Raw genomic sequence first — 72089 nt, forward strand, 5'->3', positions numbered from 1 at the left:
TCATGAGATTTGCAGATCATTGCATTCTGTTTTTATGTAGATTTTACACAGCATCCCAACTTTTTTGGAATTGGGGTTGCACTTCCTATTCTTCGGGATGTATCTTTCTAGAAAAGGAACACCTCCACAATAGCACACAAATAAATCTTGACAAGGGCTTTAACCATTCCATACACTTGCCAAAACTACAAAAAAGTTTTGTATTTAGATATACTTTAGGGTAGTCATGCAAGACAGGTAATTTAAATTAGCGCCTATATAGCTGTTGTAATTAACTTAATGCATAACAGAAACCCATTGAGTTGAAAATGTATTTGTTTGTGCTTAAATAAACTACTATTCTACTTTGTTTGTTTTCAGTGAAATATATTTAGAATGTAAACAAAATGCTGACATTCTACAATAAATAATTTCTTGACCTAGTTCAAAGTTTCTTCTTGTAATTTCTACATCTTGATTTTTCCAGATATATGTTTTACAAGCTTTTGGAGTATTGATCCTTTCCTGCAAAATAAATAAATGTATTCATTAAAATGTTCAAAAAAAGAATATGCAGAAAGATGTTTTGGATAATTTAAAAGATATTTATTTAAAATATGTGAACTCACATTTCAAAAAATGCAATATTGTTTATTAATATATAAGCAGTAGTGCACTGTGCCATTATTACAGTAAGCCAGACTTAAGGCCCATACGCACAATATAAAATTAGTAAGACGAGCTCTCTGCCGATTTTCGGATCGTTAGTACGGTTCTTTTAGCAGCCGATTTTCACTTTTTAGTCAGACAAAAACTGGATGTGCAGACTATAACATTTTTGACGGAAATGTGAACTCAATGTCCGATTTTCGCTTCATTAGTAAGGCTTTCGTACGAAAAAATTTGTAAGAGCAAGACTACGCCTGCTCAGAAACTAAGAACACATACAAAATTATTCAACACATTACGTCACTTCTGACGCTGTATTCTGTCGTACGCAAATGTTCGTATTGTGAGTAACCTCTTCTCTTTCGACATGAGACTAGCATGCCACAAAAATGGATGTTCGGTCGTCCGAAAAGCTAAGCATGTGTACAAGGCTTAACACAGAACACAGCAACAGAAAGTGCCTGATAGAAAAAAAATAGGTCCTGGCAACCCAAGGGCTTTATTGACCTTTCAGGATTTTTTTTGACGTTGCTGCCACATTTGGAAAAGCATTCTTGAACATTTTTGGAATCTGCTGCTAACATATATCAAATGAGTTGAAATTAGTAGGTCCAAATATTTTGACAGCAAGCCTGAGGAAAGAAAGAGGTCTTACCTTCAACTGTTCTCAGTGGGCCACCTGCCCATTTATGGCCAACTTTAGATTTACTGCACTGCATGTTTTTATCATAGCAAGAATTTTTTAATTTGTATTGTAAATTACCATGCACATTGCCAGTAAGAGAATTACTCACTTTCCTGATTTTCGAGGACTGAATACAATGCCACCATTCCTGAGTGAATGTGATCAGCCACATGACAATGTAGTAGCCATGTTCCTGGGTTCTTTGCAGTCATTTCAACAGTTTGAAATGTCCCTGGATACAAATCAAATACATCTGTCTGGTAAATAGAACCCACCTGAAAAGCAAGCAGTAAGAATTAGATACTGTCCTTACAATCTTTGCAGGTGACAAAAAGTTTATTATCTGAAATATTTAGTTTTTTTTATTGAATTTGATGTACAGTGTTCACATATTAATTCATTCTCAACTGATTATATGTTTATTAAATACTGCATATATATTTTAAAAATCTATAATAGACTTTGGTGGTGAAATGGGTTGGCAACAAACTCAAAACAAGCACCAACATCCCTGAATAGACAGTAGACAGAAGGATATGTTTTGGCTGGTGTTTTTGGGTGCTGATACAGTGAAAGCAAATATTGGGTATAAAAGTAAAATATTTTTAGTAAGACATACATAAGATAAAATCACAAATAGTTGTTAATTAAACAACATAAACATTGATACAGCATAGAGACATATGCTGTATATAGGAAAGTATCTTATGTAGATGATGGCAGTTATGAAATTATCACAACATGTTTCGCCACCATGGGCTTCCTCAGGGGATATATTAAGTGACACGATACAGACCACTAAATATAAAATAAAATAGATTTAGAACATAATATTTACAATTCATGATCATGTCTAAGAAAGATCAGAGAATCAAGACATTGCTCGCTATTGTTGGCCACACCACCACTTACCCACGGGTAAGTGGTGGTATGGCCAACAATAGCGAGCAATGTCTTGATTCTCTTATCTTCCTGAGACATGATCATGAATTCTAAATATTATGTTATAAATCTATCACCACAAGATACTTTCCTATATATGGCATATGTCTCTATAATAAACTTTGCCTGTTGCCCCTTGTTGGTGAAATTACAGGGTTGTGCATTTTGATACTCTGTCTTTGTGTTAAATACCAAAAAAATGCTTGTTTTTATTTTTGCCAGCGTTCACCTCCAAACAATGATCATACGAAGGCAGTCCACTCACGAAGCATTGATTTCAGTGAGGTTGACACCACTTTTATTGATTCTATAAAATCACAACAGCACAGATTCTTTCCATGCTGAGGGTATTTCCAGCAAAATTACAAATATAAGTGACCCAGTAGCTCTGGGCTTTTTCTTTTAATTACACAAACAAGTTTCTGCACATGGTTGTGTGCACAAACACACACACACACACACACACACACACAGGAACATCCAAATCTTTTAAACATTTTACTTGTTGCCATAAACCAGTTGTCCTCAAGACTTTGGGAAAACTTGGCTAAGTGCTAGGGGGCCAACCTCTCTCCTTGACCAGACTACAGAACCCCAAAAATTGGGAGAACTATATTCTTTACAAGATGTAAAGTATAACTAAGGGCAAAATCCTTTGAGCTTTGGCTAGAGTGAAGAGGGCTTAGAACCCCTGTCATGTTTTTACTGCTATCTATGACCTCGTTAGGGAGTTTTAACCTCTCAGTTTTTCTGGTTTACTGTCATCACCAAGAGTAAAAGAAATACAATTTTGAGCTGTGACCAAACAGGAACAGAGGGCAAATATTCCAATGGTGACGCTATATTTGGTGACCCTAGTGACAACCATGGATTCCCTTTCAAGGGATTTCCTATCTCTTCCTGTTTTAGCTATAGGACAGGAAGTGAAGGGAAACCTTCTCAATGGAACGCGAATGGCAAGAAAACCTGATAGGGCTTATAACCCTTCCTTACTCTATCTGAAATGATAAAAAAAATGCCTTTAGTTCTAATTTATACTTCTTTTGGAACCTATATAAACTGCCAAGGCTCAGGCAACAGATACACTCTGTTGCAGACTATCTCAGGCTGTTCATCACAATATGCGTTATGTATTATACTTACAGAATAACTAAAGCTGTGTGCATGAAAATGAACTGTATGCAGATCCACTTCATTCCCCAAGCCAATTAAATGCCAGTTTACAAGATCACCAGCATGCATTGTAAGTCCATGTAAGTTGGAATACATTTTTCCATTGATAGCTGAAAAAAAAATGTTTAAATCCATTTCAACTTCCACTGTAATAATAGTCTTCTTCTTTATATATTTTTTTCTCTTTAAAAAAAAAAAATCACAGAATTTTTATAAACCAGCCCACAAAGACAACTTAAGTTATACCTTAAAAGTGGTAGTAAAGTGTTATTTTTAACTTACCTGTAGGTAGAGTGAATATCTCCTAAACCTTCATGGTTTAGGAGATCAATGCATACAGCCAGTGACTTCACCAGCGCATGCACTCTGAAGGGACGGCATATCCATGCCGTCCCTTGAAATCTTCCTGCCACGGACGCTACTCTCGCGCACATCACAGCTCGGCCAATCGGAAGGCCGGAGCACTCAAACTCAGAAGGAAGACTGGGTGAAGATGGAAGCCCTGTCAGTGGTGACAGTGCGCTCCCAAAGGGCTTCGTTCTAAGGGAAATATTTCATAATGTGCTAGTATGCAATGTATACTAGAACATTATACCAGTGTCTTGCAGGGTTTTTGTTTTTTAAAGTGCAGTTTACTACCAATTTAACCTTTGAAAATAAACAGCTATACCTTTTATAATGCTGTCAAAGAATATGATGTAACAAAATGACAAAAAACAGAAAATTTTATTCAAATACTTACCGTAATTTTCCTTTCCTGAAGAGCTCCATGGCAGCACAGCTGGGTATAGGCTCCAGGATTTTTTTCCTCCTATGCGCAGGACCTAGGTGTGCTCTTCTACCTGGCTGGTCTAAAGGGCTGGCCGCCCATCCGTTTATGCTTGTGGATTAGGTTGGACGCAGTCCCTGGTGTCTCGGCTAAATGACCCATAATCCAGGGAGCCCCACTGCTGGTCCTCTGGGCGGCTTTTATCAGGGCTAACAGCCTTGTCTGGGGTCTGCTGGGTCCATGTAAAGTGGGCAGCGGTGTTAGGAGAGTCTCCCCTATGCACGCGTACCCGCGACGTGCTGGTGTTTATGGTCGGATGACAAAGGATGGGTGAGCTAAATTTGAAAAATGCTTTGTATCCAAATGAATGCTGCATTGCTGGGTATTGTTGTGCTTTGCTTTTCCAGAGGAGGTAGAGGAGTCACTGTGGATGACTACTGGGCCAGCCATGGCCTGTTGAGGTATGGGATATCCTTTTATATTTCTATGTGCTCTCCAGTTTTTCATTTTTAAAAAAGGGGAGAAGCATGTTTGAGGTCTACAATTCCCTTAGTTTGTGTACATTGCAAAAAATTAGTGCAATTCTGCTGCAAATTCCTACCTTTTTGTTGCTGTTCTGAACAAAAATGTTCATTATTTCCTGATTCCTGGCAGGGCGAGGTTTAGCTCATTAACCACCTAGTGAATCAGGGCTGTAGATGGAGGCTTCAGTCTCCCTCTAGCAGTGGTTAACCCCTTAAAGTGGTTGTAAACCCTTACAAACCACTTTGACCTACAGGTAAGCCTAGATTAAGGCTTACCTGTAGGTCCAAGCAATATCTCCTAAACCTATATGGTTTAGGAGATATTTGCCCGAAAACGGGCACCGCTGTCTACGGCGCATGCGCCGTAGACAGCGGCGCGCAGGCGCACTGAGCGCGGCAGTTCCAAGAATGGAGCTGCCGCATTTGTCGACTCCCGTGCGCATGCGCGGGAGTGACGTCATCGCGGCTTCGCCCGAATGACAGCGGCGGAGCTGCGAGACGCCACCAGCAAGATGGATGCGGCGGACTACAGGGGACAGCGGCGACTTCGCTGGCTCCTGTGTCAGGTAAGTGACACATAATGGGCTACTATGCGATGCATAGTAGTCCATTATGCTTTACCTTTGCAGGGAAAAAAAGAGGAAGTAAACTCATCAGGGTTTACTTCCTCTTTAAGGTTTGTTACTAAGCAAACAATTTTACTGCATTTAATTATTTTATGGGCTGGTTTGTTAATTGGCATGCAAAACCATGTGGAAAGGTTATCAATTGGTTATTATGTCTCAGAATAAACAGCGCTCTTCAGGCTCTTCAATAAAGAAGACGTGGATGAACATGACTGTGTGAATCTTGCTTTGATTAAGCAACCAGAAATGAGGATTGCCTTATTTATTAACCACTTATGCCCCGGAACATTTGGCTGCAGCACTGCACAGCAATTGCGTGGTCATGCAACGTGGCTCCCAAAAGCAAAATAGCGTCAATTTAAAAAAAAAACGCATAATTTTTTACTTTTTAATATAATAAATATCCCCAAAAAATATATAAAAAAACATTTTTTTCTCAATTTAGGCCAATACATATTCTTCTATATATTTTTGGTACAAAAAAAACTTGCAATAACTGTTTATTGATTGGTTTGCGCAAAAGTTATAGCGTCTACAAAATAGGAGATAGTTTTATGGCATTTTTATTATTATTTTTTATTTTTTTAATAGGAATGACGGTGATCAGCAATTTTTATCAGGATTGTGACATTAGGGCGGATACATCGGACACTTTTGGTGCAATTTTGCGACCATTCACATTTATACAGGGATCAGTGCAATTAAAAATGCATCGATTACTGTGTAAATGTGACTGGCAGTGAATGGGGTTAACCACTAGATGGCTCTGTAGGGGTTAAGTGTGTCCTAGGGAGTGATTCTAACTGGGGGGGGGGGGCTGTGTGTGATGTCACACCGATCACCACACCCGATCACAGTGTCATTAGACAGAATGGGGAAATGCTTGTTTACATTAGCATTTCCCTGTTCTTCCTCTCCGTAAGACCATCGAGGGTATCCCCGTGGACATAGAGTCCGCGGGACCCACGATCAAGCTCACGGCACGCCCGCAAGCTTCCTCTTAAAGGGCAATGTACAGGTACGTTAATCTGTCTGTACGTGCCCTTCTGCCACAGTATATCTGCGTGAGACGGTCGGGAACCAGTTAAACAAGTGGCCAATACATTCAAAGGAGTTATTCCCACTTACCCTGTGAAGGGGTTAAATTCTTTGGTAAGGAGCAGTCTCATAGCTTTCCCAAGCAAACATCCCTCTTCAGACTCTATAAGAGGAATACACAGATGGGCATGACAGTATGTATCCCACTGGCTCCAGCAGCCAGGGATAAGGATGACACTTAATAGGATGTCACATTCAATAAACACATTGCCAACACACTCTAAGGGAGTGGTTTCTGCTCACCCTTTCAAAGGGTTATCTGCTCTAGCAATGAGAAGCTGCAGAGCCATACCAAGTGAAACAGACCATTTTCCGAATTTCCAGATGGACATGACAGTATGTATCACACTGGCTCAAGCAGCCAAGGATAAGGATGACAACTAATAGGATGTTACATTCTATAAACACATTGTCAATACACTCTTCAGGAGTGGTTTCTGCTCACCCTTTGAAAGGGTTATCTACTCTGGCAATGAGAAGCTGTCTAGCCATATCAGGTGAAACAGCCCATTTTTCAAATTTCCGAATGGACACGACTGCATAAATTCTGCTTTGTTCAAGCAACCAAGGATAAAGATGACGACACCTAACAGATTGTCACATTCATTAAGCCAGTGGTCTATACGCTCTACACTGAAAGAGTTACCGAGCAGTCTCCAAGCCTTCCCAGGCAAACAATCTGCTTCAGATTCTTTCAAAGAGAAGACAGACAAACGTGACTGCAAGAATGTTACCTTGTATAAGAACCTAGGATAAAGATGACAACACCTAACCAGTTGTTACATTCATTAAGTATGTGGTCAATACACTCTAAAGGAGTATTTTCCACTCACTCTGTGAAGGGGTCACATGTGGTGCCAAAGTGTAGTCTCAGAACCTCCTCAGGCAAATTAACCCTTGCCAGCTTCTTCCCAAGTAGAGGTGAATAAACATGTGATTTCTACTTTGTGCAGGCTGTGATTAAGATGATGGTGACCAAGTTGTCACAATTAAGCATATGGTCAAGACACTCTAAAGGAATTGCTGAATTCATCTTTTGCAAGGGGCATCTATTCTGGCAATGTCCAGTGTTCTGTTCAGGGCCTTCTCAACCCAATCAATCCTCTTCAGTCTCTTCTAAACATGAAGATGAGGACGACCTTTGTCCAGATTGGTAAGGTTGGTGAAATGTCTTTGAGTAGACGTGAAGCTTTGGAAATATTTTAAGTACCTCCAGAGGACAGCTTGACAATGTTCTTATGTTGGATGGATGAAGTGCTCATTCTACAAGATGTGAGTATTGAACACCAAGGCTGTAGGTGGGTTCAAATTTATATGCGTTAAGTCCTGGAGGCATGGGGCGGAGCCTATACCCAGCTGTGCTGACATGGAGCCCTCAGGAAAGGGTTCATAAGCCTTGTTAATTTTCTTTATATAACATTTATCATATTATATGTTATATACATTTTATATATAAGTAATGCAAAATGTACAATGCTTATGCACCCTTCTTGTGATTTTGTCATCGAGCACCAAAGATTTCACCCATCTGAAGAGGGCAGCAAAGCATGACGTGCATCTGGCTACTGATTGAAACATCAAGCTGGCGAAATTGTCTACCATATGACTGCCTTTTGGTAACTTAGGACCTATACACCTTAGTAGGGATGGGCCGAACACCCCCAGGTGGGTTCAGTTTGCACCAGAACACCTTGAACAGGCAAAAAGTTCTAGCGAACATGCGAACTCTATTAAAGTCTATAAGACACGATAATGAAAAATCAAAAGTCTTCATTTTAAAGGCTTAATTGCAAGTTATTGCTATAAAAAAACGTGTATGGGGACCCGGGTACTGCCCTAGGGGACATGTATCAATGCAAAAAAAGTTTTTAAAACAATAGTTTTTAAAGGAGTAGTGATTTTAATGATGCTTAAAGTGCAACAGTAAAAATAAAATATTACTATAAATATCGTGCCTAGTGCCGCCCCCCTAGTCTACCTGTAAAGTGCCGCATCTGTACGATGTATAGAACATGGCCGAGCAATAATGACATTTCTAAAGGAAAAAATTGCATTTAAATTTGCTAGAGGAAAAAAAAAAGAAAAAAAAATGAAAATCTGGAAAAAAAAAACGGCATGTCAAAAAAGTTAAATCCACAAGAGACAGTTTTTGACAAATATTTTATAAAAAAAAAAAAAAAAAGTGTAAATCCACTGTCAATCACACCGCCCGATGAACCCGAAAAAATAAAAAAAAAACAGAAAAGGCTCTGTTTCGATGGGAGGCCTCCTGGTGATTACTGTCTCTTCACTTTGACAGCTGTTATATAGGCAACCCAGTGATGTAACCAAATGACCCCACCCCCTTCTGACGCCACACGATGTCAAAAGGGGGCAGGGTCACTCAGTTACATTACTTGGTTACGTCTTGCCTATATAACAGCTATCAAAGCGAAGAGACAGTAGTCGCCGGGAGGCCTCCTATCGAGACAGATCTTTTTTACGTTTTTCTGTTTTTTGTGTCCATCGGGCGGCGTGATTGACGATGGATTTATATCACCGGGCACTTTTTTTCTTTCTTTATAAAGGATTTGTCAAAAACTTTTTTTTTTTTACACTTTTTTGGTGAATGGGTGGGGAGTTTTATATATATATATATATATATATATATATATATATATATATATATATATATAGTGTAAGCCACTTTTTATAGTGTGGGGCTTGGACTTAGCCCCTGAGGCATAATTGGCCAAAGGCACCCTGCCTTTAGCCAATCATGGCTCTCACAGCACATTAGCCAAAACATACAGGTCAGTGAATTCTTTGGCCATTTAGCAGCCTTCAATGCACTGCAATGTCGCAGTACATTATGGGGCGTATCACGGTGGGCAAATAAACAAACACCCAAAGTTCGAGTCGAACTTCGGGCCCATCCCTATACCTTAGTACTGAAATGTTATACTTATTAGGATGTAACTGCTTTAAGATACACATTAAATGGAGACAAAATAAATTTGTAGATAGGTAGAAAAACTGTATAAATGTACCTGTTGTTAAATACACACACAATATCATTGTAGCCATTGTGTAGCTGAAAATATTTAGTACACTTCTAAGAGAGCGATGTCTAAAGAATAAAGTCAACTTATGGTTTGTTGTTAGACTTTTGTATTTCAGTACATATTAGTGGGTATTATTTCTGGTGTAAACAGTGTCTTTAGAAAACGAATCCTTCAAACAGCGCTAGTAAAGTGCCTGATAATGTATAAAGACAAATGTTGAAATAATCCTCTGCAAAAAGGAAATAACAATTAACAATCCAAAGAAGAATTTTGTGTATATAGTGTGTATATATATATATATATATATATATATATATATATATATATATATATATAGTGAGGCAATACTGACTGGTTTTTGGACCCCCTGGACCCCCCGCCCCAATACAGTAAAACTGCACATTTTAGGGTGGCCAGCTCTGTGGCCAGCACACCTGTGCAATAATCATGCTGTCCAATCAGCATCTGGATATACCACACCTGTGAGGCGGAGTGATTGTCTTGGCAAAGGAGAAGTGCTCACTAACACAGATTTAGACAGATTTGTGAACAATATTTGAGAGAAATAGGCCTTTTGTGTACATAGAAAAAGTTGTAGATCTTTGTGTTAAGCTCATGATAAATAGGGCAAACTTTTTTTACACTTAATTTTGCTCAGTGTATATATTATCTGTCCATATGTTGACTTTTCTATAGGATTGTTGGTCATTTATATAGTTATCTAGTTTTCTATTAAATAAACAAAGAATTAGAAAAAATACCATGCATCAAATTGCTTTCAACAAATTCTTCATCCTCTTTGTTCACTTTATCTGGGTGCAGGGAATATGTTTGGATATTTGCATCTATATACCAGGACTGATTTTCATCAAAGACCATAAAAAGTAGAGGAAATTGCTTCTTTGGCATAGGTCTTAAGGGCAATGGAAAATTAGGTTTCTTGCAGATCACAAGAGGGCCGATTAATCCACTGTAGGTGTCCTGGGAAGAAGTACACCACCTATCAGAGTATGCTTATACATTGAATACTTTATGTGGAACCAAAGAATACATATAAGCTCTAAGTCATTTCTTACAATTGATATGTAGTGGAAATGGCTTCTCTTATACCATATAACAAAGCAAAGGAAGTAATACTGTAAAATACAATAACATAGGCAAACTTTATGCAAAGCTGTCTACCTGTAAACAACATACTGTAGGCATCCCCTGCTTTATTTTTCCCAATCAGCAGTGGCTGATTACAAAGAATAATATGCTAGCTTCCCATTTTTTTTATATAGGAATTCCTCTGCGTGACCTTATTTATATAGTGGTCTACGTCTATTGAATGAGATTGACATTTCAAAGTTTGGAAGGTCAACTTGGAAAAATCTGCATTTTTTTCACCTTAACCACTTGGGATCCGCGCTATTGCCGAATGACGGCATTAGCGCGGACCTAGATTGCCGGGACTACGTCTATTGACGTCGTCCCGGTTACGAGCGGCCTGCGCGCCCCCTGAGGGGCGCGCGCGGCGCGCTCTGTGATCGGCGAGTCCGTGAGACTCGCCTGATCACCGATCCGTGTAAGGGGTCGATCCCGACCCCTTATCACGTGATCAGCTGTCAGCCAATGACAGCTGATCATGTGATAAAACGGAGCCGGTAATCGGCTAGTATTCCTCCTCGCGCTGACAGCGCGAGGAGAAAAAAAAAAAGCCGATCGCCGGCGGCCGTGTTCGGGACATCAGTCCCGATCACGGCCAGCAATTCAAGCGGACACCTGCCCCCTGCCAGTGCCCACCTGCCACCCGCAGTGCCATCCTGAAATAAAGTAAGTGCCCCCCTGTCAGTGCCACCCAGCAGTGCCCATAGTGCCCACAGTGCCACCCAGCAGTGCCCACAGTGCCACCCAGCAGTGCCCACAGTGCCACCCACAGTGCCACCCAGCAGTGCCACCCACAGTGCCACCCAAAATCTGCCTCAAAGGTGCTGCACCCCAGTGCCGCCCATCAGTGCCCAGCAGTGCCGCCCATCAGTGCCCAGCAGTGCCGCCCATCAGTGCCCAGCAGTGCCACCTATCAGAGCCACCTATCAGTGCCACCTATCAGTGCCCATCAGTCCCATCTATCTGTGGTACCTATCAGTGCCCATCCGTGCCACCCATCCGTGCCACTTATCCGTGCCACCCATCCGTGCCATCTTATCTGTGCCCATCTTTGCCCATCAGTGCCGCCTTATCTGTGCCCATCGGTGCCGCCTTATCTGTGCCTATTAGTGCCGCCTTAACTATGCCTATCAGTGCCCACCAGTGCAGCCTATCAGTGCCCACCAATGCAGCCCATCAGTGCCCACCAATGCAGCCCATCAGTGCCCACCAATGCAGCCTATCAGTGCCGCCTAATCAGCGCACTTCAATGAAGGAGAAAAATGACCCGTTTGCAAAATTTTATAACAAACTATTAAAACATGATTTTTTTTTTTTTTTTTTTTGCATCTTTTTTTGTTTGTTTAGCAAAAAATAAAACTCCGAGCTGTAACTAAATACCACCAAAAGAAAGCTCTATTTGTGGGAAAAAAATGATAAAAATTTCATTTGGGTACAGTGTTGTATGACCGCGTAATTGTCACTCAAAGTGCATCAGCGCTGAAAGCTGAAAATTGGTCTGGGACTGAGGGGGGTTTAAGTGCCCAGTAAGCAAGTGGTTAAAGAGGAACTGCAGTCTGCGCATATAATTTTTAATAAACATTTTTTTTGCCATTCTGAAGCTTCCCTCCAACCAGTATGCATATTATTTTATATGTACTGTGATTCTGTACTTGCTATGCTGCAGAAATATCCCTCCACTGAGTCTGGCTGCATCCATTTTAACTGTGGGGAGCTGAAGCTTCTGCCTGTTCACTTTCTGGATTTACACAGACACACACCTCCAGCTCCGCAGCTCTCATTTGCCCTCTTATGACTCATCCCTCTCCCTTCCTGGCAAACTCTCATGAGAGTGAGAGAGCTGTGCATGACGTCATAAGCCTAGGCTTTTTACCAAACAAGAAACAGGAAGTGCGCTGTATATGGTACTTACTGGCAGAGAAAAAAATGTTTTACAATCCAAAGTTAAAACAACAAGGGCAGAGGATTCAACATAAACCTTACCTTAATTTGATCAACTGTGGAGTAATAAGCCCAAGTCAAACATGTTTCCTCCTGATTGCTAGGCCCAGATCTTTCTGGGACCATCCATATATAAGTTTCCATGTTACCTGCAAACCGCAGAAATATTGCTTTAGAAGGATTACAGTAAATTGATACTTGTTTAAGTAGAGTAGACAAACTGGTCAGTAATTTAGGAAAAATGCATACATTTAAAGGCTAAATTCACCTTTTACGTTACACCTGTATTTAGGACAGAGTTTCTAAAACTTTTGTCAGTCAAGGCATTCTTTAAAATTATGCACAATCTCAAGACATCCCATTCTAAAATGGGAAAAAAAACAAGCCTAATACATAATGCAGCAACATCCACACATGTAGGGCACCCAACGTGATTTATTCTTCCAAAGCAATATCACCTTTGCACACTGGTTCTGACTAGCATTGCAATGTTTCTCTCTCTTACTCAGCTAATGTTACCCCAGTGCTGATGGAGAGGAGCAGGAGAGGGGCAAACAAGGATGCTGTGAATGGGCCCGACATCCTCCATATTAACTGATTACATCATTGTTTATTAGGATATCAGCTGCTGGAATGTTGTAATGTTGTACAATGAAAACCTGCAACTTTGTGAAACTAATGCTGCGTACACACGACCGGACATTCCGGAAGAAAAGGTCCAACGGTCTTCCCGACGGAGTTACGATGGACTTCTTAACGAACGGACTTGCCCACACACGAGCGGACTAAAGTCTGTTCGAAAGTCCGTTTGTTTTGAATGTGATGACGTACGATGGGACTAGAAAAGGAAATTCAATACCCAGTAGCCAATAGCTGCTCTTGCATCGTATTTGGTCCGGGGGACCAGCATACAGACGAACGGTTTTCCCAATAGGAATTGAGTCCTTTGGACAGATTTGAAACATGTTCTATTTCTCGGTCCATCTGAATTTTTTAAAGAAAAACAATCTGATTATCCCACACATGATCAAAATATCCGACGGAATGACCTATTCTGCCGGAAAGTCCGGCAATGTGTACACGGCATAAGACGCAGGTTTGATCCACTTGTGGCTGGTATACAGTTTTGGGGCAATTTTTAGGCATTTTGTCAAGGCACCCCTGAAGAAACCTGAAGACACTCTGGTTGAAAAAGGCTAATTTAGAGAACAACATGCAACATGTTCCAGCACATAAATAATGCGTCACTGCTGCTTTTCTATTGCCAGTTGGTGTAACCAGTGTTGCCAACCGCCCATTAATTTATGGGCAGCCCGTAAATTTCACCCTATTTTCGGGGTGCCCGTAAATGTCTGTTACGGGCAGTGGTGCCCATAAAAAAGATGACTGCAGGCCAACAGAGCTACTGCGCATGCGCCGTTCCAAAGCCTGCCAGGTTCGGGAAAACTCATACATGCTCGGCCGGGCGCCATGGGCAGTGATATAATGATATAATGTCACTGCCTTTCGTCATTTTTGAATAGCTGCCGCTCGTTCATGGTGGTGGTCCGGGGAGGTCAATGATGCCTGTGCCTGCTAATGTCACCCTCCCCCCCTGCAGATGACACTTGCTCGGTGCCTGTAACCCATGCAATGCCAGGTGGTGGGGGGTACCTATTGGCTAGACATGGCATGTGTCAGTGGGCACAATCTGCAGCTGGGATCTCAGTGCGCTGTGCCTGCTGCTGGGTCAACATGCTGCAGGGTCACTGTCCTGCTACTTAGCAGCAAAACAACACGAAGGATCCTGATGTTACAATGCAGACGTGCTTCCTGCTGCTCAGAGCATCCATAAGGACTAGAAAAGGAAAGCTGCTTCAAATTCCATCCATCCATCCAGGTCAGTCGGACATCCCCTCAGATGTATTGTGCTATACTGAGCCAAGCATAGAGGAGGGAGGACAGAGAGCGACTGAGCAGGAGCAGAGACTGACCCCTCCTGTACTCTGTCTGCATAGCCTCTGACCCCCTACTGTACCATGTAAATGAAGAAATATGTTTTTTGATTTTTGTTTAACTTAAACACATTGCTAATAGCACTAGCTACATGTTTATAGTTTACATAATGATATTTGCACTGTTTAGCACTGAAAACAGGCATTGTAGGTATATTTTTTTTCCAGTGCCAGTAAAAAATATGGCTCTGTCATGATTTTTGCCAGTAAAACATTGGTGGCATTTGTAAATTTTGGGGTCCTGCCAGTAAATTTTACTTCGGGGGGTTGGCAACACTGGGTGTAACACTGGTGATTACAGGAAGTAATACCTGCGCTATTGCTTGTATGGAATGCAAGCATTTTTACAAAGTAAGTGAATTTGAAATGTTTTTATGGTTTAAATAAAAAAATAACCCTATTGGATCCTACCTCCGGTTCTTTTCTCCTCTCACATGCACACATATTGGAAAGGGACTGGGGAAGAAGACTTCTTATTGTGCGGGGATATTAGAGCCACAGGACGAGATAATACACATCCTAATGCCGCGTACACAGGATCAAACAATCGGGTGGAAAAGTCCGGCAAACTCAAGTCCGCCGGACAATCCCCCCGTGTGTAGCCTCCGGCATACTTTTTTGACCCGAAAGTACGGCAGACTTAGAAAGTAGTTTTGCACTCCAATCTTCCCGCCGGACTCGCATTTCGGCGGACAATCCGGCCGTGTGTATGCCAGTCCCCCTCTTCGGTTCTTCTGCCGGGCCACCGCACCTTCTTATAGCTCTTTTACAGGCGGTGGCCCAGCAGAAGAACCGAAGAGGGGGACAAGACCCCCGAAGTCGGAAGAAGAGGCCGGCGGCGAGGAACAAAGCGGGGCTCCTCCGCTAGCAAAAGAGCTACAAGAAGATAGCGGAGGAGTCCAGCGAGAAGACCCCCGAAGACGGAAGACCCCCGGAGCTGTGCAATAAACTATCTTATCTTGTGTGTTGTGTTTTTTTTGTACTTTATTTTACAGGTGAATGGGTAGGGGTACATTGTACCCCATACTCATTCACATAGGGTGGGGGGGCCGGTATCCGGGGGCCCCCTTATTAAAGGGGGCTCCCAGAGTCCGATAAGCCCCCCGCCCGCAGACCCCGACAACCAACGGCCAGGGTTGTCGGGAAGATGCCCTTGTCCTCATCAACATGGGGACAAGGTGCTTTGGGGTGGGGGGGCCGCACGGCCCCCCCTTCCCCAAGGCACCCCCCATGTTGAGGGCACGCGGCCTGGTACGGCTCAGGAGGGGGGCGCTCGCTCGTCCCCCCCCCTTTCCTGGCCGGCCGGGTAGCGTGCTCGGACAAGGGTCTGATGTGGACTTGGGGGGACCCCCACGCTGATTTTTTTCGGCGTTGGGGTTCCCCTTTAAGTCCATACCAGGTGGCGGGGCCAGCGACGTCTCCTTCGCGGGCCCCGCCTACCTGGAGACCCGCTCGAAATTAGCGGACTTTTCTCCGGGCGGGAAAAGTCCGCTCATTTCAAAAGTACGGCGGACTAGCACACACACGGCCGGATTGTCCACCGAAATGCGAGTCTGGCGGGAAGATTGGAGTGCAAAACTACTTTCTAAGTCCGCCGTACTTTCGGGTCAAAAAAGTATGCCGGAGGCTACACACGAGGGGATTGTCTGGCAGACTTGAGTTTGCCGGACTTTTCCACCCGATTGTTTGATCGTGTGTACGCGGCATTATGCTGCATAGGGGGTCAAGGAATTCTTGCGAGTAAGGTGGATGAGGAGGGAAGCACAGAGTGATTTGCACGCACCAAAGATTGAAAGTGTTGAGAACCTGTCACTTTATACAGCACTTTATTAAAATTGGACTTTGTATTTTACTCTTTACAGAGACTTTTTATATTTTAAGAACATCATATTGCTTTTATATATGTACTAATGCACAATGCACATTATAATGGGACGGATGGCGCATGTATACAGTATCTCACAAAAGTGAGTACACTGCTCACATTTTTGTAAATATTTTATTCTATCTTTTCATGTGACAACACTGAAGAAATTACACTCTGCTCCTCTCAATATAAATCAACACACAGCCTTTATTGTCTAAACCACTGGTAACAAATGTGAGTACACTCCTAAGTGAAAATGTCCAAATTTGGCCCAATCAGCCATTTTTCCTCCCCGGTGTCATGAGACTCATTCGTGTTACAAGGTCTCGGGTGTGAATGGGGAGCAAGTGTGTTAAACTTGGTGTTATCGCTTTCACTCTCTCATACTGGTCCCTGGAAGTTCAACATGGCAAAGAACTCTCTGAGGATCTGAAAAAAGAATCATTGCTCTACATAAAGATAGTCTAGGCCAGGGATCTCCAAAATATGGCCCTTCAGGTGTTTGGGAACTACAATTCCCATCATGCCTAGTCATGTCTGTGTATGTCAGAATTCTACTATGCCTCATGGGATGTGTAGTTCCACAACAGCTGAAGGGCCATAGTTTGGAGATCCCTGGCCTAGGCTACAAGAAGATTGCCAAGACCCATAAACTGAGCTGCAGCATGGTGGCCAAGACCATACAGCAGTTTAACAGGACAGGTTCCACTCAGAAAAGGCCATGGTCTTTCAAAGAAGTTGCGTGCACGTGCTCAGTGTCATTATTTCAGAGGTTGTCTTTGAGAAATAGACGTATGAGTGCTGCCAGCATTGCTACAGAGGTTGAAGGGGTGGGGGTGGGGAGGGTCAGCCTGTCAGTGCTCAGACCATACGTCACACACTGCATCAAATTGGTCTGCATGACTGTCGTACTAGAAGGAGGCCTCTTCTAAAGATGATGCGCCAGAAAGCCTGCAAACAGTTTACTGAAGACAAGCAGACTAAGGACATGGATTACTGGAACCATGTTCTGTGGTCTGATGAGTCCAAGATAAACTTATTTGGTTCAGATGATGTCACGCGTGTGTGGTGACAACCAGGTGAGGAGTACAAAGACAAGTGTGTCTTGTCTACAGTCAAGCATGGTGGTGGGAGTGTCATGGTCTGGGGCTGCATGAGTGCTCCCAGCACTGGGGAGCTACAGTTCATTGAGGGAACCATGAATGCCAACATGTACTGTGACATACTGAAACAGAGCATGATCCCCTCCCTTCAAAGACTGGGCTGCAGGGCAGTATTCCAACATGGTAACTACCTCAAACAGATCTCCAAGACAGCGACTGCCCTGTTAAAGAAGCTGAGGGTAAAGGTGATGGACTGGCCAAGTATGTCTCCAGACTTAAACCCTATTGAGCATCTGTGGGGCATTCGCAAACAGAAGGTGGAGGCGTGCAAGGTCTCTAACATCCACCAGTTTCGTGATGTTGTCATGAAGGAGTGGAAGAGGACTCCAGTGGCAACCTTTGAAGCTCTGGTGAACTCCATGCCCAAGAGGGTTAAGGCAGTGCTGTAAAATAATGGTGGATACACAAAATATTGACACTCGCTTTTGTTGCCAGTGGTTTAGACATTTATGGCTGTGTGTTGAGTTATCTTGAGGGGACAGAAAATTGACACTGTTATATAAGCTATACACTAACAACTTTACATTGTAGCAAAGTGTAATTTCTTCAGTGTTATCACATGAAAAGATAGAATAAAATATTTACAAAAAATGTGTACATGTCACTCTAGAAAAACCCCCATCACACGCTAGTTATCAATTTATTTATATAATATATATAATAAGTGCCACACCAATTTTATTTTTGTTCCAGCAAAGTTCCCTCTCTCCATAATCCCCCAAATTACAGTAGGAGGGGGTTCCTCCTCCCTGCAGCCACTGTCACATTATAAAATTGGAGTGGCTGAGCAGGGATCTGCCTGCACAGCCATGTCATTCATTCACAGTGATCTGCTACAAGCGGACTTTCAGTTTCAAAGGACTGAGAACATGCATTTATTCACAAGGTCTGCAGTTTTCAAAGCCCATATAGAGGTACGAGCAGAAAGCTGTAAGATTTAACCACAAGAGCCTGAAATTGCACCTGCTATCCACTAATTGGGATGCAATGCTTTACAGTCTCCAGGGTGAAAAAATAATAAATGCACATATACTTTCCTGAAAAAAAATATGTGCATTTCCTATTTTTATCCAAAGGTGAACTTATCCTTTAAGTTTATCCAAACTCTGGGCCAATATATATATATATATATATATATATATATATATATATATATATATATATATATATATATTGATGCTCTCTAATCTTTAGATGCAGTAGCTGCATTCATTTTCTTTTTTATAATTTTATTTTCACCTGGTTATCTTGTCACTAACACTCTTCTTGTCCTATGGTGACAACTCTCACTCATACTACTGTATGCTTTGGGGAACAGAATTGTCACCCTAGGACAGGTAAGCAAATAACAAACAGAAGCTCATAGTTAGGGTTTACATACACTTTAAGTTGCACATGTAAAGTCTAAAAATGATGCCTTTTAAATATGTACTTACCAGGTTCTGTTGCTTTTACATTATTATTTTGTGGTTTAATACCATGTGCATTAATTGAGTAAGGCCTACTGGCTTTGTTCTTGAATATAACTATGATTTCTTCACCAACATTTGCTTGTATAAGTGGGCCTGAAACAAAACAAAACATTTTTAAGTGGGAATAAAGCTCAACTTTCCCTTCCTTGTTAACTAATCAATTTTAATTTTTGAAGGAAGTTTTCATAAAAATTTTTTTTTAAACATCAACTACAATTTGGGTAGGGTTGAGCAATCAATTCACACCAATCAATACTTGCTAAACATCTTGACACTTCATTATGAGTCCTAGTTCTTGGGGAATAGGGGAAGCGTTTAACTAGCAAACCTGATTAACTCTGAGCTAGAAGATTGGTCCAAATAATAACTTACCCTTTCACCTATGACCCTCCCGCCCTTTCCCAGATGGAAAAGTCTGACTTAAAAGGGAGGAGGGCACTTTACAAAAATGTTAACTCTGAGTCCGAGATAAAAAAACAAATAATGATAATTAAATAATATTTAACCACTTATAAAGTAGTACCAAAGCATTTTTTTTTCATTTCGGCAATGTCTTAGTTTTGCACATTATATTTTGCAGTCTACCCTAATATATTATATGTTTTTTTCAGGACAGATTGGGATATAATTTGGTTGCAATTTTTGCTACAAATGTGTAGCATCCTGATGTTTAGGCAGGGATGCTGTTAAATTTAGTTGCCAGGTGGTAGTTGCCTCGGCCAATTGTTAGGAGGTCAATTGATTTTACTTGAATTCTGGAATTGCTGCACTTCTCTCTTCTGTCGTCAGGTGGCCGGGTACCTGGTGACATTAGATAAGACAAGGGCATTGTAAGGACAGATTAAGAATGAATGGGATGTCTCAGCCAATGGGCAGAGATTTTCTTGGATCCCTTGGCCTGCTGGGAGAGCCTATTTATTCGGGTGGAATCAGGTGATTGGGTTTCTGTGCCACCTAGATGGCTGTCTGGGTGACCATGTGTTGTGCTGCCCCTGGCTGCTAGGCCTTTTCCAGGGACATCTGGCTGCTAGGCTGTCTGAGGGCCTATCCAGAAGCAAGAGAGCAGCGTAGGGTTGGGACTGCGGCTTGCAGTCCAACTAGAAGTGACAGTTCTGCCGGTTGGAGAACCTGTCTTGGTCGGAGGTAGAGGCAAGGCTGTCGCCACTAAGGTGCCATCCACCTTGTTACCAGGGAACACTGTGAGTAGCTGAAGCAAGTACCAGAGCAGTGTTCTCACCAACCGGGGACCGTGAAGAATTGGGAAACTTCAGCATGTGCCAAGCCAGAGACCCAGCCAGTAGAGGTGACATTTGCAGAGCAGTATTGTGTGTCAAGCCAGGGACTGGCCAGGGGGCTGATGCTTGAGGAGTATCTGTAAGTGCCAAGCTAGGGACCCAGCAGGGACATGGGGCTGATACTTGAGTGGAACAGCTCAGGGGATCTATTAGCAGTGGATCAGCAAGTCTAGTGAGAGAGACTGGGAGCTCAGTTGAGTGAAGATCTACAAGAGGAGATTGTAGAGGAAGTAAAGGAGTTTGTCACAATTTGTGTTAGAAACTGTTACAAGAGTGTTGCCATAGGAGACAGTGATCCTACTCATGTTGATGTGGTGTCTTGCTGGATGACTTTCCCTGCATGGCTGTCTACCTATAGAAATCTCTGAGTCTGCCAATTAACATTGCAACTACTAAAGGGTGTCCTGGCCCTAATCCTCTCTCCCACAGTTCTGTTTAAGAGACAATAAATCTCTTTGCATTAAAGAAGTGTCTGGTGCCCATTAATCTACCTTGCATTGCACCCCACCATGTCTTGTGACCCACTCTACACAGAAGTATTTCAGCTGTCCCTAACTCTGGAGGTCACCATTAGGGGCCTGGAGAGGCCCGGGACTTGGCTACATTTTTTATTTTATTTTTATTGGAAATAGTAAAAGAATTGGGAAAAATATTTTTTTTTTAATGTGTGTGTGTGTGTGTGTGTGTTTTAAAATCAGTGATGGGTGATCAGACTTAAAGTGATTGTAAACGATCACCTTGTAAAACAACCCACTCAGTTTGAAATAGAAATGGAAGGTAAAACATTTGTGTATATTTTCAAAAAAATAAATTTATAAATACCTTTTTTCCCTTTTTTTTATAAGGAGTTAAGTTAAGTAGGCTAAGTTCCCAGCATACATAGAGAACTGACCATGGTGTGATGTCCTGCTTATGGTCAGTTTTGGTCAGCTTTTAATAGGAAAGCGGGAAAGAGGGACTTGCAGGAACACCAATGATTTCACACAAAGGAAGCAATACAAAAAGAACAGTGTAACTTATTATACAAGTACATGTCACAACAGACACGTATCAGGAATACGAAATGTTTAAGAATTGCTTTAATATCAAGGAAAAATATGCCTGAAAAGGTTTTGTTTTGTTACCTAGAATTCCAAAAGGATCTTCATTTTCTGTCCTTTCTTTACGTGTTGCAAAGGTGTTATCTGTATATTCCCGATATACAGCTTTCTTATATTTTGAACCAATAGATGTTTCACTTTTATTTAAAAATACATCACCAGGGCTTTGGGAGAACAAAAAAATATGATGTTATGACAAATACACTCTCTAGATAGTACACTAAATAACTAGGGAACAGAGACAAGTTCTGATAGGTGGGAAATACCTCTGCATACAGAATCAAAGAGGCAGCTCTAGACTTTGTGAGGCCTTAGGCAAAACTAAGACACGAGGCCCCGCTCACTCCCATAATGGGAAAAAAATTCAAGGGATGAAAATAAACTGTATTAGGAGGGTACAGTATAGGGGAGTGGACAGTACAAGGGGTAGGTAAGTGGGCACAGTACAGGGGGCAGGAGGAGACAGTATAGGGGCAGTAAGGAATAATAAAGATATATTCTCTTCAAGCAGAGCTGCACAGGGAAGCTGCTCTCACAGATCCTACCTATTCTGGCAGGCTGTCACAGAAAGAGAGAAATAAAGATGGATGGGTGGAGAAAGAAAGAAGGAAAGAAAGAAAGAAAGAAAGAAAGAGAAAGGCCCCTTTCACACGGGACGTAATGATCCGCCCCGTGATGATCCACTTGCTCAGCGGGGATCGCTCAGTTTATCCCCGCTGAGCTGGCGGATGACAAGGCGGTCCCTATCCCTGTCTGCCCTGTCAGATCTTCGCTCTCCTCTATGAGGGATCGGATGAACACGGACCGTCTGTCCGTGTTCATCCAATCCGCTCTGCAGACGGATAGAAAAAATAGGATTTTCCTCCGTCTGCAGAATCAGACCATAGCGGAGACGGACAATATCGGGTGTCACCCGCTATCCCATAGGGATGCATTTATGTCCGTATTTCATCCGCAAATGGACAGACAGATGGATGAAATACGAACATACGGTCCGCATTTGTGTGTAAGGGGTGAAAGAAAGAAAGAAAGAGAAAGAGAGGGGGGTGGAGAAATAAGTAAGGAAGGAGAAAGATGGAAAGAAAGAAAAAATAAATAAAGATGGAAGGAAAGAAAGAAAGAAAGATTGAGAGGGGGATGGAGAAAGAAGTAAGGAAAGAGAAAGATGAAAGCAAAGAAATAAAAATAAATAAAAGGAAAGATGGAAGTAAAGAAAGAAAGAATGGAAAGAGAAAGAAAGAAAGAAGAGATGAAAAGAAAGAAAGGATGGAAGGAAAGAGAGAAAGAAACAAAGGAAAGATTGAAGGAAAGAAAGGGAAAGAAAGAAAAAGAATGGAAAGAAAGGAGAGATGAAAGGAAAGAAAGAAAGGATGGAAGGAGAGAAAGAAAAAAATAAAGAATGGAAAGAAGAAATGGTAGGAAAGAAAGAGAAAGAAAAAGAATGTAAAGAAAGAAAGATAGAAAGTGAGGGGGGTGGAGGAAGAAGGGAAGGAAGGGCATCCCCTACATCAGTGTACTCACTGGGAGGCAGGAGGGATGGATGGATGGATGGATTAGACTCCACTTTTCTCTTTCTGTTTGCTGGGCTTCATCATGAATCTTCCCACCCACAAATCCCCTTCTCTGAGGCAGAACAGAGAACACTGCCCAGGAGAGTGGGCGGGGCAGACACAGGAGGAGAGGGCGGGAGGAGGAGGAGCAGAAGCAGCTCTCTCCTCTCCTGTCTGGCTGGGAACCGGAGCTGTACGTGAGCTCCGATCACATGGTACCTTGGTCCCACTCACAGCCTGTTATCTCTCCCTATAGTAGAGCGAGGGGACTCAGGAGCAGGGACGAGCTTTATGTTGGAGTCAAACTCATGTTCAACTCGAACATTGGCTGTTCTCCATTTCACCAAACAATTTTGGGTGTTTGCGGCAAATTCAAAAGCCGCAGAACACCCTTTAAAAGTCTATGGGAGAAATCAAAAGTGCTAATTTTAAAGGCTTATATGCATTGTATTTTCATAAAAAAGTGTTTGGGGACCTCGGTCCTGCCCCAGGGGACATGTATCAATGCAAAAAAAAGTTTTAAAAACTGCAGTTTTTTCGGGAGCAGTGATTTTAATAATGCTTAAAGTGAAACAATAAAAGTGTAATATTCCGTTAAATTTCGTACCTGGGGGGTGTCTATAGTATGCCTGTAAAGGGGCACATGTTTCCCGTGTTTACAACTGTCTGATAGCAAAATTACATTTCTAAAGGAAAAAAAAGAATTTAAAAAGACTTCCAGCTACAATGAATTGTCGGTCCGCAATACACATAAAAGTTAATTGATAAAAACAGCATGGGGATTTCCCCACAGTGAAACCCCCGAACCAAAATAAAAAAAAAATGCATGGGAGTCCCCCTATATTCCATACCAGGCCCTTCAGGTCTGGTATGGATATTAAGGGGAACCCCGTGCCAAAATTTAAAATAAAATGGAGTGGGGGTCCCCAAAAATCCATACCAGACCCTTATCCGAGCACGCAACCTGGCAGGCTGCAGAAAAAGAGGGGGGGGGGGGCGAGAGAGCAAGCTCTGCAGGCTCGAGTGGAAAAAATAATAATAAACGTACATTTTTTTTCTGTGAAAATAAATATGTGTAGTACATTTTTTTCTGTGAAAATAAATGTGTATTTTTTTTTCTTAAAGGTGATCTCTGCTTTTAAATTCGGAGACTTGACTGCAATGTGAGATATCAGTGGTTCAGAGGTAGAATCTACATTATTACCTCTCTGGGTGGTGTGAAAGCCACTCATATTCCCAGGTCCGGCTTGGAGCATAGTCCCATTCTATTTCCTCAGCTGCAATGTAATATTTCCTTATCCGATGTTGCCCAAACCAAACCCTCTCTTGAGCACATGACTTTACCGTGTAGTGCTGTCTCATTCCTCCAGTGTAATGGTCTGTGGTCATACATTCTACATTGAAGACACCTGCGAGGAGGAAAGAGAAAACAATGCATTCTGCTAAACTGTAAATTTTAGGATAGCTAATTTCAGTAAAAATGCCAAGATCAAAAGATGTAATGTACATAGTGTAATGACTCATAAAATGCTATTTATGTGAAAAGATGCTTTGTTACTGTTTACGAACATTTTTGACACTTGATAAAATAGATTTTCCTTGAGTTGTCTAGGCATTGTCATTACCATATTTCAACATGCATTAGTTAAACTGTAAATTTTTGTACTGCACAAGACTGAAAAATGTTGTTAGCTTGTTGCTAGTCAGTAGGCATGTGAAAACTTGGCACATTCATTATGCCCCTTTCATACTATGCATTGTTTAAATACACCTGTGTTAACACGTGAGTTACTTGGTAATAAACTGATTGTAAACCTTCCTTTTTTTAAAAAAAATAACATGTTACACTAATGCCGTGTACACCCAACCGGATTTTCGACGGACTGAATTCCGTCAGACTTTTTCGACTGACTTTTGACGGACTTTCAATGGACTTCCGTCGAATCGGACTTGTCTACACACAATCACACTAAAGTATGACGAAAAAATAGATAAATGAATGCGGCGCTACCTAAAAAATATATAGATTAAATAAAGTGCAATATCCAAATAAAGCTAAAGTGCAAAAGTGATTCTGTCCCACTACAGTGAAACACTGTGACACAATAAAAGATGAATAGGATGCATCTACTGTGCAATGAAATATAGTTCTGTATACATAATCAAAAATTGCATACATGAAATAAATATAAAATATAAAATATGAAGTGAAAAAATATGCCAATCAAGTGACAATGTGCAAAAAATACAATATTAAAAAGTGATTGTCCAAAAAACCATGCATAAAATGTTGATTATAAAACAAAGTAGTCAGGCTGAATCTCGGTGGATACATGAACTCCGTACTCTTACACCATTAGGACATAATGTAGAGTTCGATCTTAATTGCTTCATCTCTAATTTTTAGTTTAGTTATTTTATAAATATTTTTTGAGCATTTGATTATATTTAGTTTTCTCTATTGATTTTAATATAAATATATATATTTTTCACTTGTGATCCATATTAGTATATATATTTTTATTGGTACTGCATAGTTCTAATCATTGGCATTTATGGTGATTAATAATTTTATTATAATAATTTTTTTATATATTTTATCTATTAATTTATTTGGATGTTACTGATATAATATTAATGTTAGTAATGCCTTGGAGAAACATGAAATTCTAACATAGGTGTTGGCACTATATTTAGAGGGGGTTAGAAGATATGTGTTCAACCCTATAATCTTGTATATATATAAGATTTTTAATATTTATTTCATATGTATTTCTTCAATATTTTTCCATTTTTTATATATATTTTATGGTTTTAATATTTGAAGAGCAATTTTTAAGTCTAACCACTAGATGTCGCTCTCCCCCTATGCCAGTATATATTACGGCTTATTTTTAATGGTAATTTAAATATATTTGTATTTGCTTATTAGACCATTTGCTAAAATAATAGGATACCTGTAGTTGTTATATGCAGGCACATATCTAAGTATTGTATTGTAATGCGAATATGAATTTTATATGTGTGCGGAGGCGCCGCCGTCTATGGTTGCTATGACGACGGCGCTCACCGCATATAAACTCCGAAGACACCTACTTCCTGTTACCCTTTGAAAAAGTCACGAGGTGTGACGCAACGCATCAGGGAAGGAGTTAGGTGTCGCACATACCACTTCCGGTCACGGCCGAGACCGGAAGTTCGCGTCTGCTGAGTGTTTGCTGTCGTATACTTATATGTAAGTGTGGATATCTTTTATTAAAGTCTTTATTTGATACTACACATGAGAGCCCCCCCTTGTTTTCTTCCATTCCATGTATACCATCAATGCTAACTGGATACTTTTGGAGAAATTGGGAGAAAAATAATTGTACATATACAGCGGTATACAGCGGTACACATACAGCGGTAGAATATTGAGGCTGGATGGATAAGGATTCAGCAACATCTGATTACATACAGCGCTCTTTTGCCATTTATTGGAGGTGAGAGGCTGGGGGAAATAGGTGGTGCACGAATTAGGCACTGAAGTTTGCAGTGGATTGTCACCTATTGGAAATCACTTCAATATTTTTGCATGGACTTTGTTTTATAATCAACATTTTATGCATGGTTTTTTGGACAATCACTTTTTAATATTGTATTTTTTGCACATTGTCACTTGATTGGCATATTTTTTCACTTCATATTTTATATTTTATATTTATTTCATGTATGCAATTTTTGATTATGTATACAGAACTATATTTCATTGCACAGTAGATGCATCCTATTCATCTTTTATTGTGTCACAGTGTTTCACTGTAGTGGGACAGAATCACTTTTGCACTTTAGCTTTATTTGGATATTGCACTTTATTTAATCTATATATTTTTTAGGTAGCGCCGCATTCATTTATCTATTTTTTCTTCATTTACTTTTGGTGTTGAGATCACCATTTTCGTGCTGGCTGCTTCCTTTGTATATGTTAATATCTTTAGTTATATAGCCATTAGGTAGGTGGACCGCATTAGTATTTTTCATTACACTAAAGTATGACGGATTCGACCGTGATGATGTACGACCAGACTAGAATGCGGAAGTTCATAGCCAGTAGCCAATAGCTGCCCTAGCGTCAGTTTTCGTCCGTTGGACTAGCATACAGGCGAACTGATTTTTCGACTGGACTCGAGTCCATCGGAAAGATTTGAAACATGCTCTAAATCTAAAGTCCGTCTGATTTTTTCGACAGCAAAGATCCGATGAAGCCCACACACAGTCAAATTGTCCAATGGATTTGTTCCGTTGGACCTTTGCAGTCGAAAAGTCCAGCCATGTGTACACGGCATTACCTGCCCTGTGCAATGGTTTTGCACAGAGCAGCCCCAATCCTCCTCTTCTGGGGTCCCCGCCGTCGCTCCTGGCTCCACCACTTGGGTGAGTGCACTCGTGCAGGCTCGATCCCAAGCCATAGACAAAGACAATGCTGCCCAGCCCCTCAATACAAGATTTGATTGACAGCAGTGGGAGCCAAAGGCGTGAGAGTGGATAGAGCTGCTGCTCTTGGGCATGGGGGTTGGATCGAAATCAGGCTCAGGTAAGTATAACAGGGTGGGTGGTGAGCTTGGAGACATCATGTGGCACAAAAGGTTTTTTACCTTAATACAGAGAAAGCATTAAGGTAAAAAGCCTTAAACCTTTAGTACAACTTTAAGATGTACTAAATTAAAGAATTACCAAATGCTACATTTTTCCAGGCTAAGATTATTTTCAGCAAGTACTGAAAATGGCCATTGATCTTGCCCAATATGAAATGTTTCTTTTAACTTCCTATGAGCTTAACAAAAAGGACAAACAATCTTATCTTTGTTCTGCAAACTATTTATCCCATCAGTCTCAATATAATTTATGAACAAAGAAATGTTTGAAGTCCAGAGCAGACATTTTCAGTGATGCTTCCTGAGGTGGTTAGGGGTGCAGCGGCATCTGGGTGTGCTGGCTCCGCCAGTCTCAGCCCTGTATAAATAGACCAGCAAAACTCCAAATTCTACATTTGTAAACTGGGAGCTAAATCAGGGGATCAAGCAGACCAGTGGAAGGGGGAGGCGTCTTCTTGAGTCTAGATCTCTACGCCTCCCCCTACAGGCAGCAGTGCAAACAAACCATTCACCCTGCAATGCAAGTGCAGTTTCTGTCTGCATTTGGCAACACGGCTGTGTGTGTGGGTGTGTGTGTGTGTGTGTGTGTACTGTATGTGTATGTGAACTTGTGTGTGTGTATGCATGTGGGAGATTATCCTTTTCATGCCTAAGCCTATTTCTGACATTTGTTGCTTACAAATTAAAATCTGTATTTTTTGATAGAAAATTACTTAGAACCCCCAAACATTATATAGCAGAGAATCTAGAGAATAAAATATTGATCGTTGCAATATTTTATGTCCCACTGTATTTATTTGTGCAGAGGTCTTTCAAATGCAAGTTTTTAGAAAAAATACACTTTCATGAATTAAAGAAAAACTAAACAGTAAAGTTTTGGAGAGGCACTTTGGAGAGGTGTTATCTTCACAGATGAATCCCAGTTTTCACTGTACAGGGCAGATGGCAGACAGCGTATGTGGCATCCTGTGGGTGAGTTGCTTGATGTCAACGTTGTGGATCGAGTGGCCCATGGTGGCAACGGGGTTATGGTATAGGCAGGTGTATGTTATGGACAGCGAACACAGGTGCATTTTATTGATGGCATTTTGAATGCACAGAGATACAGTGACGAGATCCTGAGGCCCATTTTTGTGCCATTCATCCACGAACATTACTTCATGCGGCCCCATGTTGCAAGAATCTGTATAAAATTCCTGGAAGCTGAAAACATCCCAGTTCTTGCATGGCCAGCATACTCATCGGACATGTCACCCATTGAGCATGTTTGGGATGCTCTGGATTGGTGTATACGAAAGCGTATTTCAGCTCCTGCCAATATCCAGTAACTTCGCACAGCGATTGAAGAGGAACGGACCAACATTCCACAGGCCACAATCAACAACCTGATCAACTCTATGAGAAGAAGATGTGCTGCACTGCGTGAGCCAAATGGTGGTCACACCAGATACTGACTAGTTTTCGGACCCCCCCCCCCCCCCCAATACATTAAAACTGCACATTTTAAAGTGGCCTTTTATTGCGGCCAGTTCTTTGGCCAGCACACCTGTGTAATAATCATGCTGTCTAATCAGCATCTTGATATGCCACATTTGTGAGGTGGAGGGATTATCTCGGGAAATGAGAAGTGCTCACTAACACAGATTTAGACCCCTTTCACACTGCTATGCCCATAGCGTCGGCGGTAAAACGCTGCTATTTTTAGCAGCGTTTTATCATCGGCTTTGCATCGCATTTCGGCTGAGAAAGGATTAAAACCGCCCGCAATAGGCCGCAATAGCGTACTGCAGTGCTGCCCCATTGATTTCAATGGGGAGCAGCGGTGGAGGAGCGGTAAACACACCGCTCCAAAGAAGCTGCTGGCAGGACTTTTCCTGACGTCCTGCCAGCGCACCGCTCTGGTCTGAAAGCCCTCGGGCTTTCACACTGGAGACAATGGTGCAGCAGTTTGAGAGCGGATTGCAGGCGCTATTTCTAACGCTATAGCGCATGCAAAACGCCATCGGCGTGAAAGGGGTCAGATTTGTGAACAATATTTGAGAGAAATAGGCCTTTTCTGTACATTAGAAATGTTTTCAGTCAGCTAATTAATTTTGAGGCACCTTAAAGGAAAACCACACCCGACATTTTTTTTGTCTAACACAGCCCACCACTGCATGGCATGTGTGCTGTAGTGCGCTGCAGTGCAGGTGCATGACCCACAATAGTAACTGTCCATTATTGGCATTAGTGTGATGCAGCAGTGTAAAGGAAGCCTGAATTTCCAATATTTTAACACATTCCCAAATGCAATACTACCATAACAACTGAGAAAAGAGAAAAGGCAAAGTCTTTATCGGCATACTTGACCCATTGCAGTTACTCAAGATATTAAAACTGACCACAGGGTCAGCATGACAGTCAGGTAACTAGCATTTCAGATGGAAAGCTCAGGAATGGTGGAATATATTTTTTCTCATGTCAGCTTTCCTTTAAAAATTTAATTATTACTATTTTAGAACAGTTTTCTGTAACTTACCTTTATTGTCTGGATTCATTACTACCGAATATGAGATGTGTGGAAATAAACTTGCAACATCCCGTATGGTGTCACGCACTTTAACAGTGTTTCCTGTAAAGTGGATTCCGTGTATATCAACTTCTGTACCAAGTCCAAGCATGTGCCAGTGTACGGAATCTCCTGCACACATATCCAGGCCGGGCTGATTTCCATACATGTACCCATTGATAGCTGAATAATGTATACAAAATAACAGAAAACCGTTAGGAATGCACAATAAAATTACACTTCTGTACTGTACATTTATTACCCTGTTTCCCCTAAAATAAGACCTAGCGTGATTGTCGGTGTTGGCTGCAATATAAGCCCTACCACCCAAATAAGCCCTACTCTGTTTTCTCAAAAATAAGCCCTACCCTGAAAAGAAGACCTACAAAGACTTTAACTAGGGCTTATTTGGGGGGGTAGGGCTTTTATTGCAGCCAACACCGACAATCAAACTAGGTCTTATTTTAGGGGAAACAGGGTAAGCAGAGCATCTCAGAGGAAACAGAAAACTGCTTCTGCTGTTGGTATCTTTGGGAAATCCATAATGCTGCCTGAGTCCTGTGTCATGGCCCCACATATTTCTGGTTCAGTTGGTAGAACAAAGATTGTGCATTAAATATAGAAAACATTATAGTTTCCTTGTAGTGGAAGAACAAAAAACAGATGGAAGGTATTTTAAAGCAGAAGTTTGGGTTTGATTTTATTATAACACCAAAAGAAATAATAAAAACCAGGTTGAGACTCCAACTCCAAAATTGCCTTCATTTCAATCTCTCCCATATACCAAGATAATCCAGAAATACAATTTCCATGATGCAAAAAAAGAGGTGCATTTTTAAAAAAAAAAATCTAATCTCCGATAAAGCAAAATACAAATGAAATTGTGTGGTGTATTGTGGTTTTCTCATGTACTGTAAGTAAACTCAGACCAGCTCTCATGTGCGGACAAAAACCACAAGCCCAGATTTCACATTAGATGGTATATAAAAAAGAACTAACTAATATTGTAACAGTCCTAATATTTATTTTATCTGAGACAATATTGCTACACACGATTGGATCAATTAATGGAAGGGATGTCATTCAAGGGACAGAAGATTCCATCCAAGGATTGACTCATAATTCAAATAATTATGCATATGCCTTATGCCATAGACCAGTGGTCATCAACCCTGTCCTCAGGGCCCACTAACAGGCCAGGTTTTATGTATTACATTGGGGAGATGCAGACTAGAATACTGCAATCACTGAACAGCAAATGATATCACCTGTGATGTATTTCAGTTATGTTGCAAACCTGGCCTGTTAGTGATTCCTGAGGACAGGGTTGATGACCACTGCCATAGACGATCCACACAATTCTTCTCTAATAACACCATGTACTACTAGAATCCTCAATTCCCAGAGCAGGATGAATTTGGCTCTCGTTATTCCTCAACAAGACCAAATCTTGGGTCCATTATATGGGTAATATACTTGTCAATTGAAACGTCACCATCTAGTAAATCTATTTGTAGTATTGGACAGTGGTAGCAGCAGTCTTCCAGGTTCAGTATTGAGAGTCTGCTCATCTGTATAGTAACCACAGGGGGCTGCTGCTTGGTGCTGCCACCATTAACCACTTCCATACTGGAAACTTTCACCCCCTTCCTGACCAAGCCAATTTTCCTCCTTCAGCGCTGTCGCACTTTGAATGACAATTGTGTGACCATGCAACACTGTACCCAAATTGAATGTCTGTCACTTTTTTCACACTAATAGAGCTCTCTTTTGTGGTTATTTAATCAGAGCTGTGTGTTTTATTTTTTGCTAAGCAAACGAAAAAGGACTAATAAGTTTAAAAAAAAAACGTATTTTTAGTTTCTGTTATAAAATTTTGCAAATAAGTAATTTTTCCCCTCTACTGATGTGCCCTAATGAGGCTGCACTGATGAGCACTGATAGTCTGTGCCCCTTTGGGGAAATCTTCCTGTACTCCCTGTCCTGCAGGCAGAAGAGGAATTGAGAAAAAATATCTCCAAAGTAAGGGTCATTTTATTCAGGTGTCAATGGAAAAAGTGTCCCCATTGGAAAATGTTTGCAGGTAATCCCTGTCTACATTTACACCAGCGATGCTGCGTGATATTTCTCAGGTGGGTTACTTGATAATAACAAAGTACCATGCCTGTGTAATGTTTTTTGAAATGGCCATGTGTAGTTTCAATGGAAAGCTGTCAAGTGTCAACCCCATAACAAGAAGTGCCTTAACAAGGACCTTTATGACAGTACTATTTTAATGAAAGATGCAGATCTACAAATATTAAACATGACTTTTAAAATTGCAGTAACTGATAAAGTGGTAATTAACTTTTGCATTTGATTTTTACCTACAGATAAGCTTATAACAAAGCTTACCTGTAGGTAAAATGATTGCACCATTTAGGAGATATTCCAGTGAGCAGTACCTGGTGATGACTGTGTGAAGATGGAAGTGACAGTGCACTGCTGGAATGCTTTGTTTCAAGGTTAAGTCTTTCATAATGTGCTAGTATGTGATGCACACTAGCACATTATGCCTTTACCTTGTAGGGGGGGGGGGGATTCTTATTTTTTTTTTTTTTTTTAGTTTAGCGCTGCTTTGAAGCTTTCATAAGATTTAATGATCGCGTTTTCATACTAACATTCTACCTTATCTGGCTGTTTCAATAAAAAAAAAAAAAAAAAAAAAAACATGCACTAGAAGCAGCAGAAGTTTTCTAAATTATGGGAATTACTTAGGGCTATAGGTCACAATACAACACTTACAGTGCATCATATTAGATTCCTGGAAATCCTCATTATCTGTGTCCACAGACTGTGGTTTCCCTGTAAATAGGCCAATGTTGTCCTTCAAGTACAAGCTCTTATTCTCATCAAATACAGCAGGCATCATGAAGTAATTGTGAGCTACACCTCTCTGCAAAAAGCAGGATTTCACTTGTGAGACTAAGGTAACACAGATTAACAATTGCAAGCAAGTTAGACAATTTAGGCTATCTCCAGTTGCCTCTTTTGTAAACAGAAATTGCTTTAAGTCTTAACTTGTGCTCAACTGGTTATTCTAGGGATATCACAAGATGGCAGTTTTCATACAATAGTTCTATTTTGTGCACCTGGATGCTTGCTCCATCTAACTGCATTGCCGAACATTAAACTACATGATAAAATGGCCACATCCTTTTACCAACAAGTCTCACAGAAAGATGTTGTGGTGCCGGTGTTCTACACAGAATGTTAAAGTGTACAGCTCCAGCTCTAAATCTACCCCTGGTTGTCATTGTCAGTAAAGAACCAGCCCATCTATGGCCAACCTGATATAAAAATACACTAAATTGTCAAAAGTTTTGTGATGCCTGCCTTTACATGCACATGAACTTTAATGGCATCCCAAATGCACTTCTGGAAGAATGGTCAAACATTCCCAAAGACACATTTTTAAACCTTGTGGACAGCGTTCCAAGAACAGTGGAAGCTGTTATAGCTGCAAAGGGTGGACCAACTCAATATTGAACCCTACAGACTAAGCCCTTGTACACAAAAATGTCCGATTGGACCGTGTTGTCGGATAATCCGACCGTGTGTGGGCTCCATTAGACTGTTTCCGTCGGAATATCCGATTGACAAAGTTTTAGAGCAGGGCTATAAAATTTTCCGACAACATGGTCCGATCGGACTTTATCCTATCGTTTGTAGAGAATTACGATCAGACAAAGTGCCACGCATGCTCCGATCAAATTCCTAGACCAAAGCTATTGGCTACTAGCCTGAATGTAGTCCCGTCGTAATGAAATAACGTCATCACGTTACGAATGATCGGATTTTCCGACAACTTTGTCCGACTGTGTGTATGCAACACCAGTTTCAGACAAAATCCGTCAGACAAATCCGACGGATTTTGTTGTCAGAATGTTCGACCATGTGTACAAGGGCTAAGACTGGGATTCCATTAAAGTTCATGTGTGTGTAAAGGCAGGTGTCCCAACACTTCTGGCAATACAGGGTATATTCCAACCTTTAGGACATGCAAAAAATTCACCTTATATTGCAAAAATGCACATTTGTTTTTAACACATTAGCTTAAAGTTTAATCTGGCCTTCCCTGATTTCTTTATCCCCTTTTTATCAACATGCTAATGACATTTTCCAAAAAAAATAAAAAATCTTTCTATTTTCATTGCATTATTTTGGGCTCAATGATGTCATCACTGGGTCTGTGTGCTTCTCTTTGCAATGCAGTCAGATCATGGTCAGTCCTGAAAACATTACAGTGCCCTGTCTCAGTACTCCCCTTAGGAGCCCTCAACTCTGTGGGCTGGCTCTTGGGAGATGTTATGCAAATATAAAATGCCTTAATGGGTGGGTGTCAGCCTGGAGGGGTAGGTGTTCCTAGTTAGACAGCATTTGCATGTAGATTGTCCTAGGTAATGCTGATAATGTGCTGGTAATGTGATGCTGAGCTCCATGTTTGAAAGAACTGAAATTCAATGAATGAAGATGAGTGGGCCAAGGACAGTGAGGCTGGGGAGGAAATGTCTAGATGATACTGGACATCCTCTAACTAGGAATTAAAGTGGAAGTAAACCCATCGATTTAAACAGTTAAAAAAAAAAAAGGCATGCCGGGAATGCTAACTGCACATTGGCTGTGCTCTCAGCCAAACTATCAAACCATCCAATGGCTGTTGTCATAACGAATCACATGTGCAGCATCATAGCAGTTGAAGATTAAACAGAGGCAAAGAAGGCAGCTTCCTTGGCTGAAAACGATAGGGGAGTTTACTTCCACTTTAAGGTGGGATCTGTCTGACTTTGTGTAGATTCTAATGTTTACTGGGTAAACTGCAGCCTTTTCACTTCGAAGCTTTAGATTTAAAGCATTGTTAATCTGGCCTAAGTCTAATTTCCATCCCTGGATCTTGTAGGTGTAGCACCGGCTCCTGAAGAGCACGCGCTATGTTTTTGAAATTTAATGTTACACCTGAACTGCAGTTTGATTTGGGTATAATTATTCTAACTTTTGAACTCGGCATCAGTCTGACTGGACTATAGGGTGTTCAGCCTGGCCATAAGGGGCGCTGTCTCTTCTGGCAGGCATGGAAACACAGTCTGGTTGGGTGCTTTAAGGTTACTTTCTCTCGGAGCCAGCCCAGTGGGAGTGTCACTCTTGCTGTGCTTTCTGGAAGAGGGTACTTAAGATGCGGATGTCACGTGGTTTGGGTTTCTGGTCCAGAAGTATGTTCTGACTCCATGGTCCTGGTCCTCCTGACCAGCCCCCAGGAAGGCTATGGCCTGGGGTGAGGATCCACCCGACTTTATGTCTCGGGGCTGGCTATCCCCAGGCAAGGAAACGAAGTAAAGGATTCAGAGGTGGTCCGGTGCCGGCTCCGGTTGTGGAGAGGCCCAGCAACTTCATAGTTATCCAGGGAAGGACTCTTCAAAAGAAGGCCACGCACGGGTGGGCTTCTTAGCAAGAGCCTGATGAGGCTGAGGGACCTAGGTGAATCCAATTTCCTGAGGTATCACCGAACCGGCTGAAAGATACTGGTACCACACAAATGTTCTACAGGTATTCAAGCTTCCTTGTTCATGTTCTACAACAAAGTCTGTGGCAGAGACTTATTCCTGATTTAAGCACCCTGTTGGCTGCTAGGCCTTGTGAGAGAGGGACTATCCAACTGTGAATGGCTATTCTCTGGATTTAGTCAAAGTAAGCAAGTTATTTATTATTGACTTTGACACTAAGAGTACCTGGACTTTTCTCCTAACCCTCTGATCCTATACTGAGAGACTGTTCGTTAACTACGCTTTTGCAAATAAAAATCCCTTTTAAGCGGATCTGTCATCAGTCTCTAAAGTTTCTAGCCAATCTACCACGGGAACCCCTAGACACGCAAATCGAGGTGAAAAAGGTAATGGTAAGCCCAATAAAATCAGCAGCTCCTTCGGGGGTTAGTGCCACATAGGCATACAAGGTTTGCCATACAAAGCAACACTTGGGCTACCTAGGTTGTTTTACTGGCTTACAGCATTGTGGCAATAGGGTTGATTTACTAAAACTGAGAAGTGCAAAATCTGGAGCAACTCTGCATAGGAACCACTCAGTGGGGTTGATTTACTGAAATTGGAGAGTGCAACATCTGGTGCAGCTGTGCATGTTAGCCAATCAGCTTTTAACTTTAGCTTGTTCAAATAAACTTTATCGAAAAAAGTTTACTAAAAAGTTTTAGTAAATCAACCCCCATGTCCAGGTTTTATGTCAAAGCTTGACGTTAAAAGCTGATTGGTTTCTATGCAGAGCTGAACCAGATTTTGCACTCTTAAGTAAATCAACCCAAATGCGTATACTAACTTGTATGAGATATGTGTATTTATTTATAATGGGAAAATATGTCTGTCCACTTACTATTAATTGAATCGCTGACTTACTGTCTTTGCTGGCCATAGCCACAAGCCTACTGTGCCTATAGTCAATCTGACCCTTTTGTTCCACCAACAGCTGATACAATTGATCTTTTTTTTTCTATCATTATGAAGTTCCTCTTGCAATATCATCCCTTTCATCATAAGTTGATCAAGTTATGATCAAATCGCAAAATACTACAACAACAGTTTAGTTCATGTACAACACAAAATATACCTGTTGATTATTGATTAAGCTCTTACAGACTAACAACGGGCCGACAAGACCAGAATTGGTGTCTCTGACTACATCCACAGATGAATAATAAAGCCATGGTAAGCAGTTTAGGTCATGAGTTGTAGATCCCACGCTGTCAGGAACTTCCCATCTGTATGTTATTGTGTCTCCTGGAGCCACGTGAGAGTGCCCACTTTGATCCCCAGATGCACCATTTTCTAAAGAAGAAGAAAAAAAAATAGCTCATATATAAGTTAACACAGGTGGTCTAGCTGGGCCATAATGGATGTAAGCTGGTACCAATTACAATGTGAAATCATTAAAATCGAACTAATCTGATGGAGTTCATAAACCTCACATTTCAAAATGTCTGGCTGGCCAGACATTTTCAATCTTCCTGAACAATTTTCCTTTAGATTTACCTTAAACTATTTAGTGCAAGGGCCTGCCCAATTGGATACAATTGAAAGCTGTTTAGTTTTGACCTATTATATGGTTTTTGATAAATCTTATTCAAGAAAATTGAACATGTATGGCCAGCATTAATCTCAGTAACATTTACTTGTGCTTCCTCTTCCAATGGTATGGTTGTTTCCAATCTTGCCTGTTAATTTTCCAGTAATGCTCAGAGTCTGCCATAAAACCCCTTTATAACTACAATACTGTATATACTGTACAATGGATTTTAATGGATTTTGACTTTAAACCCCAGTCCAAACAAAAAATATTTCTTAACCCTATCACACACACCCTCCCAACCCATTGGGTTAGTCTTCACCACCAACATTTCTGATATTGGTAACTAAGGTGTTATGTCCTTCTTCCGGTACTACTTAAATCCCAAAGCCCATGGTATCTAAGCCCTCACTTTTTCCACTTGGCATGCCAGTTTTGTACATGTTTGCTATAAAGAGGTAAGGTTATGAAAAAGTGCTCATCAAAGTGGAACAATGCTTTGCTGCCAGTCACCATACAAAATACAGGTACTAAACAGAGCATGAAATAATCACAGTCAGATGTGTACATTTTGAACATATTGCATCTCTCATGAGCCACTAAAATGGCCACTGGATATAAATATTATCCAAAATAAATAGCTTTATACCACAGGGTTTGTTTATCAATTTATTTTCTCCCAAAATCCTCATAACTAACCCCATAACTTTCACACATTATTCTAATTGAATCAATGAAAAAGTGAAAATCTTTGGTGAAAGTTGCGTGACTTTTGGGTGAAAACATTGCTCCACATAGCAGCAAGCCATTGTATTTGAATCTGGTGGAGTTATAATAAACGCGATGTTGCATTTGATTTGGTAAATGTGAGACTTTGATTTTTTATTTTAGGATAGGGTTGGGTTTTGTGTCATGTGCTGTTATGTTTTTTTTATCTAATCTGTCTTCCTTGCATTGCCTTTAGCAGATAAACCATATAGATGCCCAGGCACTATAAGAAGTCTTAAAATGAAATATTCCAATTGTAATAAAAGCTTAATCACGGGATAAGAATACAATGTTCCCACCATCCACCTAAACATCCAATATTTACTATATTCTTATAGGTGGCCTTTCACATCCTACTAAATTCAGGAAAATAAGAACTTGACCTATTTTAATCCTTCAGTATAGAAGAATCGAGTGTATTTTTCACTCAGTCGTTTGTATATAGATGTTCAGAGAATATTAGCAATAACATATTCAGATTTGTAATTCCGTGGTCACCTTCAGAATCTTTCCCAGTTTTGTAGGCAGCCCCTTCCATGTCCTTTGTGCAGCTCACTCCATGGGCCTGGATACTGTATGGATGACTTGCATTGTTCTTAAATGTAACTTTGATAACATCTCCTACCTGTGCAATAATAATAGGACCTAATAAGGAAGAAAGGACTATTAGTTTGTGTACACAGAGCAATGCTATATAGAATCATTTGGTTTTAGGTATTTTAACAATTAAATATACCGTATATACTCGAGTATAGGTCGATCCGAATATAAGCCGAGGCCCCTAATTTACCACAAACAAAATGGGAAAACTTATTGACTTGTGTATAAGCCAAGGGTGAGACATGCCTGTCCATCCCTGTGTGTCCATCCATCCCTGTGTGTCCGTCCATCCCTGTGTGTCCGTCCATCCCTGTGTGTCCATCCTACCTGTGTCCTGTGCCTTTGTCCTTCTGCAGCCTGTGTCGATCTGCATGTAAAAACATGCCAGGATCGCCGCACCTCTTCTTGTCTGTGACAGACGGCGGCCATTCCACTGTTCAAAAGCCGCGCCTCCGTCTGTGATGGGCGGAACACTCAATTTCCCAGCAGTCAGTGTTCCGCCTATCACGGACATCCTCTCATCCTCGTTCGTAGTACGAGGATGAGCGGATGTCCGTGATAGGCAGACCACTGACTCCTGGGAAATTGAGTGTTCCGCCTATCACAGACAGGGAGGCGCGGCTTTTGAATTGTGGAATGGCCGCCGTCTGTCTGCTCGACACGCTGATCGGGTAGACAGACGGCGGTGACTCGAGTATAAGCCGAGGGGGGCACTTTCAGCCTCAAAAAAGGGGCTGAAAATCTCGGCTTATACTCGAGTATATACGGTAAACGGTTTAAAATGTTTTAGTAGCAATCATGAATAAATATTTAAGAGTTAAAAGAAAGCTGTTTCACAATTAATGCGCAGTATTATACAATACAAACTATATTTCTTCACACACTAGGCTGAATGTACCTAAGAGCTTGCAATCCTACAACCATTATTTTATTTTTATACAGCACATGGCTTTCATAGATTAAATCATTTTTCATAAGATTTTCTACATCATAGAAGCACATTAGGTAAATATAAAACATTTTAAGCATAGAGAAGACCACATGCAATGGTGAGCACCAGGCTTTGGAGGTTTTTTATCAGTATAGGTTACTGATTTATATGATTACAAAATATTGGATATACTTTCATTCATATTGTAGTCTCATAGTTACAAGAAAACATTTATTATATTGCACTGATTCCTAGATGTGATGGCTGAATTGTTTTTCTTTTTTGGCTTTCTTTCCTTTATTTTCACCTGGTGACCAGCAAGTATGTTTTTCAACAGAACAAGCTGTTCTGCAGATGTAGAAGTTAGAGGGTTGAGACAAACCATTTACTACTGACAGGATGCTTACAATGATCAGCTTTTCTTTTTTTATGTAAAACCTTTTTCCCAAAAGAAAAAGCGTTTTACATATATATTGTGCATTCACATCAGTCCCTGCCCTTAACCCCTTAACGAGCTTACAATCTAAGGTCCCCAATTCACATTCATACATACAGATAATGGGGACAATTTAGACAGGAACCAATTAACCTACCAACATGTCTTTGGAGAGTGGGAGGAAACCGGTGTACCCGTCAAAAACCCACGCAGGCACTGGGAAAACGTGCAAACTCCAGGCAGGTAATGTCATGTTTGGGATTTGAACTGACGACCTTAATGCTATTAGGTGGAAGTGTTAACCAATATATTGCAGCTTACCATGCTTTTATGTGATATGGGCGGACTTGGAGGTTGTTTTCCTTTATTTCACTTGGTGATCTGGCCAGTAAGTGGGATTAGGGCTGTTCTGTGAGATTGAGAACAGTTAGACCTCTTTCACACTGGGGAGTTTTGCAGGCGCTATAGTGTTAAAAATAGCTCCTGCAAACTGACTTAAACCAGCTGCTGCATTCACTCCAGCGTGAAAGCCCGAGGGCTTTTACACTGGAGCGTTGTGCTGGCAGAGTCTTTGGAGCGGTGAAGGAGTGGTGAACTCACAGCTCCTTCCCATTGAAATCAGTGGAGCAGGCCTGTCATACTGCCGGCAAAATGCTGCTGCTGCTTTTTGCAGGTGGATTTAACCCCTTTTCGGCCCCGCTAGCGGCCGAATAGCGCCGCTAAAACGATGGTAAAGCGGCGCTAAAAATAGCACTGCTTTACCGCTAACACCGGTGGTGTCTTAGTGAAAATTTTTTTACCGTAATGAAAGGAATGCATTAAGGTAAAAAAAAAGTTTTAAGTTTAGAACCACTTTAAGGCCTTTTTCTCTTAGGTAGGAAAGTTAGGGATTGTTACATTCACCCTGTGAAAGGCAACACATGGAAGCTGGCATTTCACACATATAAACATTACAGGTCTCAGGATGCCGAGATATTTACATGACAACTTTTTTTTATTAAATTAACCCTTATATGTAGATATTTGCAGATTGCTTCCTCAGAAATTGGTTTTGACCAGTATCATAGCTTCCCTGATTTCGAGGGCCTGTCCCTGTCCCTCTCTTCCTCTTTGCTCCTCATTCATCCCTCATTTTGGTCTGGTCTATATAGTTGCATATAAAATGCACTATTAATCTATCAAAAAGTGCTAAACCTAAAGTTCTAAAAGCTGGTATAAAGGAATAGTAGTGGGAAAAAAGCATTTGTGGGTTTAACCAATCATTTTGTTTTCTATAATTCTCCTTTAAGGGGGAGGGGGGAGTGACAAAGTGTGTGTCCTCTGCCTACATACTGTACTAATAGGTGTCCCTCATTCCCATCTCAGAAAGTCCGGAGATATGCAGGGTCACTTAAAAGGTTATATTTACAAAGTTGCCTTTTTTGCCTAAGTAGAAGCTAAGTTAAAAGTGCTCTTATTTTGTAAGCCTATAGATATTTTATAAATGACAAATATCCAATTTTCTAAGCAGGCATTATTATATTTAATGGATTTTTATGATTTTCTAAATTATAACTTCAATATGGTATTATTAGAAAGCTGGTGCTGTTTTTTTAAAACTTTTCCAGCATGAAAAAACCCCTGGTAAGTAAATTAAGGCCTTCCAAAACATTTACCCAGCAGTCCAAGGTGTTCTTCCTCTTTGGATCTTGGTTTCTGGGTTGTGAAAGTTGAGTCTGTATATTCTCTATATACTGCTTTCTTATATATTCCTCCAATTCTCAAATCATTTTGCTCGAAAAATGTTGCTGATTCACTGTAAAATATGCAGAAAGATAACGCCATTTAGCATAAAAAATTATTATAAGTCCCATATTAAATGACTTTGGATAAGCATACAGATTATTTTTAAACATTATGTATTTTATGAAGTAATTTTATTGATAAACGTATCGATATGGTACAATTCAGGAAAAATGCATATGAGTGCTATGGATTAGATCAAAAACACTATCCCGTAAACAAGGAAAATATCTAGAAAGCCATCCTTGCCATGTTTTTATTGCTGTCTCTGGAGTAGTTCTGAAGACATACTGATCCATATACACTTAGGCTGGGTTCACACCAATGCAAATTGGATGCAGATTTCCCCAAATCCAATTTCACATAGCAGGAGAATGTGACCATATTGAGAGTTCACATATCTCTGGGGTGGCTGCGGAGGGCACTGCACAGAAACGTGCATCTTTGGCTCAGTTTCAGGCCTGAATTCAAGCAAAGATTCGGCCCTGATTCATCCCTGAAACGGAAAACGAGGACGCGCAGCATTCCTGGGCAATCCGCAGCTGGTTCCAGTGTGAACTGAGCCTTATGCAAAGATCTGCCTTAAGGCTCGTACACACGATCGGACTTTCCGATGGGAAATGTTCGATGACAGGCTGTTGGCGGTAAATCCGACCGTGTGTAGGCTCCATCGGACAATTGTTGTCGGATTTTCCACCAACAAATGATGGCTAGCAGGTTTTCAAATTTTCCGTGGACAAATGTCTGTTGTCGGATTTTTGGAGCGTGTGCACACAATTCCGTCGGACAAAAGTCCAAAGTACAAACACGCATGCTCGGAAGCAAGGAAGAGCCAGAAGCAGTTGGTCTTGTAAACCAGCGTTCATAATGGAGAATTAACATTCATGACGTGGCAAATTATGAAGTCTCCAAATTCAGCGCACAAATCTCTTCTTCTTTAATGGGATAATAATGAAGCTGCTTTGCTGGCGATACTGATGCTGTTATTGCTAACCAGTTTTCAAAGGCTTTTTTTTCTAGTGATATCAAGAATAATATTATTATGCTTTTTTTTTATTATTTGTGCAAGTTACCACAACACCATTATCCCGTAGTTTTTAAGATCAAAGATACAAATATCTTGGTGTCTAAGTATTATTCTCCACAATTTTTTTTTATTGTGCATTAAAAAAAAAAAATAATAATTAGACATGCTATCTGTCAATAGAACTTAACTAAAAAGTGCATTCTATGCATCCAAAAATATACCAAATCTAATCATTATTCAACCAAAAAAATAATGTCAAAGCAATAACTCCAAGGCCAATAATAAATAACACATTATTTCCTTAGATTCCGCAACATGTCTGGTTGGTGAGCAGCCATTCAGAAACAAACTGAAACGCACCAAATGAAAAGCGCAAAATGAAAAGCGCGAACTGAAAAGCAGATTTGTGGATGTAAACCCAAAAAATGTTTCTTTTTTATTTTTTATGTCATAATGTAGAGTATAAGATTTCCCATCATTTGAGCCCAGTCTTGCCACAAAGAGTTAATCGAGCTCTGAGCAGTCCTCTTATATTGTTCAGTGAGATAAATCTTGACAAACAGAGAAAAACTTTGTCAAATCCTCCCCCTTGCTGTGAGTGACAGGTGATTTACATATCTCGTGCACTAGCCTAAGAAACATGCATTATTTTTATTTTTTTTTTCCATTCAAAATTTTATTAGGGAAAGAAAATGGTTACAATAACAGGGCACGTAACGTGCGTGCAAAATCAGTACAGTCCAACACATAGTACATATTAAAACATAGTACAATTAATCATGCATTATTTTTTAATTCCCTCCCACTCATTTCTTCTGCTGCTCTGCCAGGATTGGCTGTTCCCCACCTCAGCATGATTGGGCATGCTGAAGTCATGTGGTTACTTTCCTGTCTTTTTACTGGATGTTAGAGATCATAGAAGAAGTTCAGTGTAAGTAATACACAGGACTCCAGACATTCACCCACTCGGGCTCTTTGCCTTCCTCTCTCTTCTTCTTCTCCCTTTCTTTTTCTATCTCTCCTTCCTCGGCCCCCCTTGAAGTCCAATATACACCACTGGTAACATAATTCACTGTATACAGTGAATGGCTGTCTTTTCTTATCCCTCTGCTCTCCTACAGAGTACTAATATGACTGAATGTTTTTGGATTACTGGGCCTTGGCCCCCCGTTAAAGCTGCAACTGAGGCTAGTAGTTTCAGACTGCACAAGCTGTTCACTGTCTGATGTTTTGCCACAGTTATCTCGTTATGTTAAAACTGTAACAACCGACCTGAATACACTCTGTATGCTTAATATTCTGTATGCCATTTTGTTAATATTTGTTATCTGATCATTACCAATAAAAAATTTGAAAAGAAGAAATACACAGGAGAAAATGCATATTGACAAGGGGAGTGTAGAGGTGGGCAGGGAGTCTACTGACATCACGACTCCACCCACCGAGCTCCAGACAACAGACCCACCCACAGAATCTGCAGTTTTTCGGGTCTCATAACAGACAGAGGGGAGACATTTGACAGGTAAAGATACATACAAGAGGCATGTATATCCTTATAGATAACCACTATGGCAGTAGTTTAGAAAGTATGACATTGGGTTTACATCCACTTTAATGAAAAATGTGAATCAACACTCACCAAACTTCTACTAACACGAAATTAGCAGAAGAAGCCCAAAGGGTGGCTCTAATCCACATAGAAACGTCTAATACGTCACTACGTGCGTAATTGTTGGCCAACAATTGTGTGGCCGCGTGTATTCAAGACAAGTTTGGGCCAACGCCCTTCGGACAAAATTCCACAGTTTTGTTGGCCAACAATCTGGTCGTGTGTACAAGGCTTTAACCTTTGCGAGATGCACAGGTGTCCCCTGCAGCCCTGTGCAGGCAGTCTGTCCAAATCAATGACAGGCGGCCAACTGTATGGACCTGCACAGATCTCTAAACACATCCCAGGGCGTACATTCATATGGGTCACAACGTAGTCTGCTTTCTGATCTGTGCATCAGACCTGCATAGGTGTACCATCAGTGATACATTTTGAGATCCTGCAGATCTCCGCAGCTGGCCGTCTGTAATTTATTTTAACAGGCTGCCTGCCCGGGGCTGTATGGAGCACATGTTTATCCTGCGCCAGTGCAATTGGCTTTTTGCACAGGTGTACGGATCAGTACGCTTATGTGAGGCCTTCAGTTCCAGTCTAGGTGACCATGTAGTCACTTGTACAGAAATTAAAAGGATATTTCATAAACAGAAATAAAGTTGATCTAATATATAAAAAAAAAAAAAACAGTATTCACTCAATATGCTATAATCAGAAAAGAGCAAGATGACTTCTGATAACAACACTTAATAATTTAAATTGATAGTTGCCAAAGACTGAAAAACTTAAAATCTATCTCTACTAAAATTTTTCTAGTTTTGAATATGCTGAGGAATGCCCTCTACACACGGTCGGACTTTCAGACAGAAAATGTGCGATCGGATCTTGTTGTCGGAAAATCCGATCGTGTGTGTGCTCCATCTGACTTTTCCGTCGGAATTTCCGACACACAAAGTTTGAGAACAGGATTTTCCGACAACAAAATCCGATCATTTAAATTCCGATCGTGTGTAGAAAATTCAGACGGTCATAGTGCCACACATGCTCAGAATACATTACGAGACGAAAGGTATTGGCTACTGCCCTCTTTATAGTCCCGTTGTACGTGTTCTACGTCACCGCATTCTGAACGAACGGATTTTCCAACAACTTTGTACAACAGTGTGTACGCAAGACAAGTTTGGGCCAAAATCAGTCGGAAAAAATATGATTGATTTTGTCGTCGGAATGTCCGACTGTGTGTACAGGGCAGAAGAGTTAGGCCCCTTTCACATGGGGAGGACTGTGGCTGCCTTCTGCTTGCTCAGCAGGGGATCTCTCCGCTGATCCCCGCTAAGCAGGCAGATGACAGGTCCATGTCCACTCCGCTTATGCAGAGTGGACATGGACACAGACTGCTCTCCTCTATGGGCGGCCGAATGTACACAGATCACCTGTCCATTTATACCCGACTGCCATCCGATCTGCTGGACGGGAATGGCATGGGTTCTCATACGTTTGTGTTTGGTGGATCAGATTGGATTGAATGTAGGCAGGTGTAAACAGGCACATGCCCGTTTACACCTGCCGCTCTAGAGAAGAATGGAGGTTCTAATTAGGTCTGCATGAAAAACAGACAGGCAGACCTGATCAGAACATCCATATGAAAGGGACTTTTTCTATTTCTGTTTGTGACTCCATTGGAGAGATTTTCCCTCATTTTCTGTGTCTGTTTCTCCTAAATAAGAAAGAGAGAGTTTGGTCATCACTGGGACAGGTAGGCAAGATTACCAGTAAAAATGTTGCCAAATGTTCTGACCCTTCAAGAAATATATGATTTTGTTTTAGGGCCCTTTCACACTGGTGCACTTAAGAATGCAGTATGTGTTTTTAAAAAAAATACATATCACTTTTTTAATGATCTTTTAATGGACTTTTTGGTGCAATTTTGATGCACTTTCTGGTTTCCTGACTCCCAAGCATGCATCTGTGAAACATGAACATGTGACTCAGAAGCACCAAAAACACAGATACAGTGCCATTATCATGAGCTTTTGATTCATTTGCATTGATTTGGAAGGTGTGTTTGTGGTGCACTTTTGAAAAGTGCTCCAAAGATGCAGCATGCAGGACTTTTCAAAACACAATACAAAAGCAGCCCAGCAATGCGAGCAGTTACTAAGGATTTAAAGGAGAATCATTTTGATGCGCTTTTGTCACACTGGAAAGGTAGTGGGGCAAAAGTGCACCAGTGTAAAAGGGGCCTAATGCCGCATACACACAAGCACATTTTCCATCAGAAAAATCTTGGATGGTTTTTCCGACGGAATTCTGCTCAAGCTTGGATTGCATACACGCGGTCACACAAAAGTTCTCTGAACTTCCGACCGCCGAGAACGCGTGATGTAGAACACTATGACAAGCCTAGAAAATGAAGTTCAATGCTTCTGAGCATGCGTCAAATTGTTTCCGAGAATGCGTAGGAATTTTGCATGTCGGAATTGCTACAGACGATCGGAATTTCCAATCGTAAATTTTTCCAACTGAAAAATTGAGAACACGCTCTCAATCTTTTGCTGGTGGAAATTCAGCCAGCAAAAGTCAGATGGAGCATACACCCGGTCGCATTTTCCGACCAAAAGCTCTCATTGGTCTTTTGCTGGCAGAATTTCCGATCGTGTGTATGGGGCATAAGTCATCCCTGTGTTGCAGAGATTTGCCATCCAGTTTCTTGTCCTAACAGTAATTAATGTAAAAAAATCATCTCAATAGAGACAAAAAGCACAATAAAATCCAGATAGACTGTCTAACCAATCCCTACTCTGTTATAAATGTAATAAAATGTTTTTGACTGGAGTTGGGCTTTAAACTAAATGATGGTGTACAAATTCTACTATTTATGTACAGACTCTGCTTGGTCTTATGCTCCACTGATGTAACTGAAATGCAGTTGAGGAAAGTGGAAGAATAGCACTGGACATGCAAGGTTTTCTTATTGGTATTATTATCTATGATCTTAAAGTATTTATGTTGATGTAAGTAATCTGATTCCAGGACAGGAGGCTTCTACACAAAAAAGGATCTATGTGGTCTACTTGGCTTCAGGTGTAATGTAAGAAAATTGTAAACTGAAGCAATGAGGTCCATAAACAACCTAAAACCCCACACTTCATCTGGGCTTAGGACTTAAAACAAGCACAGATCTTGTCAGCAGTTGGTGTGGCAGGGACGTGTGGTTTCTACCACACGAGCTGTTGACAAGAGCTGTACTTAAAGGCACACTGGAAGAATACCATTATAACTCAAGTTCACTGCTAGTCCATTCACATTGTTGTCAATCTCAAGTCCCATTTTTGGACCCCAAAACACATTGGCTACTCCACGGATTGCTGCCCTGACTTTTTTTGGAATAAAGTCGTATCTGGACCTTTTAGCAGTCATGTGGCTCTTCAATCTAGATTTTGGTAAATGAGAGGCAGATCATATCTTTTGATTACATTGAGAAAATATATACTTATTTCTTATCAGGCTTTTGCGAAAATCAGATAATAGAGAGAACTGTGTAACAAAAACTGTAGCCAGATAATGAATCCTGTAAAGATGTGTATCTATTCAGCCGTATTTCTGTAAAACTTAATATGAGAATACTTTGAATTCACTTCAGTTCTAGTAACATTCCCTTTGCCAACAATGACCTGTTTACTCAACCACAGATACTTGGAATACTATGGAATGTTTACATTTGTCTATGCAATGACAGTTCATACAAGCATGTGAAAATGCTGTAACCAAAGGTCAACATAACAGTGTTTGTTGTATCTAAGATACAAGTTTAGTGTGTCGTAGGTCTGCCCTGTCTACTTATTCCATATTTGCATGATACAACATTACCCTACCTGTCAGGATCATCTAGCTTTTGTCCTGTGAACTGATTCACCGAACTTGGTCCATAGTTCCAGAATATCTCTTCTGCAGCAATGTAATATTGTTGAATCTTTGTAACAGACTTGAAGGGCCTCTTTCCTGTGCAGTTTCTTACTTCATAGAGTGCCTGCATACCACCTGCACAGGAGCACCATACAGCATTATACAATGAGACCATGCTGCATACCATTTGGTAAAGTCATAAAAAAGAATTACTAACCATCTAAACATAACGTACCTTCTAAATGGTCATTAACTTGACAACTGAGAAGCCACCTGCCAGGGTTTTTAGTATGCATAGATGCCTGAACCATGGAGGCGGGGAAGAGACTGAGAGTGTCCACACGGTATCTCTGATATGTTAACACTTGGCCATGGAAGTAGGCTGAGTGTACATCCACCTCATTACCCATACCAAACAAATACCATTTCACATTTGTGTCATCACATACAGAAAGGCCTGGGAGGTTCCCATACATGTATCCATTGATAGCTGTAATACAGAGATAATCTCAATTAGTGGACTTCCTTTCTCATAGTTAAGTAGCAGCACATAAAAGAAGACAAGCTGGCAAGGAACTTATATTACAGGTACAGTACATATGCATGAAAGAGCAACAAGTGCAGCACAAGAATAAACAAACTTCATCAAACACTGTGTTTGCCTTTGTTTAAAGCTTTGTTAAATGCACCTTAAAAAAATCACATGTGCATGCAAACTGCTGAACCTGCCACATTTTTAACCTGCTTTGGAACACTTTGGAAACTATGGTCAGTATTGAAAATGAAGACTTGTGATTAACATAAGGGGCCCAGACTAACTGCCGTTTTTTTTCTGTTTTGGGATTTAGGCCTCATTCACATGGGAGTTTACACCCTTTGTCTGTGAATGGGCCATGTCTTAAATGGCTGGAGCTGCCAGGTGCTACATCCAAATTTGACAGCCCTACATTTTTCCCGCCCAAACTCACACTGTCTGTGTTCAGGGTTGCTCATCCATACCCACATAGCTGCAGGGGTGGACTGACAACTCATGGGGCCCCCGAGCAATAGGAGATTATGGGGCCCCCAGGCAATCCGAGATTATGGGGCCACACAGTATACACACACACACACACACATACACACACACACAGTATACAATCACACAGTATACACATACATGTACTCACAGTATACACAGACATGTTTCTATTGGCTGAGAAGGTACTGGAGAGGTGGGGCAGCTATAATCTTGGGATTTGTAGACCAAAAGGATGTCGGTAAGGGACATTTCAGAGACAGATGTAAAAAAAACACTTTTTACATACTGTCCCTGGTTTTACTGAGGCTGGCAACCCTGATGGGGCCCCCTAATGGCTCGGGGCCCTCGGGCAGTGCCCGAGTGTCCCAATGGTCAGTCCACCCCTGCATAGCTGTCATATTGACATGAGCAGCTGTGCCTGCCATGAATGTGCTGCCTGAATACAGCACCTGGCAAATCCAGCTATTTAAAAACACAGACCGTTCATTGACAATGGGTGTAAGTGTCTATGGAAATAAAGCCCTACTTAGAGACTTGTTTGTTTTTTTGAGGGAGGTTGTAGTTAATTTGGTTTATTTCATTTAGGCTTTTTGGGGGTTTTTTCTCTTTAATTTTGTGGTTTTCCTTTTTCCTCTATTTAGATTTTCCACAATCTGGCATGTCTTTACATAATTTCACCTGTCCCATTGATTGTGCTGCTTGTAAAAAAAAAGATGGCTGGAGGATGGTGTGCAATACAGAATCATATGACACAAGGCTGCAGTCTAGGCCAGAACCGTGGGTGGGCGTAAGCTGAAATGAGATGGAAACTGTGTTAGTGTAAATACTAAATATGTCTTGAAAGAGAAGTCTTACAATGCATTTTATTGCTCTCTTGAAAGTCCTCATCTTCTTTATCCACAGCAATAGTGTTGGCGAAAGCATTGCTATTTTCATCTATATACCAGCTTAGATTTTCGTCAATCACAGAAAACATCATGATATATTCCTCTTTTTTGTCTCTTTTTTCAGGTGTCTTTTTACCATCCAGGGCACCTTAAAGATATAACACAAACACATAAAAAGTTATATCTTATAATTATTACGATTCAAGTATTAGTAGAAAAGGCACATCAAATATTGAGTTCACATTCCCCTACTTATTTTACTCCTAAAATATAAGATATGTTAAATTTGTTATATTTTAGGAGTTACTGAGGGCTATGTACAGTGACAGGAAGCCTTCTTTGTGTAATGAATGTTCCATTTAAGACAGAAACCATTCCCTAACAGCGCTACTTGTGCAAAGTTATAACAGTCCATATGCTGAGCAAAATAGCTCAGCACTGTGGACTGATATACTGTATAAACGACACATTTTAACTTGTGTATGAGTACTGCTTACATAGTTGCCTGATATCTGACCCAATATTAACTTTGTATATTTCTGTGGATGGTCAGAGAGACAGGTCAAGTGGTTTGCCAGATTCATGGCATAGACTCTATGTGGTGGTCTCTCTCTCTCTCCCTATATGTATGGATAGATAGATATTAAAATAAATAATCACTACATAAAAATATCCCCAAAACATGTTGGTTTACTGCTGTATCTGTTAAATTAAACTGTATACCTGACTGTAAAACTTTAATAAAAATCTATAGAAAAGGATTTCCATAGCACTGTGGATTAGCTAAAGAGGCAGCACAAGAAATGCAGCTTGCATTGAGGCAAACTTTGTCTGACTGAAACTTCAAAAGGAACTGCTGAAGAATATTGATGTGAAAGCATGTTTTCTTTATCAAAGAAGCAAACAGAGGGCCATTCAAATGGGAATAAGAGCCAAAAGCTTCCCCTGCCCACTCAGTAGCACAAAGCTACGGTAAATATTAATATGCTATATGTCATTTGCCTTACAAAACACCTAAAAACACTTGCTTCCACAGACACAGTTGTAGGAAAAACTGACACTGCAGCTATGTAATTTATGTCTAATGGTATGAATTGAGAGCTATTAAACTTAAGGGAGCAAACTTAGTTTCAAGACCAAAAAAAATTATCAAATTATACAACACAAAACAAAACAACACACATACAATAAAAACAGCAAATGAACATGTTAGTGCTGGTTCCCATTTTCAGTCCAAAAATGCTTTGCAAGGTTAATTGACCTACAACCAATCTTGGTTGTGATATGTGTGTGTGTGTGTGTGTGTGTGTGTGTGTGTGTGTGTGTTTATGCATGTGTGTGTGTGTAGCAAGGACATTGGATCGCAAGCTCCTCTGGTGATAAGGACTGATTTGAATGGTTCAATATGCCATGTGAAGTACTGCAAAAAGTTTCATGTGAAATAAATACATAAATATGAACAAATGAAAGTATTGCTCACCTGCCTTACAGATAATCATTGGTCCCACAAGTCCGGAGTAAACATCCTTTGGGCCATCAATATGTGAGTGATATAGTCTGGTGATACAATCATCGTCCCATGCAGATGGACCTTGGTCTTCCACTACATCCCACTTGTAAGTATAGGATTCTCCAGGTTTGACAGCATCATCTGTCTTTTTGGTCCCTGAAGTGTTGTCTGGGTATAGGGCACCTGTAAATGTGTGTAAGACATGTGACTCTGTGCACCAGTTTTAAATGAAATGAAAGCTGCCATGACAATAGTGAAAAAATCGCACAACATATGTGTATAGAAATATGCTGCACTGATTCATATACCAGAAACAACAGTCAAATCAAAATAGTGTTACTATATTATAATTGCTTCATCAGTTTTAGCACAAAGAATGTAGTTTACATTGTACAATGCACCATCCATATGTGCTCTACAGTAAGTGGGACGTACATCTAGATCCCTCCGGTTTCGAATAAATGAACACTATAACAGTGTAGCTTATTAACACTTTAAACATGTACATGCAGGGAACATGGACTCTTTTTTTCAAAGGCTTCTTGAAAGAGAAGTCTGCTGGATTTTCTCTTAAAGGAAACCAGAATTTTATTATAAATAGACCTTGCAAGTTATGTGCCTTTGAAATATAATATAGTGTATACGTGAATAAAGAATTTTATTTTGTTCCAGGTGAAAACTTTCTGTACTTTGACATCTCCTTTAAAATGTGTGTGTAGAGGCGGGCTCCTGAAGAGCACGCGCTATGTGTTTCTTTACCCAAACTACAGTTTGGTTTGGGTCTATTTGCCTAAATTGGACTTCTGTGTCAGTCTGACTGGACTGTGAGATGTTCAGCCTCTCTTGTGGCGGGCGCAGAACTATGGTCTGGTCAGGTGCTTCGGTTACTCTCTTTCGGAGCCAGGTCAGTGGGAGTGGCCCTCTCGCTGTGCCCTCTGGGAGAGGGTATTTAAGATACGGACGTCACGTGGTTCGGGGTTCCGGTCCAGTATGATGTGCTGACTACTTGGTCCCGGTCCTCCTGACCAGCCCCCAGGAAGGCTATGGCCTGGGGTGCGGATCCACCCGACCTTAATGCCCAAGGCAAGGAAACTAAAGGAGGATTCTGATGTGGTTGGGTGCCGTCTTCGGTTCGGGAGAGACCCAGTGTACTTCGAGCATTCTAAGGGAGGACTCTTTAGAAGAACACCACGTACGGGTTGGTTTTCTTAACAAGAGCCTGGAAGGGCTGAAGTTGCCGAAAGAATCCGGTCTTGTGGATATCGCCATGCAGGCTGAGAGATCCAGGTATCCTCTAAGTGTTCTACAGCTTAGTTTCCCTACGTGTTCTGCAATAACGTCTGTGACAAAGACTTTGTTCCTGAGTAAGCACCTTGTTGGCTGCTAGGCCTTGTGAAAGAGGGACTGTCTAACCTGAGTGTTCATCCAGCTGTGAATGGCTATTCTCTGGATGCAGTCAGTAAGCAAGTTCTCTAACGTTTTTGGACTTTGACATTGAGAGTACCTGAACTACCCTTTCCAACCCTCTGATCCCAAGTTGAAAGACTGTTCAATGGTTTGAGTTTTTGCAAATAAAATCCATTCAAGTGGATCTATTGTCAGTCTCAAGTTACTGGGTCATCTACCACAGGACATCCCCTAGACATGTCACGAGAAGAATGGAAGGTAACGGTAAGCCCAAAAATAACCAGCAGCTCCTTAGGGGGTTAGTGCTACATGTGATACATGTTTAATGTGAATAAGATCCAGTGCTGCTTTTTCTCTCTGTCCTCAGTTGGGAGTTGATTCTAATTGAATAATTATTCTTGTTATACACCCTAATATGAGGATTGTAGTAAATATAAATATACATATAAATATATTTACTACAACCCTCATATTAGGGTGTATAACAAGAATAATTATTCAATTAGATTTTAGATTTTATTTATCTCGCACTTGTAAAATGTGCTGTGATCATGACTATGAGCCGAAACTTGTAAGGTATTTTTACCTATATGTAGCAATAAAGACTTCATATATGGATTCTGGAACTGCTGGCTTTTTTGGGGGGGGGGGGGGGGCTACATATAAACCTGTGCATATTTATGATCCAAAATCAACATATAAGCTGAGTTCACACTAGGGAATACAGCGGCTCACACATTTCAGGTCTGATTTCAATGCGAATATTGGGCTGAATTTGGACCTGAAATGGACCAAAATATGCACAGGGCTCCTGTGCAATTTGCTCCGGAGATGTTTGAACATCCATAGAGAGTCGGTCACAATCTCCTGCTATGCGAATTTGATGAGGAGGAAACCCGCATCCAATTCAGAATAGTGTGAACCCAGCCTAACATTCCTTCATAAAAATGTAATACAAACCACCAATCGTAATCAAGTCCACTTGTTCAATTAGTTGAGACCAGATTGTGTAATAGCAGACACCTGCACCAGTCCCCTGTTGTGCACAGGTTCACCTTATGGATTGACCCTCATTAGAAAGGTATTGCGCCTTTAATCAAATCAATCAGAATCCACAAACCCAGCTGGATTCTTCCAGGGTACAAACAATCCTCCTAGGATTTATCACTTGGTAAATACAGCCTTCCTGTCAGCTCAGATGAGGTGATCAAGCAAGGATCAGTGCTCAAAAAGATACAAACACTGACATAGTGCTCACTGATTTATACAGTATTTATTAATAAAAATAGAAGAAAATGCACTTACATAATAACTGAATAAAACTGCCAAAATCACATTAAAAACATTCCAATGCTGCTCGGGTGGAAAGCTCTAACACTGGTAATATACAAATACCTCCAGCTGCATGAAAAAACGTGTTTTGCAAAGCACTGCAAAGCCCAACCTTTTCATGGACATTTGTATGAAGGACTGTTCTATAATTTTGAATCATAATTATACACAGGTTTATATGTAGCACTATTTTAAATATGTGTGCTTTTTTTGGTATATGTCTCAGTGCAGAAGATTTCTATACACACCTATAAATACTGTATAATCAAGGACTGCAGTTGAACTCTCACATTTAAGATATTTTTGTTTATATAAAATAGTGCAAGATAACCTTGTACTCAAGTGAATTATAAATAGAGAAACCTTATAATGCATTATGGTTGAGGAGCTTCTGCTAAGAACACCATAAACCTGAATGCATCTGCTTTAAACTACAGCCCTAAGCCCACACACCTCCTGCTAGTACTTTCACAGTCTAGAGTTGCCTTGCTCCTCTAGTAGTCATGTTAGTTTTTTTTTTTTTATTATTTCCAGTTCTTCTGAGATAAGGATGGTGTAAGAATACATTTTGGAAGGAAGGGTTAAAAGTTTGCTAGAGAAAGTTGTTTAGATTATAAGATTTTTATAGCTTATTAATGTGTTTTAGGAGGACATTTACAAATGCATTTTTCTAGTTGTATCCCTAGAAGTTTGTAAATGTTTTTCTTCCACTTATTACACTTGTGCACACATCCATAAAGTTACTTACATAGCTTTTTACTAGCCAAAATTGAAATGTTCTTGCAAAAGCAGAGAACAGGGCAGTTAACTTCAAAGAAAAGTGAGGAAGAGCGAATCTTCCTAAGAGGGACACAAACAACAATAAATTCTAACCCTTCACCAGTAGGAGAAGATTTGACTACAAATAAGTCCTTTTTAAAGCAAATATCTATGGTTAAAGAGGACTCAAAAGGCTATTTACCATGTATCAATGTTACATAGTACATAGTTAGTAAGGTTGAATAAAGACACCAGTCCAACCTGAGTGAGTGTCTACAATTGTTCCAATCCCTGTGCATTGCACACTCACATCGGTCCCTACCCTCAAGGAGCCCACAATCCAAGGTCCCCATTCATATACTAGGGCTAATTTTGGACAGAAGCCAATTAACCTACCAGCATGCCTTTGGAGTGTTGGAGAACATGCAAAGTCCAGGCAGGTAGTGTCGTGGTTGGGATTTGAACCAGCGACCCTTTTTACCACTAGGCAGAGGTGCTAACCACTACACCACTGCACCACCCTAAATGTTAAAATGAGAACATTTCAGAAAATATGTTTACCTTCATTTTCCTTTGTATACTCTACTCCATGAGGATGTGCGCCATATGGCCTAGAAGCAAAGTTTTTAAGATGGAAAATTATAGTATCTCCAACTTCTGCTCGTATAATGGGACCTAAAAATCCCAGCCAATCTGGTTTCTTTACTTGGTTTGTATACAAGCCATTAGTATACTGGAAATAAGAAGCCTTCTTATAGACTCTGCCTATTCGTTTTGGGCCTTGTTGTAAATAGATGCTGGCATGCCTGCAAAAAAAAACATAAGTAAAGAGCACTTAGGGCGTCACTTCATTAGGTACACCTGTATCACATTTAGACAGGTGCTGACACATGTAGTCCACGAATGAGTGCCTTGTTCAAACAGATTCAGATGCCAGGGCTGCTTGAAGGCAGCACATTTATGTCTATTGAGACCCAGAGGCTGCACGGACACTGTCTGTGTTCGGGACTGCTCATCAGCAACCACACAGATGTGAAATTGGGATAAGCAATTGCGTCTGTGCAGCCACTGCTTACCAATAGACATGAATGGGCTGCCTGCATGCAGCACTTGGCAGTTCATTAACAGGGAATGGGTGCTAGCGTCCATGTGAATGAACTCTTAAATAAATACTGAGTTATGCTCTTTTGACTCAATGCATTAGCATAAATACATAGACTGGAGTTTAAAGTGATCTTCAATTATATTGAAGAGTAGAGAAAAAAACAGGATCCAAGCAGTGTTGATTGTAGAATGATTGTTGGTGCCAAACATGATGGCTTCATCGTTTTAAAACAGCTTGGATTTTCACACATTATAGTATCAGAAGTTTACAGTGAAGAGTGTAAAAGCATAAATATACCAAGGGAGTGGAGTTTTATAAATTAATAAACTTACCTTACTTGCTCTTTGCAATAATTTTTCAGAGCAGCCCCAATCCTCCTATTCTGGAGTCTCCCGTCGGCGCTCCTGGCTCCCCCTCCTTTGGTGAGTGCCTCCATAGGAAACTGACTCCAGTGGGGGCACTCGATCCTGAGACATGCTGCCTCTGGATCCTGTGTGGATGGAGAGAGCTGCTGCAGTCAAGCACAGCCCTAGATCAAGATCAGACTTAGGTGAGTATTTAGGGGGAGGCTGGGGGATCTTAAACAGAGACGTTTTTAGCCTATTTCAGAAAATACATTAAGGTTAAAAAAAAACTTTAAATTCCCTGTTAATTAGAGGAATATGGCCAGCCTGTTATAAGCCCAACTCAATACAAACTTTTCTTCAGCATTGTATAGAATGGGGAAGGATAAGAAACACTATAAGATCCTATTGCTCACTGTACTGTAACTCCATGGGGAGGAATCCCAATAAAGTGTCTCTCAGTGACACCAGGGCAAAAAATGAAAGGGAATGGGGATCGCTGGGGGAGGAAGACACACATAGCAACAGAAACCTGACAGAGGGTTTACCCTTTCCCCACAATACTAAAATGTACACATATTTTTGTTGATGCCTGTTTCCCAATTGGACAGATTGACCATCACTTTCTGTCATTATCACTCCCTGTCAGTTGGACAAGAGACAGAGAAATGACAGGACATCTCAACAATGGCAATAAAAAAATAAAATAAAAAATAACTAACAAGTTTTGGGTGAAGTTGGGCTTCAAGAGACAGGAAATTCACATCAGTTCAAATGATCATTCTTTACAGCAGTGCTGTGCAGAAGGCCACTCTAAATGTATGTTTAACCTTGTAGGCAATGGGCTACAACTGCAGAAGACTATGCCCTTGTACACACGAAACTGTTGTATACACACCGTCGGATGAAGTTGTCGGAAAATCCGATCATTCAGAACGTGATGACGTAATTTCGTTACGGTGGGACTATGTTCAGGCTAGTAGCCAATAGCTTTGATGTAGGAATTTGATCTGAGCATGCGTGGCATTTTGTCCGATCGGAATTCTCTACACATGATCGGAGTATGTCAGATCGGAGCATTTTGTCGGAAAATATTTCCGGCAAGTTGGAAAATTTGGTCCGATGGATATTCCGACGGAAACAGTCCGATGCATACTGCACACAGTCGGATTATCCGACAAAATGCTCCGATCACACACATTCCGACGGAATCTCTGATCGTGTGTACAAGGGCTATGGCATTTTTATGCTAAAATTCTCTCACTGATAACTCTAACTTGAGATATCTTAATGAGCCATGTCCTACCAAGACCTAAGCAGATTAAAAACGTGAAATGCGTTTACGTGACCACAGTTTGGTGTCTTTGGTGTGAAACAAAATAAAAGGCAATCTGAAGTTCTGGATGTGCAGTCATTTCTTTCTTCTTCCCAAGCAGATTAAAAAGATCTGTAGAACTTCAGAGAACACATACAGAACTAGAGCTTTAAATATATCTGATCTAATATGTAGCATATTAATAGTCATTAATAAAACAATGTTCATACTATCTTTACATCAAAATAAACCAGTAATCAGAAAAAAGTGTAAGAAAAAATCCTTGATGTAACTATGCAAATGACATTATTGTTATTGTACAATAGACAATATAATATGTTGAATAGCAAAATTAAACAGTGATTTGTGATCTAACAGAGTATGTAAAGCCATTTTTAAAGATTTGGATCAAATAACAAAAAAGGGGGCTTCTGTCAGGTTTTAAAACTGTCTACGCTCCCATTGGAGAGATTCACCTTCTCTATTTTTCCTAGTGGCCATATTACAAACTATGGGAAGTGATGGAGAAGTCAACATATTATGGCTGTCAACAAAACATTAAGGCCTCTTGCACACTGCGGATTGAAAAAGCTAAGTACAGCTTTTTTTTTCTGAGCTAAAACACAGCCCATTAATTTTAATTTGCCTATGAACACAGGCATGTAAACAAGAGCCCTGCTTTGTTCATTAAAACGCACGCAAATATCCATGTTTACGCACAACTATCCGCAATTGCATGCAAAATGTGTGCAAATGCCCATTTACATATTGTGCAGAACAAAAAAGCGAGAATACATTTTTGCATGTGCACAAATTTGTGCGAAAATTGCGCTTACGCATATGTGTGAAAATGTGGGCAAATACATACAAGAAACATTTTGAAAAAGTAGATGCTCAAACAGTGCAAGAGGCCAAAGTGGGGAGTAATCTTCCACTGGGGACTTTGGAGAGATTTCCTCTCACTTCCTCTTGTGTCTCTAAAACAAGAACTTGGCAGTGATCTAACCATTTTCTACTCAGTATAATACTTTAAAAACTAAATTTTCCTTAACAATGTTAGGAAAGATCTGCCAATCCTCAAATTTCTTAGTCCAGTGTTCTGCTCATTTGAGAAATATGTCAGAAAGATTACTTACTCATCTTTATCAATGGGATTTCCAGAAATTATATTCTTTCCACTAGGAGCATAATCCCAATATATTTCTTGAATTCCAATGAAATACTCCCTGTCTTTGCCCTTAACACATACAACAAACAATACACAGAGTAGGTGTATTACGAAGAGCTTCATTGTACTTGTGTAATGAGCAGAGCTTAGGGACTGACTGCCAGCATTTATAAAGCACAGAGCTTCCTAAAACACTGACTTCACTTTGGAGTTTCCTATCAAAGTCCTATCTGCTGATAAAAGCAAACACATCTTCCAGTAAAATCACTTGGCAAGTCCGTATTATTGGGCAATGTTCTAACAGAAATTGATTAGTTAATACAAGTATATTTCCCAGACAGACAACTGAGTTCTGGTAGATTATAAACTGTTTTATGAGAATATTTTTGATGTACTTACTATTTTATAATTTATTTTTTCTTTATGAAAATAAGTTTATGAATGTATTCATGTGCATTTTACGTCAATCAATTAGACTGTCCCAAGTGTTTAAGAATCAGTGATATTAATACAACCCTGATTTCAAAAATTGTGGTATGCTGGGTAAAATGTACATCTCATAAACCCATATATTATTTACAATAGAAAACGTTTATACCAAACCACATATAGACAGCGCTACAAGAACCCTTTTTGCTGGATGCTTGCTGATCAAGCGCATGGAGACATGTTGGATGCTTGGTGATCAAGCGCATGGAGACATGTTATTTTAAACCGCTTTAGCCCCGGAAGATTTTACTTGCACCCAAACAAAATTGACGTTCTTTTTTTCCCCACAAATAGAGCTTTCTTTTGGTGGTATTTGATCACCTCTGCGGTTTTTATTTTTTGCGCTATAAACAAAAAAAGTGACAATTTTGAAAAAAACATTATTTTTTACTTTTTGCTATAATAAATATCCACAAAAAATATATAAAAAAACTTTTTTTTCCCTCAGTTTAGGCCAATATGTATATGTATATATGTATATGTATTCTTCTACATATTTTTGGCAAAAAAAAAAAAATCGCAATAAACGTATATTGATTGGTTTGCGCAAAAGTTATAGTGTCTATAAAATAAAGGGAGCAGTGATCTCTGTCATGTCACAAGGCAGAACAGGGAAATGCCTTGTTTACATAGGCACTTCCCCGTCCTGCGGCTCCATGACACGATCGCCAGGAGGCCAGTGGACGTTGAGTCCACCGGACCCACAGGTATGGTCCTGCTGTACGCGGCGGGGTGCGTGCACCCGCTATCCCTGCCAATTAAAGGGGACATACAGGTACGCCCATTTGCTCACTGCTGCCATTGTGTCAACGTATATCATCGTGGGGCGGTCAGGAAGTGGTTAACTTATATGAAATGTTTAAACTGAGGAACCATACCATATTAGGGAAAAAAATTTGGTAATTTCGAAAACTGATGGCAACAACACATCTCAAAAAAGTTGAGATAGGGCAACAAAAAGCTGTCAAAGTAAGCCGTACTAATAAGGAAGAGCTGGAAGAATAATTTGGCAACAGGTCAGTAACATGATTGGGTATAAAAAGAGCATTTAAGAGAGTCAGAATGTCTCAAAAATAAAGATGGGCAGAGGTCACCAATCTATGAAAAGTTGTATCTAAAAATTGTTGAACGATTTCAGAATAATGTTACTCAATGTAAAATTTCAAAGATTTTAAATATATAATCATCTACATAATATCATCAAAAGATTCCAATAATTTGGAGAACTCTCTGTGCACAAGGTCGAAAATGCAATATTGGGTACCATTGATCTTCGTGCCTTCAAACGGCACTGCAATAAAAACAGGCATAATTCTGTGATGGACATCACTACATGGGTTCAGGAATACTTCCAGAAATCACTATCTGTAAACCCAATTCGCAGTACCATTCAAAAATGCAAGGTAAAGTTCTATCACAAAAACTAGAACCAGAAAAAAAAGATCCAGAAATGAAACTGTCTTCTCTGAGCCAATGTTTATTTACAATGGTCTGCTGCAAAATGGAAAACTGTTCTGTAGTCAGGTGAATTGAAATTTGACATTTTTGTCAGCATAAGATTCCGTGCTGTAGAGCGAGCAGGAATAAAGCCACATTGATCCCTATGGACTATCTTATGTATGAATTTCAACAATCTTGATGCCAACACCTTGGCCAATAGTTTGACGCCCGATGTTAACAGGGTGATGGGTCTATATGAATCTCCCAACAGAGCATCTTGACGTTTTAACAGAACAATAACAATCGCCTCATTCATTGATTAAGGTAGTCTCCTTGACTCTAGTGCCCCATTATACACTTTGAGCAATGTAGGTAGCATTTGTTTTGCATAACAACCATATACCTCAGATGGAAGTCCATCTGTTCCAGGATATTTCCCTTAAGAGCCTGCTTTAATGCCAGAAGGAGTTCCTCCTTGGTAATTGGGTCTTTGAGCAATTTTTCATCCTGGGCCGAAAGAAATTGTAGGGAGCATTCGTCCAAGAAAGAGGCCATTTCAATCCCAGTGGGGTGTACTTTAGATTAATATAGATCATTGTTGTAGAAAAAAACATTTGTTCTCTGCTACCTGGAGTTCTACCTGTCTCAACATTGACTGTGCAGCCAACCAAGCCCTCTTATTGTCATCTGAAGGATTGTTAACATATGCCTCCTCTGCTCTCCCTGCTTCCGCCACAATAAATGTTTCCCAAGCTTTTGTAGAAGTTTTAATATATATATATTTTTTTAATTAATTTCTCTTTATTTATTTTTAATTTCATCATGCACAGAGAGGTCCATCACTCATCAGGCCCGGGGATGGTCTCTGGCGTCTTTTATAGTTCCTCCCAGCAATCTCCCTGATGGTAGCAAATAGCTGTAATGCTTCACTTCCCGATTCCCTGATAGAGGATGGCGGCAGGGGCAGCAGCGAGACGAGCGATCGCTCGTCACCTGCCGCCGACATCGCTGGACCCTGGGACAGGTAAGTGTGATTTTATTAAAAGTCAGCAGCTGCAATATTAGTAGCTACTGGCTTTTAATATTTTTATTTTAGGTGCAGAACCGCTTTAAGTATTTATGCTGGCAAACTTTTAAAGAGGGGAACCCAGGCCGACCTATTATCCTTTAATCCTAATGAGAGATACGGCTTAATAGAAATGGTATGAGGGCCCTTTAAGCAGTAATGTCAGCAATGTCCCTGTTGCAGGTCTGATGGTCTTCAATGGCAGTCAGAGCTCATTAACTATATCCAATAAGGTGCAGTAACAAGCGATGGTATTTCTTGAAATGGAAAAAAGCTAAATATGTCTATGTGCAGTGTTCAAAGATAGGTGCATAAAGTATTCCCAAGGTAACGCTGTCTGTACACAGTGTCCCAGTGAAGTAATAAGGAAAGGTCTGCAAAGGTGGGCAACTGCCCTCTCACCAACGACCAGGCCAATTCAATGCCTTATGGACAGCAGCTCCCGGAGTGACGCTTGTGCAGTGGATCTGCTGTGACGATCTCCTGATGCGAAGCTCAAAGCACAGGTTGTTGGGTGACGGAGGTGTTGCTGGATGAATGTCTGATGAACAGCTAGCAGTGCTGGGCTCTTCTCATCTAGTTTGGAATGTTGTACACCGCGTGGGAGGCCGCGACCACACTCTCCATGCACAGAGAGGTCCATCACTCATCAGGCCCGGGGATGGTCTCTGGCTTCTTTTATAGTTCCTCCCAGCAATCTCCCTGATGGTAGCAAATATCCCTGGGATATGTAGTCCAGGTGTATAGTCATGTGAAGTAATTGCCATTTGGGGAACTACTAACCCCACAATCCCTTTGGCTCACAAATATGATGTCAGTTAGTAACGCTGGGCACTAAAGGGGCATGCGATATATAGAAAGACCGGAGGATCACTGTACTTTGCAATTGTAGTCCACATTGCTACATAAGGTATATGAATTGACCTCTCAAAAAGGCCTTAGCTGTATCCCACTCCACCCCTATATCTGCTGAATCCATATTAGAGTGGAAGAAGGATGTTAACAATTCAGGGATGGGGCCTGGATCAAGAAACAGAGTTAACCAAAATAGATTTAATTTCCAGCTAAAGTGCCTCGGGACTGTAGGGAACACTAGTTCCATCCAAAAAGGGAAGCGGCTATAAGAGAGACAATAGAGCAGTTGCACAGGCCCAGATCTATCCTGGATAAACCATAATAAATAGTAGAATGACATGAGAACATTTTGGTAGCTGGTTGTCTCAGCCTCCACACATCTATGAGACCAAGCTCTCCCACCAGGTGAGAAAAGGGAGTGGGTCTCCCAGTTGAGGAAGAATTTTGAGAAGTAGGGGATAATTTATCCCAGTGGGAGTATAGCAAACTGTTATAGTGTTCCAATGCTATAAGCAGTGTATTAGGATAGCGGGCCATAAAACCCGCCAGTGTTTTGAGAACCTGAGCTGTTTACATAGAATAAACACATAACAACCATTGGAGTCAGTGAGTACTTGATGGCTTGTAAATTGAGTCCCTTGCTGCACAAATATGCTCACACCTCTAGAATAGGTTGAATAAGTTGCAAGATACTGGCAACTAAACAACAGTGGTGACAGATAAGGAAACGCATCAGGTTAAAAATGAATTTCTTGAAGGCACACAATATCTGCTTTCAGACGTTTAACATTTCGAAAGACAGCCAAACCTTTCACAGAGTTACCGAGGCCTTGAATATTCCAGGACAATGTCCATATTGTATAAGTCATAAAAATAGAAACCAAGCAATGGGAAACTGCCAGACAAGCTTGTAGTGCAGGAGTGTTCCTTGTATTCGACCAGTGGTGAAGTCATCTGAATAATTACTATTATACCCCAATTACACCAATCCTTGATGCACCAATTGGTCATGATAGGGAAGGCAGAGTTATAGGCATTCAAGAGGGTAAACATAAAGCAGGAGGGCATTCGTAGAATAGTCAGCACAAAAAAAGTAGAAAAATAAAATAAAAATAAGAATATAAACTTCAGAAAACCCTATGTGGTCCAACCTAGACCACCAGAACGATTCTTGTGAATCCAACTGTCCGCTAGGGACTTCCATGGGGGGGGGGGGGGGGGGGACAGTGGAAGTTCAAAGATGTTATAGCAAACTTTTCAAACAGCAGAATATGCCAATTGAAGACTATACGGAAAGATTGTCATCTGTAATCGGCCTGAACACCAGATGTTGAGAGGTGACCTCATCTTATTCATAAAAAGAAAAGCACTCAAAACTTATCAAGGCACCACATGCCTCGGAGGTGTACATGCACAAAGTGATCTTTCTTCCCTGTCAAACCATTGTGTCATAGCAGAAGGTTATTTAAAAAAATGCGCTTCCCTGTTGGCCACCACTGGAAAGAGCATGGCGTATCGTAGATTGAGGGCCCTGAGGCGTTGTTTTACATCTGTAAATTTCGCCCTCTGCTTCTGCACTTCTGCAGAGTAATCCAGGAATAAGGAGATTTTAGTATTATCCATAGCCAATGCACCATTCATGCCTCGCGCCTTAGCCACAATAATATCTCTGTCTTTGTAATTTAACATTTTAAACAGGCAGGTGCGAGGTGGATGTCGTGGAGGTAGGGGAAGCATAGGCACTCTGTGTGCCCTCTTCACAGAGAACATGGGAGTAAATGACTCCTTTCCAAACACTATGAGCAGCCATGATTCAATAAAAGCAACAAGATTTTTCCCCTCTGCTTTCTGGGGTATACCGATTGCCCCCACATTATTGCGCTTCACTTTGTTCTTCAAATCATGCAAGCGCACGGCATGTTGGGTAGTCATCATCCCATTTTGTTTTACATCCTGCATTAATGCTCCATGTCATCCTCCACTGTACTGACCCGACCCTCCAGGGCCGATGTTCTTTCCACAGATTTTGTATGTCATGTCTGATAAAATATATTTCTGCCTTCATCCCCTTTAGCTCAGCTGTCAGAATGGTAATAGAGGTTGTGCAATTAGTAACCGCCGCCATAATATCTCTAAGAGTGAGCTCCGGGCCCCCCCCCCAGGGAATATGGATGGCTCAGTAAGGGATATAGTCTGTGCACTTACTGTGTCCCATTCTAGCAGCAGGCGGGTCAGATCCTCCAGCGGCACTGTGTCATCTGCCTTGGATTGAGCGCCTGAGATTTCTTCCCTGGAGATGGAAGAAGCTTGTGGTTCCTTCGGGGAGGAGAAAACAACAGGCAGGGAATAACACTGCTCCAAATGATGGTAATACCTTCCTTAATGATCAGGTGCAGGTCCAGTCCCTGATCTGGGTAACTAATGCAGGAAACAAAATGATTAACCGCACGCCAAGGATAAGGAAAATTGCTTTATTGGTATAAAAACATCCAAAATGAAAAACCATCAAGGTTACAGCATCATGACAGCACAGAGGGGAGCATGGTTGACACGTTGCACAAATTTCTTCACTTAGTCATAACCCAATCGGACCTTGAAAAGAATTTCTGTGTGGCCTCCTTGTACTTGCCGTTCAATGAGCGATGAGTCTGGGCACCATCTTGGATCGCCAGGTCAGGGAAAGAACGAGCTTCTTTTATCTTTTTAGCCTCGGGAGCGATCGAAGCAAGCTGCCCAGAAGATGCCGTAGTGCCGGTCTATCGGTATATTTATTAGGCACTTTTACAGGTCACCCCAAGGATAATTTACAGAATCTTTGGCGGAGAGAGCAGTGCACACACCCGCTGCTAAGCCACACGCCCTTGTCTCGTCACTTTAAATGGATTGGGGATTGTCATTGTCTCAGTCAAATTTCATAACTCAAGCTAGAGATCCAATCCTACTCCTTACTTTCCTCTTGTTGATTTTTTTCTAAATTCTTTATTTTTTATTTTTTTTTAAAAGACACAGGTGGTGTAATCTCAAAAGATGGGCACAAAACCAACAGTGCAAAAATAACCCGTACATAGCATCCTAGTTCACTCCAGGACAGCATCTAATTTAATCATATGGTTGTGATAAACTTGATGTGAAGTTCATCTATAGATTATGTTAAATGGCAAACAAAACTAAAGAGCAAATTACCATGAAGCACTCATTTAGAAGACCCACAAAATTAAAGGAGACCACCCCTGACATAATAAGGAAAAACCCAAGTATTTTTGCCCAAAACGGGGCAACCCCCAAAAGAAACAAAAACACAAGGGATGACAAAAAAAATGGGAGGAAAAAACACAACACAACAAAATAAGAGTCAAGGAGAGATAAACAGGGAGAGAGGATAGCAAGAAACAACAAAGAAGAAGGAATAGAACTGTGCGAAATTACAGTGACCGTGTGATAGAGATCTAATCTCAAATGCCCCTGTGGGCCAGTGGGAAAGGTTAAAGTAGAAGGGGCAGGGGGTTAAGGAGCCCATGAGGTCTCGGGGGAACACGTGAACTCCATCCAGTAGGACCATGTTTTATTACAGCATTCCTCCTTATTAGTGGCTGAATTCATTCGAGTCTCCATTTGATGAGTCTCGTTACCCCTAGCGAACCACAAAAGGATTGGCAGAGCAGTGGGCTGCTTCCAACACAAAGGGATGCAAGTCCTCACAGAATTTAACAGATGCAGTAACAGGGAGCATTTGTAGAGCTTCAGGAACATTGAAGTTAGATTAAATAGGAATGTTGTTGCTTCCATTGGCATATGGACATCCATTTGAAAATCCAGTGGCGAACCTGGACCCAAAAGGTTGCAAGTCTCGGGCAGGACCAGAAAATATGAAGCATGGTGACCTCCTCTGCCTGATATCACCAATGTAATGGCGAACTCTGTGGGAACAACCTGTGTAAGGTCAATGGGACATGGTACCATCTAGTGAGGATCTTATAAGCCATCTCTTAAGTTTTGTAGGAGATCGAGGCTTTGTGTGTCATCTGAATAATTCTTTCTTGTTGCTGCCCCACAGGGCTGTGTGCTCAGCCCACTACTCTTCACACTGCTCACCCACAACTGTACTGCTAAGTCCAGCTCCAACCACATCATCAATTTTGCAGATGACACAACTGTGGTAGGTCTCGTCAGAAACAATGATGAAACAATTGGCACAATTGGTTAAATGGTGTAGTATAAATAACTGTCCCTGAATGTAAGTAAAACAAAGAAGGTTGTGATGGATTTTAGGAGAAACTCTGTTGATCACCCCCACTGACCATTGACAGCTTGACTGTGGAGAAGAGTCAGCAGTACTACATTTCTGTGAATGTACATCTCAGAGGATTTCACCTGGACAACCAACGTCACGTCACCTACCAAGAAGGCAGAACAGCGCCTACACTTTCTCTGTCACTTTAAAAGTGCCAGTCTCTCTCCACCCGTTCTCACCACATTCTATAGGGGAACCATTGAGAGCGTACTGACTAGCTGCATCGTTGTCCGGTATGGGAAGAGTAGTTCTGCTGACCACAAGACCCTGCAGCGGTTAGTAAAGATAGCTGAAAAGATCATTAGTGCCCCTCTCCCTTTCATCCTGGAGATTTTCCATACACGATGCTCCAGCAAAGCTACTAGTATCGTGAAGGATCCTACCCATCCCTCCCACAGTCTCTTTCAGCTCCTGCCATTAGGTAGAAGGTACTGGAGTATCAAAACCTGGTCTGTCAGACTGTTTAACAGCTTTTCCCCCAGGCTGTGAGAGCCCTCAACTCTAAACCCCTCTGTACTCACTGCTACAAAGACTCAATAAATAATATGTAGTTCTTGGGCAGTACACTAGAAATCATCTTGCACTTCTTACTGATTGCTCTGAAATATATATTTCATTCTACTGTGTGTCCTAACGTGTAGGAGAAGGACAATGAAGCTTGACTTGACTTGACCAGTCTCTTGTTGATTTTTAATAGTCTTACTAACCTCTGATTTCAAAGGCACTGGGCTTTGAATTGAATATCTGCAACATGTAGTTATTCAGCTGATGATACTTATGTAGTTGCATGTCTAGTCTGTCTGTAGATATGCAAGAACTCTTTAGTAGAAAGATTTTCCTGTTAAGCCCCGTACACATGATCAGAATATCGTACAAAAAATACAGATTTCGAAACGATCGTACAATAATCTGATCGCTAGTACACAGCTGTCATGCGAAATTTTCCGAAGGGACAAACATGAAATTTTCATTTAATCAGTACAGTTTTCATCTGAACATACAATACAAATATACTACAACACATTACTTCCAAATTTTTATTGTCATACGAGAATTTTCATATTTTAGTAACCTTTTCGTTCTCGATATGGAGATTAGCATCCAAAAAAATTAAAATAAACTGACGATTTGTCCGATAATCTCATCCTGTGTACTAGGTTTAAGATTTGTAGTCTGAAGAGCTCCTTTAAGGCTTTTGTTGAATTATTCTTAGGAAGGATTTACAGTAAACTCAGATACAACAAATTGTAATCAATTGACACACCCTAGTTCCACTAACTTTCCTGCTTAAGACTGTGGAGAAAAATGTAAATACAATAACAGATGTCATATTCGAAACAAATTAAAATCCTGGTCATTTATTGTAATAATCTATTGATCATAGGCGTGCGCAGCCTATTGCATTAGGGTGTGCACCTCAAACCAAAGCTCAAACACACGTGCGTCTGTGTATGTATATGTATGTATATATATATATATATATATATATATATATATATATATATATATATATATATACATATATATATACATATATATATATATATATATATACATATATATATATATATATATATATATATATATATATATATATATATATATATATATATATATATATGCATACAATTAAAACGATATGAACCCTGGCTTGTCAGCAAAAAGGTGCGTGTGTGTATATATACTGTATATATATATATATATATATATATATATATTTACATACTCTTTTGCTTTTTACAAAAAAATAAAAAAAAAAATATATATATATATATATATATATTTATTTATTTTTTTTTTTTTGTGTAAAAATAAATATATAAGTTCAGGTTTATATTCAAATCCTATTTAATGTACAGTTGTGCTTGGCAGCATCTGCTGACTGAGTAATTCAATCCAAGAAAGTATGAATGTGCAGTTAGCAGCCACATTTACCAGAGAATGACTTATTAACCACTTGCCTACTGGGCACTTAAACACACCTCCTGCCCAGACCAATTTACAGCTTTCGGTGCTCTCACATTTTGAATGACAATTACTCAGTCATGCAGCACCGTACCCAAATACATTTTTTGTCCTTTTTTTCTCACAAATAGAGCTTTCTTTTGGTGGTATTTGATCACCTCTGGGTTTTTAATTTTTTGCGCTATAAATGAAAAAAGACCTAACATTTTGTTTCTGTGATAAAATTATGCAAATTATTAATTTTTCTTTATAAATTTTGGCCATAATTTATACTGCTACATATTTTTGGTAACAATAACCCAAATTAGTGGATATTATTTGGTCTTTGTGAAAGTTAGAGAGTCTACAAGCTGTGGTTATCACAGTACTGGTGTCAGTGCTCTCTATCACGGTGCTGGTGTCAGTGCTCTATATCACGGTGCTGGTGTCAGTGCTCTCTATCACGGTGCTGGTGTCAGTGCTCTCTATCACAGTGCTGATATCGGTGCTGGTGATCATCTCCTGCACCCTCTTCATAGCCTACCTTGACCTTTCCTCTCCTATATTGCCTTAATGCGCTCCTGAGTCCTGAATTGTCAATATTAATTGTCATACTTTTGTTATGTCAGTGGCCATGTGGTGGGACTATGTGTGCACAGCTAGTAAGTATTTTGTGGCTGAAAACATTGAAGTCAATGGGGGCCCGCCACAAACTTTGCGGTTCGTGAACTTTTGGCCACGTTCGCGAAACGTCCCGTTGGAAGTTCGTTCATCTCTAGATATTACTACAATAGGATGCCATTAAGTTAACACGGCTGTACTATGGGTAGGTTACCCATGACATATCCTGGACTTCAGGTACAGAACATTTCATAGTGACTGGGAACCAAAGAGCATGATGGTTGGCTTATATTCATGTGATGAGAAGAACATCCCTGAACATGTGAACAGTGATACACAGGTCTTACTAGCTGTTCAATACAACAAATGAAAGAATTCAGACGATAGATGAAAAGCACTACCCCCCCCCCCCCTCCCCTGCCTGCTGCAGAGCTGCACACACACACAAAGTGTTAAAGTCTGTGCACCAAACTCCCCCCTTACCAGTGACATTTCCTGAGTCCTGGCACATCCTCCTCACCTCAGGTTGTTGTGTTGTCGGCACTGCAGGGTGGAAGCTGGAAGGCGGGGCACTCGGAGGCGGAGCAGGGAGGAAAAAGCTACCTCCTCCTCCTCTGCCTGGGACAGTCCTGTCAAATACTTTTCTCAGACAAAGGGCAGTGGTGGACCGGAAGCCCCGTGGTGGCAGGGGGCAGGTCTTGTTTAAAAACAGTAGGGTTAATCCAGCCCCAATGCTACCTCTATAGTTGTGGCTATAGCATCCCTGACAGAAGGTGGCGGAGTGATATTCAGCTGTCAGGGATGCAGTAGCCAGAACTATAGAAGTAGCATTGGAAAATGCGGCTGCTTGACTGCTCACTCCGCTTGCAGTGTCTGCACTCATAGGAGTTATACAGCCAAATAAAAAACAGTCACACTCGCATAGTCACAGCATTCCCATTGTCCATCAGCAGAGGTGCCAGAATGGAGATCCTGCCAGCAAAAAAGCACGCCTATGCTATTGATGTTATAGCATATCGGCAAGCTTCTCACAAGCACAATAACTTAATGACACTGGCAAAAGTAGTTGGAGTGTCTGCGCCAACAGGTCTGCCATGACGCAAGAAACACAAGTTCAAATGGCAGTTAGTGCTTGGGCATTCATTCTTGACTACCAGTGTAGTTCACATGATCTTTGCTTTGTTCTTTCAATTCTTTTCTGACTTTCATGTGCAAATTGTATAGGGTGTTCTCTCAAGGTGATTGATGATTGATGACTGATGAGATCCATGGAAAATATAGCTATCAATTGTCCAATCCTGTAGTAAGATTATAGAATAGGTCTCATTTGCTATGTGGAATGTCCTGTAATTGGACTTGTACTGAGCATGCAGGATAAGTTTGTTCTGGTAATTTCTTGGGTTTCTGGCAAATAGCTTTTCCTACAGGGAAAAGAAAGCAATTTCTGACAAACACTGGTTTCACACATTATTTTGAGTACAGAGTTCTTTGCACAGCCCAGTTTGATGATATAACTTTGGACACACTGGTAGCATAGGGGGAACTAGAGTGGTTGTGGTAAGGTCATCCACTATTATTGTAGATGCAGCTAAAATGTCCTTGACTAGTATAGTTGTGCCTTTATTTACATTACAGAAACAGCAGATGCTATATCAAGTAGGGATGAGCTCGGTGTTCGACTCGAACGCATGTTCGACTCAAACACAGGCCGTTCGCTGTCACAGTGCATTTCTGGCTCATGATTGGCCAATCACAGTGCCGGCAGTGAGACGAGCCATAATTGGCCACAGGCATCCTATTATAGCTCAGGGGGGTTTAGTACACACCCACACTATATAAGGCCGCCAGCGCAGCGGCCTTGTGTAGTGTGTTGGCGTGCAGGGAAAGAGCAAGATAGGCAGGGACAGTGTATTTTTGCTTGGGAACCTAGCGATGTTAAAGTGGGTGTTGTGTGCCTCCTGCACATTATACACCTAAAGCTACCCCTTATTGCTGGTGTTGTTCTGTTTCTATAACATAGGCATCTACAGCATTTACAGTGGGTGTTGTGTGCCTCCTGCACAGTATACACCTGAAGATACCCCTTATTGCTGGTGTTGTTCTGTTTCTGTAATACAGGCATAATATAGACACCCCCCCTCCCCCCCCGG

At 40.8% G+C, this 72089-nt stretch overlaps 1 protein-coding gene across 1 annotated transcript; it reads right to left on the reverse strand.

The window, feature by feature from the left end:
* Window positions 1–345: 345 nt before the first annotated feature.
* On the reverse strand, window positions 346–59395 carry CP (ceruloplasmin). The gene is made up of 19 exons (XM_077488265.1): window positions 59202–59395; window positions 55863–56107; window positions 51774–51986; window positions 50262–50441; window positions 48621–48875; window positions 48355–48520; window positions 41723–41862; window positions 38599–38745; window positions 36877–37094; window positions 33007–33157; window positions 30193–30405; window positions 24245–24449; window positions 21515–21654; window positions 19060–19188; window positions 12642–12748; window positions 10271–10490; window positions 3419–3558; window positions 1443–1608; window positions 346–504 (listed from the first exon to the last, which is right to left on the reverse strand). The coding sequence occupies exons 1-19, from the start codon at window positions 59354–59356 to the stop codon at window positions 476–478; spliced, it is 3219 nt and encodes a 1072-aa protein (XP_077344391.1). The 5' UTR covers window positions 59357–59395; the 3' UTR covers window positions 346–475.
* Window positions 59396–72089: the final 12694 nt, after the last annotated feature.

The sequence above is a fragment of the Lithobates pipiens genome, unplaced genomic scaffold (assembly GCF_037356315.1).
Source record: "Lithobates pipiens isolate NorthernLeopardFrog02 unplaced genomic scaffold, aLitPip1_a1.2 Scaffold_18, whole genome shotgun sequence".
Classification (NCBI taxonomy): domain Eukaryota; kingdom Metazoa; phylum Chordata; class Amphibia; order Anura; family Ranidae; genus Lithobates; species Lithobates pipiens.

Excerpts from the sequence above, each read along its gene's own strand:
- CP (XM_077488265.1), bottom strand. The coding sequence starts at position 59,356 with ATGAAGCTCTTCGTAATACACCTACTCTGTGTATTGTTTGTTGTATGT. Across the intron at positions 24,450-30,192 it reads AATGAATCCAGACAATAAAG|GTGTCTTCAATGTAGAATGT; the intron begins GTAAGTTACAGA and ends TCCTCCTCGCAG. Across the intron at positions 19,189-21,514 it reads AGATCCTTTTGGAATTCTAG|GCCCACTTATACAAGCAAAT; the intron begins GTAACAAAACAA and ends GTTTTGTTTCAG.